The sequence below is a fragment of the Nicotiana sylvestris genome, chromosome 7 (genome assembly GCF_000393655.2).
Source record: "Nicotiana sylvestris chromosome 7, ASM39365v2, whole genome shotgun sequence".
In the NCBI taxonomy this organism is placed as follows: Eukaryota; Viridiplantae; Streptophyta; class Magnoliopsida; order Solanales; family Solanaceae; genus Nicotiana; species Nicotiana sylvestris.
In genome coordinates this window covers 99,496,906-99,563,961 of record NC_091063.1, presented here as the reverse complement: position 1 = coordinate 99,563,961, position 67,056 = coordinate 99,496,906, and the positions used below count along the sequence as shown (strand labels likewise).

At 36.7% G+C, this 67,056-nt stretch overlaps 1 protein-coding gene across 4 annotated transcripts; it reads left to right on the top strand.

Annotated features, from left to right (window-relative positions):
* Positions 1-14,630: 14,630 nt before the first annotated feature.
* Positions 14,631-32,378, top strand: LOC104246662 (uncharacterized). Of its 4 annotated transcripts, none has more exons than XM_009802523.2 (13): positions 14,631-14,720; positions 14,872-14,976; positions 17,576-17,649; positions 17,739-17,810; positions 17,946-17,974; positions 24,372-24,422; positions 25,855-25,905; positions 26,120-26,179; positions 26,283-26,365; positions 27,016-27,163; positions 29,517-29,567; positions 29,951-30,055; positions 31,946-32,378. In XM_009802523.2, the coding sequence occupies exons 1-13, from the start codon at positions 14,677-14,679 to the stop codon at positions 32,081-32,083; spliced, it is 1,011 nt and encodes a 336-aa protein (XP_009800825.1). In that variant the 5' UTR covers positions 14,631-14,676; the 3' UTR covers positions 32,084-32,378. The 4 variants fall into 4 exon arrangements, with proteins under 4 accessions (XP_009800825.1, XP_070006608.1, XP_009800824.1 ...); XM_070150507.1 differs by having other exon boundaries at positions 31,932-32,378; XM_009802522.2 differs by having other exon boundaries at positions 14,636-14,726.
* The last annotated feature ends 34,678 nt before the right edge of the window (positions 32,379-67,056 follow it).

Genomic DNA, 67,056 nt, shown 5'->3' with positions numbered 1-67,056 from the left:
TAAAACAATAAGTAAAAGAGAAAGTAGCATCAAATAGTAATAAACTGGAAAATACGATACAATAAGCAAATACTAGAGGTCAAAGAATACGGGAAAAAACAAGAAAGCTACTTATAATACTAAAAAGGAATGAGAACTCTCAACTACCTACTAGCCTACTACCCTAATCCTCGACCTCCATACCCTTCTATCCTGAGTCATGTCCTCAGTGAGCTGAAGTAGCGTCATGTCCTGCCTAATCACCTCTCCCCAATATTTCGGCCTACCTCTACCCCTTATCAGCCCCGCTACGACCAGCCTCTCACACCTCCTAACATGAGCTTCCGTACTCCTCCTCTATACGTGCCCGAACCATCTCAAACTCAACTCTCGCATCTTGTCCTCTACGGGACCACTCCCACTTTGTCCCTAATAACTTCATTCGTAATTGTATCTCTCGTGGTATGCCCACACATCCATCTCAGCATCCTCATTTATGCTACTTTCATACTCTGAACATGGGAGTTCTTGACTGGCCAACACTCAGCCCCATACAACATAGTAGGTCTAACCACCACTCTATAGAACTTACCTTTAAGTCTTGCTGGCACCTTTTTATCACACAAAACACCGGATGCAAGCCTTCATTTCATCAACCCCGTACCAATACGGTGGGAGACCTCATCATCAATCCCCTCATTACCTTGGATTATAGACCTGAGATACTTGAAACTACCCCTCCTCGGATGACTTGGGTATCAAGCTTCACATCTATATCCGCTTCATGAGTCTTGTCATTGAACTTACACTCCAAGTATTCTATTTTAGTCCTGCTCAACTTGAAACCTTTAGACTCTAGGATCAGTATCCAGACCTCCAACCTCGCGTTAACCCTATCTCTAGTCTTATCAATCATCACTATGTCATTGGTAAATAATATGCACCATGGCACCTCCCCTTGAATGTGCCGTGTCAGCACATATATTGCCAGAGCAAATAGGAACGGGCTAAGAGCCGATCCCTGGTACAACCCCATCACTACTGGAAAGTGATCTGTGTCACCTCCTATTGTCCTCACCCGAGTCTTAGCACCATCATACATGTCCTTGATTATCATAATGTATACTACCGGAACGCCGCTAACCTTCAAACATCTCCACAGATCCTCCCCCGTGATTTTATTGTATGCCTTTTCTAGGTCTATAAACACCATGTGTAAGTCTTTCTTTCTCTCCCTATACTGCTCTACCAATCTCCTCACCGGATGAATGGCTTCCGTAGTCGATCGCCCCGGCATGAATTCAAACTGATTCTCGAAAATAGACACAACTTAAAAGCTAAAAAGAGCTTAAAAGTTGATTTGACCAACTTAAAAAGCCAATCCAAACACCCTCTATATTTCAAACAATTTCAGAAACTTTGAATCTTAAGTAGTTCTATCTCTTCAATGCAACTTCAGAAATCGAATCTTAGGTTCTGAAACATAAACTTGTTCTTCGAATTTCAATAATCCGACACACGATTCAATTCTCTCTACTTCAAATGAGCTCAAATTTGAAACATAACTTTCAAATATCACAAAGAACAAATCCCGCTTATCAAATTATCATAACAACAACAAGTCTAACAAACTCATTTTGCAACTAAGAAGAAGAAAAAGCCCTAAGCACAACCTAAAAAGGTATTTTGCAACTAAGAAGAAGAAGAAATCAAACGGCTCCTAGGTATATGGAACATGAATACAGTGGAAAAAAAGTAGCAGCGAAGCTCCTGGATACATGTAGCATGAATACAGAGAAAAAAAAGCAGCAACAAAGCAGAAGAGAAAAGCATGGATATTTTAAGTTATCTAAAAGTTGAGTATCAAGTAAACTTTTTTTTAAAAGTGGATACATAATTATCAAAAAAAAAGTGAATACATGTTAAATATAGGTAACCAAATTGCGCTCCCCATGAAATTTTACAACCTCAAGGCGCAAACTATAACTAGATGCCATAAGTTTACACTAATACTTGGTTCTTAAAAGTAGCTTTCTATGTATCCAAGGTTGTAATCTAAGGTTTGATGACGTGAGGAAAGAACATATGGTAAACCAAAGTTCATATCACAACTGAAATAAAAAATAGTTTAGTTCAATCTATGTAAACCATTGTAGGCACTGGATTCATGTGTGAGCCCTTTGGAAAAATTGAGGTAAGCCGACTTGGCTCGAACAAAATGATTACAGAAAATTAGCTCTCTGAAATCCTTGCACATAACACTTGACATAATTTTGAATTCACAAGGGAAAAAAGTTGAAATCCCTTATGTATGACTTAGCTATACCATAAAATATAATGCACAACACTTGTAAGACACTAAGGGGTTATTTAGTAGGGTACATAAGAATAATGTTGAATAAGGTATATTAGTAATGCTTGCATTAGTTATGTTGGCATTAGTTATGCCGACATATTTCTTATCCATTGTTTGGTTTGATGTATTAAAGCATAGCACAATTTCTAAATGAATTGTTTGCTTATAAAAATGCCCTCAAAACCAGTCCATCACTCTATCTTTTTAAAGAAACATATGTTGAGGAATGTTTTTATATAAAAAAAAATTTAAAAAATTATTTGATTTGTCTACCTATATTGTAGTATAGAATTGGTATTAATTTATAAAAAAAAATACTAAGTATTTATTTAGTTACTAGGGATATAATTTTATTTCTCACTATTTGGATTATTACAAACTTACATTAATATAATAACATATTTTAATTAAGCATAAATTTTGAAGGACAATTTTGTCTTTAACTAAGCTAATGCATGCATCAAAACTCATTGCGTTGTTAATATCATGGTTTTCTATGCATTAGTTATGCATAGGATAATGCCAAATAGAGTGTATAACTAATGCTTGCATAACTAATGCATATATTCAAAATGTGTACCGAACAAGGTACTATTAATAGGGGGAAAGACAGGAGTACCTATAAAAGTGAAAATATTTACCCTGCTCTACCCATAAAAGAATTCTACCCACTAAATAATTACCATCCCCTACCCATTTAATAAACAAATGGGTATATCAAAATAACTACCTCACGCTTAATGCCTTGCCTATAAAAACCCAAAAGCTTCTCAAAATTTCAGAAATAAGCGCACAAAATTGAGATTTCCACCGACATCCCTTAATTTGAAGATCTCTAAGTGTGAAAGAACATATCGAAGATGCTGATTCGCATCTTGTTTTCGGATTTTGATTTCGCTGGCAAAGCAGAATGTCAAAAATTATAAGTATTACATAAGTTTAGCACTCAAACTTCTGAATTTTTAACTGAAAATTCTAATCTCGATTTGAAGATCTAGAGATTTGATTTCGAAAAATCTGTTGTTGAAATTCAATATTTGACATCAATACTGTTGAAATTTGCATTGTTGAGATTCAATTTTGGACATAAAAGTGACTATAACTTCAGAATCGTGGAAAATATACCAATTCTGCTGCAAACGGGATGATAACAATAATTTCATAAATTTTCATGTTGATGCAATTCTAATAAAGACCTATTGGAAATTTGAACAACTTATCAGAGAAATTGTAAAGCAACTGCAAAAGGACAGTAACACAATAGTTATTCAGTATGCTATTGCTCAAGGATATCTACCAATTATAATTTGCAGTGATATGAGTGTTAGTGTTTACATGGAATTAAAAAAATCAAGTTCAGGGATGACAACACTTCCCCTATGTGTGTCGTTTGCTAAAAATACTATAGCTTCAAGCACCTCCAGTTTCGATGTTGCTCCAATTTCATCAGAAATTGCACAATTTGAAAGCACTAATATGATTAGTATGTTTGATGTGCAAGAAGGAGATGACACCAGTTTAGAACTTGATGATGCAAACATCATAACTGATCAATTTCATCAAAAAGTTGAAAAAGGACAAAATTTACAAAGACAAGAACCTGCTGGCTCTCGTTATGAAACAGTATGCCGTTAGAGAAAAATGTCAATATCGGGTTAATAAATCATGCCCAAGAAGGTTTGTCTCCATGTTTTCAAGTAAAAAACTATGTGATACATATATAGTATATAAGTATGCTAAATCAGTATACTATGCGAGTATGGAATTGTATTGGTTTGTCTGTGTTTTTTATCAGTGATATCGGTATAGTATATAAGTATGCTATATTAGTATACTATGCGAGTATATAACTGTACTGGTTTGTCTTTGTTATTATCAGTAAAACATAACATCAATATAGTATATATGTATGCTAAATCAATATACTATGTGAGTATAGAATTGTGCTGCTTTGGCTATGTTTTTTATCAGCAAAATATGATACCGATACAGTATATAAGTATACCAACATAGTATACTATGTGAGTATATAATTGTACGAATTTTTGTATGTGTTTTTTTATCAATAAAACATGATACATAACTGTATTTGTATTATAAATAGGTATACCCTTGAATGCGTGGATGAAAGATGCACTTGGAGACTTAAAGCATCAAGCCTGCGAGCATCAAATCTTTTCAAAGTATTCTGTCCACAGTTGTTTAACTGATAAGAGATTTTGTTCACAAAAGCAAGGTGTCTCAGCTTTTGTTGCAGCTGTGGTACAAGATAAACTTGTTGACCCGAAAACCATATATACACCAACAGATATCCAGAGAGACATCCAAAAGGCATATGGTATGGACTTAAGCTACATGCAAGCATGGAGATCAAAAGAAAAAGCAATGCAATTGTTGAGAGGAACACCAAGTGAGTCATACAAGAAAATGCCAATATATCTTTATATGTTAGAGTACGCTAAGCCAGGATCAGTAACACGACTACACATTGAAGGAGATGGGAGCTTCTTGTATGCATTCATAGCTATATATGCATCGATTAGAGGATGGATGTATTGTAAGCCAACAGTTGTAGTTGATGGAAGTTTTTTAAAGTCAACATATAGAGGGACCATACTCACGGCTTCCACGCAAGACGTAGAGGGTAAGAATACAATCCAATTATATTCAATTAAAGAAACAAAAAAGATTTTCAAATATTATATGATACCAGTATGTTATACAAGTATACCAACAGAGTATATAGTTATTTTGCTAAACACCTGCACCTACTTATGACTATACTACTATATGAAATACTAAATTAATATAGTGTGTTGTAATTGATATTTTGTTCTTTGGGTTTACAGGACAAATTCTACCCCTCGCATATGCAATTGTTGATTCGGAAAATGATACATCGTGGGAGTGGTTCTTCGTGCAGTTCTGAGAAACCTATAGACAAAGAGAGGGAATGTGCATTGTATCAGACAGGCATGATTCTATATGGAGAGCAACTTCAATTGTCTATCCAAAAGTCCCTCATTATGCATGTATGTTCCATATGTGGAACAACATAAAGACAAACTTCAGGAAGAGCCAAAAACAAATCAAAGAAGTATACTTTGCGTTAGCAAGAGCATACACTGTTAAAGAATTCAACAGGCATATGACAGAGTTAAAAACTATTGATAGTACAGTGAAAACATACCTGATGGATATAGGATATGATAAATGGTCTCGGACGCATTCCAAGGCAAATAGAACCATGACCATGACATTGAATATTGCGGAATCAGTAAATACAGCAAATAAGCACGCAAGAGACCTCCTAGTTGTGAATTTGCTTGACTTTATGACAACATTGATTCAAAAATAAAATTACACCAATCGGAAGGATGAAATAGAATCATTTATGAAGATTGGTGCAAAATATGAAAAAATATTATCAGATAATACTATCTTATCACAGACGATGACGATATGCATTTTCAAAATCATAAAAACATTGAATGTACTATAGTTTTACTTTTTACCTTAGTGATTTCACTAAACAACTGAATATTATTATTTAAAAAATACTATTACTTCATATAGCTAATGACTTTTCTTAATTAAAATTATACTATGTGTTGCCATCAACTGAATTCTTACATTTAGTAACTAATGGCCAAACAAGAAATGTGGTGCGCCTACATGAAAAAAACTGCACTTGTGGGAGGTTCAGCTAGATGATATTCCATGTCCACATGCAATGACAGTTATACAAAAATTCCATATGGATTCATACAAGTATTGCTCGGATTACTACAACATAGACTACTTGCTGAAAACATATGAGATACTAGTAAATCCTTTGCCTGATGAAACAACGTGGCAAATTCCAGAATATGTCTCTTCGCAGGTGGTACTGCCACCAAAAGGAAAAATCAAACCAGGAAGACCTAAAAAGAAGAGAGGCATAAGAGGCTGGGAAGGAAATACAGTTACATGTGCACTATGCTGGAGAAAAGGACACAGCCGAAGAACATGCTAAAATATTCCAAAGAGAGATTGATATAATGCTTCAATATTTTTATAGAACTCATATATCGTAGAATCATAGCATTTGAATTGCAAAGAAATAAAATGCATTTCTTTCACTAGACATATATTTGGTATGATGATTCTTTGCCAAATTACTTTTTGAAAACAAAGTTATATGGCTACTTGTGTTTTCAATAAGAACCTGTTTATTTTCTATTTTATCATATAAAAGTGAGATGCATTTTCATCTAGTTGTTGCAGGAAAAAAGATGCTAAAATATAAATGTGATACCCAAGTGGTGTATCTGTATACCTTATTGGTATAGATGTATATCTTATTGGTATCAAAATATGTGCAGAAATAGAATTGGTGTCGCAAATGCAACATTTGTACCTACATCGTTAACAAAATGGGCACGCTTTGCAGCTCATGTCTGTATTGAAGTATAACAAATTGGAAGTCATTTACATGCAGTTATTGTACATCATCAGGTACATAAATATAAGGTGATACCCAAATGGTATATTTGTATACCTCACTAGTATATAGTGGTATTGCACTAATATTGCTAAAACAAAATATGCGCAGAAATACAAATGGTGCACCAAATACAACGTGATACCCAAAATGAACTTTGCAACTCATATCAGTACTTACATCTAGTTGTTGCAGGAAAAAAGGTACTCAAATACAACGTGATACCCAAATGATATATCAGTATACCTGATTGGTATATAGTTCTACTGCACTAATATACCTGAACCAAAATATTTGCAGAATACAACTAGTGCAGCAATGCAAATTATGCACATATTTTCTTAGATTCAACTGCAACTAACAACTACTCTCAATATAATTTCAAAACCAGTTCACTTTCTAAAAATATTTCTTCTCATTTAAATCAATGCTCGCCCTGTTTTTCAACAAAATAACAACATAGTTCCTCTTTTGAACATCGTAACTCCTTTAAAAATACACCTCAAAAAACAACTTCTGCTGGTGTATTACAGTGAACTAACAATGCTTCTCCTACTACAAATGAAAGTAGTAGTAGGAACTAATAGTGCTGCTGTAATAGCCATGTTCTACATTAATGACTTGACTTCAAGTGGTGACAAAATATTCTGTCTCCGAAAGGCACTCCTAATAAACCAACAACTTTATGGAAGAAGCCTAAGAAAAGTCTAATAAAACAAACTGAAGATACATTCCAACATTAAAACAATTATAGCAACATATTATACTATTACAATTGTATTCCTAGAAAACACTTTTAAAAGTTAGCATTTTTACAATATAATAATGCAAAATACCATACTTCATCAAAAACTATTAAAATCCTGCAAAGTTTTCATGCTACGATTAACTAAAACCAAAAAGAGACCTATACTACTTCCTGCGTTTCTTTCCACGAGTCTTTTAGGTGCTACTGGAGCCTCAGATTCACTTGATTCGCCATGCAACTGCTTGTTCCTCCCATAGTGCCACAACAGTATACCAAACCTAGCTCGAAGACCATCCACATCAAAATTGGCAACAAGGAAATGAATGGCAGAAATTGAAGCTAGATATATTTAAACCTTACAATATTAACCACCTCGTTATCCAGTCCAATTCACTGCAAGGCCTTACTCTACTGATTATTAAAGGCAGGGAGAGCTAGTAGGGTTGAATCTATTTGTAAAATTGCAATTCCAAAAAGTAATACTGCTTGGATTAAATAGCATTAGTTTAGAACATAAATCTATTTGCTTTGATTGCATACTAACTATTGAATTACCACAGAAAATATCACCACATTTTGCAAAATCTGCGCTAAAATCCAAATATCAAGATATACAACCTTTCATTAATCTCCAATATAAACTCGTAAAAGCGTCAGCCGTCAGGGAAACCATAATGCTGAAACTAGTGACTATATATTCCTATTGGCTTACAAAATATCAAACTGCAGACATAGCCAAGTTCTATAGCAAAACCAGTGAGAGCTATGTAGAAGCTCTTTGTGCTTCAATCAAATTTGTTATATGATACCTTTATTCCCAAACCACTTCCATTTCACTATGCTCATTAAGGTCAAGTATAGGGTACTTCCACATCAATGAGGTCCCATCTATCTTCATCAAAAACTATTAAAATCTTGCAAAGTTTTCATGCTACGATTAACTAAAACCAAAAAGAGACCGATACTACTTCTTGTATTTTTTTCCACGAGTCTTTTTAGGTGCTACTGGAGCCTCAGATTCACTTGATTCGCCATGCAACTGCTTGTTCCTCCCATAGTGCCACAACAGTATACCAAACCTAGCTCGAAGACCATCCACATCAAAATTGACAACAGGGATTGGAAGATCTTCAATAATATACTCAGCAAAGCATGCAACATATACTCCACAATCTCTGAAATAAAACAAATAAATAGAATATAAAAATCAATTAGACGTGAAATGTTAATATGAATGAGGAAAACAAAGTAAAAAAAAGTAACTATTCTTACGAATTTTGCTGTGTCGGCAAATTTGTAATCAGTTCAATCTCAAAAGGATCAGTCAACTCCTTTCCTATGTGGATGCCATTTTGTACTACAATGTCACTTCTTTGGTTATAAAATTCAATGCTAACTAGAAATAAGGGGATCAACACAGCATATGCCTCTGCCACCTTTTGAGTAGCTTTTTTGTGCTTTCGACTACGTAGCGAGTCATATACATAAAAACATCTCTTGTGGAATGATACACACCCCAATATCCAATGCCACCTTTCTGCCAAATTAATTGGAAAAAGAACATGATCAACCTGGTGCCATGAAGTATTGTAATACATCCTAAATCCTTTCATGTACTGCATGATATCGCCTCATCTATCAATCAAATAATCTTATTTCCCACCTTTTACAAATTCTGTGAAAACCCTTTGAATGATATTATTAAATAGAGTATATGTAGTTGTGACTTTGATTGGCATATTAATTCCATATTTCGCCTTCTTCCTAAGATAGTAGAATATAATATTCAAGTGCTGCAAAAAGGAGAGGAAGAAAACATGACTAACACTAAAAATATGATTGAACTACTACAACAACAAAAATAAAAAGCAGTACACATACCGAACTAGATAGCAGCCTGCCAGAATAGTTTAAGGTATGGAAAAACATCTTATCATCAATCTGTTCAACTTCAAAGTCAAAACAAGGGTCTAGCTTTTGATCACCAGGTAAATACACTTCCCTATTTCATATAAAAGAAGATATGGATAAGAAATATAACAACAAAAATTAAGAAAACATGCAAATAAAAGTACATGAAAACGAATACACACTCTCCCAATTGCATGTTTGCTTCGACAAAGTTTGAGAATGCAGTCGTAAGCTTATAATCAACAACCACTGAAATGTCATTTACAAATGGAAATCTTCCTTTGATAACCTTCGAGGACCCCCCAACTGTACTAACACCAGATTGCCAGTCATTCCTATACGGCGGCTGTTTTACAGCTGCAGGGCGCCTTCTCTATGTGAAAACTGCAGGAGTAGTTTCACATTTTTTTGTATCTGGACAATACTTCTTGATACCGGCTGATCAGGTTTAGACTTATTTACAACACGAGTTGTCGGTTCATTTCCAGATTGATTTACATTACGTCTCCCTCCTTGTGTAATGGCAGCAATTAGATCAAGTTGAGAATCAGTATATTCAAAATCAGAATCCAAGTGAAGATCACCCTCGTGTCGACATAAAGCTTAAATTAGAAAATGCTAGTGAATAAACAAATATACAAAGTTAAGTAATTTTAAAAAAAAAGAATGAAAAGTTATATATAGAAGACATTACCAGAAGGCAAATTCACATTATTGCCACCAACATCCACTTGACCAACACCATCAACCCGAGATGCTGAACACATAAAAGCATTATCAGCATCACTACTTAGATAAAAAAACTATCAAGAACCTATCATTTACATACTAACTACAAAATTAGTAACATTAATATCGTACCCTGTGGAGCAGTATTAGACTCAATAACACATCTTCTCGTGTCTGTGCAGGGATTTTTGATGGCAGCGGAGCAGGACCCGACTTTTTAACATCATGAGATGACTACTTATATGTTGTTTGTTGTGTAATGGCGGTGATTTGATCAATTGCAGATACAGACAGTTCAAAGTTAGTATCCAAGCCAAAATCATGCTCATTTACGAAGGGGACTGAAAAAAGTTTTAAGAAAAGGTTAGCGAACGCACAAATACATAGAGTTAAATAAATAAAAAAAGAATAAAAAAAATTAGATATACAACATTTTACCAGAACGCAAATCATCATTAACTACGCTATGACTTGTTGTGCCGTTCTTCACATTGACACCAGTAGCACCTCCATCTCGATCAACCCCACCAAAATCAGACACTAAACATATAAAAGTATAAGCAAGAGTACTATTTTCAAAAAACAACAGCAAAAAAAAAATCAAATCTGTGATTTACATACTAGAAAGCGCTTTGGGCGTGCTATCTCCAATATCTACAGGATCATTCCCAACGTGGCCCCTTTCAAATTGGTCATAATCATTATGCATCTCACGAAAGTCAGGATCATTATCCTGTTGCTTATGCGAAAAATGAGAAACTAACAATTTTATTATTATGCATATTACAAGAACACTATGTGCACTAAAACTAAAGAATGGAATAGTATCCTATAAGCATATATTGCATCTTTGAACAATATACTATAGCATTATATTATATAAAAGATCAATACCGCTGAATTTCCCTCTGGTTTCATTGATTGCCTACTAATAGCTGCAAGCACCTCCTCAAACTTGGTCTCTACAAAAAGCTTCAAACCTTGTAACTCCTTCATTACCTCAGCATTGGTAGGTTGGGAATCACCTCCAGTACTTTCATGCATACTTTGTGTCTTTGGTAATTGTGTGCCAAAAACCTGAAAGCTATCGGGCTAACTGTCAGTGCACTCAACTTCAATTTTAAAGTTTAGACCACGCACATCAAATAGTTGCTTCTCATTATCAGTTGGGGTGATGTTCTTTAGCTGCAATTATTAAGCACACTAATTAGAAATAGAAATGATAATAAAGTATGGAAAGATAAAAGATCCCTATTACCATATGATACCAATATAGTATACATGTATACCAACAGAGTATATATCACTGATCTGGGATATTGCTACAACTAACTGTGACCAAACTACTGTACCAAAAATATTAAAAGATGCAATAAAAGTATGAGAAAATTAAAAGTATAAGTAACAATAAAACTATAAGTAGAAGAAAAGATCCCTATTACCATACGATACCAATATGTTATACATGTATACCAACAGAGAATATCATTGATCTGGGATATTGCTACAACTATCCATGACTAAAATACCATACAAAAAACATTAAAAGATGCAATAAAAGAATGAGAAAATTAAAAGTATAAGTAGCAATAAGTTATAAGTAGCAGAAATGATCCATATTACCATATGATACCAATATGGTATACATGTATACCAATAGAGAATATCATTGATCTGGGATATTGCTACAACTACCTGTGACTAAACTCCTGTACCAAAACATTAAGAGAGGCAATAAAACTATGAGAAAATTACCTGCTCGCATTGCAAGCTAGACATTCGCAAAGCAACTCGCTCATTCGGTATTTGACCCATGACTACCCAATTCAAAATTCGTGGAAGTTTGTTTCCAATATGATCAGCAAAGTGATCATCCAAACTTGGGCAGCATTCATACAACCAAATCTGTAAAGCCAACGGGAAGCCACCGAATCTATAAAAAGAAGGCTTATCTTGAAACTTGTTGGAACACGATTCGATTGTAGCGTTATAAACATTTATACCCCAGGGATAATTATTAAAATCACCGCACTCAACCAAGTCAAGGTAAGACTGTGAAATAACCTTTGTTTTGAGTTGAGAAAGTAAGAAGTTGTTCATAAAATAAAGAATTGCTATCTCCAACGCATCATCATCTGTTTCCCGTTTCTTCTTCTTAAAACAGTCTCCTAGTTGGGCCAATGGCACGGATGCAGTCCTAAAATATTTTGAAATCAACCTATTCTCTGTTATGCTCTCTATACTTGTATCACCCTTACATTTCAACCCAGTAACAAGTGCAAATTCATCCAAACCAAAGCGCAACCTAGAATCATTCACTACAAACCACATCTCATTTTTCACCTCATGATGTACTTCTCTAATAAGAAAATGGTGCATAACCCGAATCTGCACAATAACTGGTGGCAGATTCAAAAAATAGCCAAAACATGTTTTCTTAAACAGTCGAAGTTGCATCTTTGATAAATTCTCTTTCAATTGATGAATAACATGGCAGTTGGTATCCTAATCAACCCTTGGTTTATAATCTAAGTCCATAGGCATAAGGAAATCCCAACACTGCAAAATATGTTCATATAAAATAATTTCAGAAATAGAATTTACTTAAAAATGCAACTAAACCAACCAAAAATATTACAACTATCATATGATACCAACACGGCATATAACTATACCAGCAGGGTATACAATTATACTGGCTAATTTCCAGCAACTATAAATGACTATACTACTATTACATAACATATAGGAATAAAGAGAAAAAGCAAAAAGGTATGCAGCGATAAAGTATTTTCAAGATACTGTACGATACTACTATTATTAAAGGAAAAACAAATAGTAAAGACATCCAAAAAAGGATCCAGAAGCATATGATAGTATATAGCTATACTAACAGGGTAAATAGTTGTACGGAGTTGTTCCAACAACTGCCTATAACTATAAAAACTATCACATAACACACATACACTATGTCTATAGGCATAAGGGAATCGCAACAATGCAAAACATAATTATATAAATTATTTAAGAAATAGAATTCAGTTAAAATTAACACAACTGACTATAACTATAATATAATACAAAAGCATAACAGGAAATCAAAAAATAAGAATGTACTATACATTCAAAATCTCACAGATCATAATTTTAAGAAAATTACCTTCTTGGATTGCGACACCAATTTTTTTCTTCTTTAACTGAGAATCATCGATACAATCAACATCTTCTGGTTGAGTCTCTGTTTTAGGCACGGATTCATGTCGGCTTCCCCCTAACTCAGAATCCTCAACAACTTTACCTTTTTCCTTATCAGTCACAGGAACACCTCCTAAGACTGGTTCAGAATTTGTGTCGGGTAATAATTGGTAGGGAGTTTCATCGACTGATGAAGCATTAATATTGTTGCCTTTTCCACCCTCTATCTACATTTTCAGTTGTGTTTTCAACATGACTACTGCTAGGGTTATGACTAAACAGAGACTGAGAATCAGAAAATAAGGAAAAACTAGGACCAGACATGACTGAGGCAACAGATTCAGCAGCTACTTGTGTTGAAGAATGATGTTGTCCACGGAGCCACCATCTATGCGCGCAATGCTTCCGACCCATAGAGAAAAGAACAACCCATAGACATTGATTCACAAAAGTACAAAAAAAAAAACACAAAAATCCTATGATTTTGAAAACCCACTTTCACTAAAATGTACTTTCAGAAGCAAAAAATTCACCCCAAAACAGGTATTAGACGAAGAGATAGAACGGAATCTGAAGATAGAACGGAATCGGAAGAAAAAATTAAAAACTCGAATGTGGGTGAAATATGCGTTCTCATGGGTTGGCAATGGAAATTTGGAAACTGTTCTCTAGTATAGTGTCAATTGTTGAAGACAAGCGTGGGTAGCTTGGGCCGGGTGAAATAGGTGGGCTGGATTCTTTAGTCTAGTGTAAAGAATGAAGATAAGGCTTTAAAGACAAATGGGTAGCTTGGGCCGCGTGAAATATGGGGCCGGGTAAATAAATTGGGCCGATTGGGTAGGAATAGTAAATAGTTTGGGCATGCGTATTAAAAGGTATAAAGTGAGATTTTCTCTTATTAATATATAAAGCTAATGCATGCATTATTTTATCTAATGCATGCTACCAAACAACTAACGTTGATGCTAACCAAATGTCTAATCAAATTGCAGATCCCAAGAAGGTGGTCCTTATGTTCAAATTTGAAAGAAATAAAAAAAAATTCGATAAAGAATATTCAACACATGTTATATACTTGTAAAATTTAATATTTTACTTATATATGCAGTATAATTTTTTCCGACGAACGATAATCACTCTTACCACAGTAAAGTTTCGCCCCCGTTGGTCGTAAAGAATTAAAAAGTTATTAGCATTAACATTAGTTACAAGTTAACGACCAGTCCATACCAGAGTCCCATAAAATCCCCTATATAACACAGTTCGATAGAATCCATGCTTCTTCCTCCCATTACTCGATCTTTCTCATTCCACTCCAGGTTCAGGTTCCTACGCTCTTTTCAATACCCAATTCATGTTTTAATCGCCGTTTTTCATGTACTCCTTTCTTGTGTGTGTGAGGAAAAAAACCCATATCCTCATTCTTCTTTTTGTGTTTTATTTATTTATTTATTTATTTATTTATTTCAGGAGACTAATTTGGTCGAAGTGCAGAAATTCACAAATGGGTCCCGAAAATCTGAGTCTAATTGATAAAAGACATCGTGCAAGTTTTCGGCTATGCAACGTTTCAGGGTATCTTTGCACTCTCACTGTCTTTTGACTCTTAATTTTATTTAGTTATTTGTAGTTTAACGCAGACAAGGGATATCGATTGTGTTTCCATTCTGTTTCCACACAGTGTTACGAATATGGATAAACACCTTGTGATTGGGATAGTAGAAGACACTGTTAATTTGGACCCAATTTTTGGAGTTGCAATATGAAGCACATTCATCATTCTGTATAGTGAATTTATGTTTTACTAATCTAGTTCGTTTGGTGTAGAAATTATCATCATACTTCCCTTTTTATAGTGTTCCTAAAAAGAATGTCATATTTCCTTTTTTTTAAAATAAATAATTTAACTTTAACCTTCACATTTTACCCTATCTAAGATGATTTATAGCCACAAAATTGTCTATAACTTGTTTTAACTGCTAGTTTCAAAAGTCTTTCTTTCTTAAAAATCCGTGCTAAGTCAAACACCACCACCTAAATTAGGACGGAGGGAGTAGTTGGAGAGTTAAAACTTTTTATTTTCTTTTTGCTATGAGTTCTTGAAGCATTTTAAAAATGTCTTAACTCTTAATTTCAAATCTGGTTATAGTGATTTTAATGTAGTTTTTCTGTTCATGAATTTTCTATAGAAAGAGAAGAATCAATGTCATTCTTTTCAAGAATCAAGGAGTAGGATAGCATCAAGTATCATGCATATGGAAAATGAATTTAGAGCCTGTTTGGCCAAGCTTTTAGGAGGCCAAAAATACTTTTTTCCTGTAAAAAAGTACTTTTAAAAAAATTTAAGCTGTTTGGCCAATATAGAGAAGTACTTTTGGCCAGCAGCAGAAGCAGTTTTTCTGCTTTTGGGAAGAAGCAGAAAATTCTAGCTTCTTCCAAGAAGTAGAAGCAGAAGCGAAAAATTAATGTATTCAAGACAAAACTATCCTCACTATAAATTTATATTTTTCAAATTATCACTTACAAATGTAAGTTTTTCTTTTTATTTTTGTTTCTAGTTTTTATCATTCTTTTAAAATTAAAGATATCATATACATGGATCATATTGTAACTTTCCAACTTCTTTATTGACTTTTTTTGTTTTTGATTTGTTCTTTGTGTAATGTCTTGTAACTTTCCAAATCATCTTCTTCTTTTTTCACACTAAAGCAAATTATCTACATCCTTCTTTGGATTATCAAATCTCTTCCTAAAAATAATCATTTATAATTTCTTCTGTTATATGCTATTAGTTCCCGAATCTTTAAAATAGTTATCAAATCTAATTTGTGAAAATTACCTATAAATAGGTAATAAATTTACAATTCCATCACATAATCTATATATATATATATATATATATATATATATATATATATATATATATATATATATATATATTATTAAAAGCCAGAAAAGACATCACACATTAAGCCAAGTGGCAGCCTAAAAATAGGCCATTTGGCAATTTATGACAAAGTTAGTAAGATTAGGTAATACTAATTAGTTTCTTTTTGAATTTAAATTTAAAAAAAATTATATATTATGTGTTGTTAATAATTAGTTACTCTTTTTGAATTTAAATTTAAACATACTTAACTATTTTTTTACAAAAAAAATTATTTTTATATATTTAAAATTATTTCTATTTTACGTTAAATCCCATCTTTCAAGTTTGACACTCAGAATCATCTAGTTACAATTACCATGGCTATACATAATTTCATCCGATGACATTCTTCTACCGATAAGGAATTAAATTATTATGCTAATGAAGACATTACTGCTGAAATTGAGGATGGAGATGGGCCTTCTGATATTCCTTTAGAAATGCAAGGCAATTCTTCTAATAATATGGAGGCGTTGTGTGATAGACGTAGAGATGAAATTGTTGAGAAATATTATCATGTGTGAGTGACTTTACTTATTATTTCATGGTAGATTATCAATATATAGTAATTTGTGGAATAGATTTCTAATTTATACTGAATGATGTATTTTGATGATTCAAATCATCATGTAACAATAAGTAATTACACTAGATAATAATATATGCTTTGGTATAACTATATATGTAAAATTGATTTAATTCTTTAATAAGTTTGTTTACTTTATGTTTTATATTTTAATTAAATTAAATAAATAATAATAAAAGTCTGTTACAATAAATATTTGAGTTCATTTTTCTCTTTAAAAGAATTATAAGACCTTGGTACTATCCTTTTTGGTAATTTGACACTCAAAAGTACTTTTTAGAAAGATTGGCCAAACACAATTTGTTTACCAAATGTTGCAAAAAGTACTTCTTGAATGAATTGATTAAACACAAACTGTTTTTTTTCCAAAAGTACTTTTGAAAAAAGTACTTTTCAAAATAAACAGATTTTGACAGCTTGGCCAAACGGGCTCTTAGTAAGGTAGGATCGGTAGCAATTTTTTTGGTACACCCATGGTTACCAATGATACTGTGCTGATTGGTGTCTTACTTACTATCCATTCGCTTTTGACTTCTGAGAAATGAGCAGCTGAATTAAAGATCAAGTCATGTTTTTAGTGTTTGTTGTTGAAGTTTTTGTACATTTATTTACATAAGAAACTATTAGCCTCTTATCTTGTGCATGTAATGATGGGCCAGTTATAAGACGGATCTGCTGGAAATTTATGCCAAGGACCCAAAGTTTCATGTCTTGTTTATTCCTGGAAATCCAGGTTGTTATAGTTTGTAAGCAAGTGAATTTATGTTTTGTAGGTGTTAGTGAAGCGACTATGATAATTAAATTATGTTGATACTGCTGCAGGTGTTATCTCGTTTTATGTTGATTTTCTGGAATCACTCTATGATCTGTTGGGTGGAGCTGCATCCGTGACAGGCAAGATACAGTTTCACCTCTACTGGACTATAACAACTTGGATAGCAAGATTCATGGTCAGCTAGAAACAATCTTTCTTTGTTTTAAATCTGAATTTCTGTACTGATTGCTTCCTTTTTCTTTTGTTTCTTTCAGCAATCTCGCACATTGGTCAAACAGAAAAGGTAAGGCCTTTAGGCCAGTATCAACTAGAATACCAGGAATTCAGTCTTCTTGCCTATTGAAATGAATCTTCTCCGTGAAGTGTGAATGTCGGAAACAAATTTCATTGGCATTTAGCTATACATATTCTTTGATAAAGTTACTGAACATGTAATAACTTATCGCACCTACTCTCATTTACTACCTATTTAACTAAAAATACTTCAAGATTTTTTTTCTTCCTATAACCAAATACCACAAAATGACTTCTTCATGGAAATATTTTCGAGGAAAATGTTTTCCTTAGTGCAATAATCAAAAGTTCAACAAACACAACATACAATTTTAAGTTTTAAATAATTTGTATTAATTGAGCAGCCTTCTGTAAGACATAATTGGTCGAATTACAGAACTGGAATGTAACACAAATTGTAATTTGACTTGTATAAAAGTTTAACTGCCTATATGACCCATATTTTTTTTTTTGGCACTTGGGTGTGGCCTAGTGGTCAATGAAGTGGGTTGAGAACCATGAGGTCTCTGGTTCAAATCTCAATGGAGGCAAAAAACACTAGGTGATTTACTCCAATCTGTCTTAGCCTTGGTGGACAGAGTTACCTGGTACCTGTTGCTGTTGGGAGGTAGCAGGTATCCCGTGGAATTAGTCGAGGTGCGCACAAGCTAGCCCAGACACCACAATTATCAAAACAAAAAAAAATCTTTTTACTATCAAAAGCACGAAACACTAGTCAAAATTGTCATTTACCTATTTTCCCTAATATGTAGGACTTGGAAATTAACTAAAATTTTATTTTTTAAAACTTTCCACATTTGAATTATTATGTAGGAAAACCTAATATTTAGGACATTAAAATCAACTAAATTTCTTCCTTGTACAAATTAAAGTCCTAATATTTAGGACCAAATACAAGAACTAACTTACGTTAATACCTTTTAGAAATTCAAATTTCAAGGTTTTAGTATCTCACCAGCAACCATAGATTTGGATTCAAAGCCATCCGAGGAAAAAATTAAACTATTACAATTTTTTTATAGACGAAAAGAGGTACGACTATTGATTCTTTTAAAAGTGACGCTAGATGAGGAATTTGTAGTTTATTATTCTAATATTTAGATTTTAAAATCAACTAAAAATTTTGGTTGTAAAAATTTCCCTTAGTTAATATTAGAAAGTCCTAATAAATTGACTAAAATATTACCTTGAGTAAATCCCTTTTAAATTTGAACTAGGTAACATAACTATAATAATTTACATGTAAATCTAATATTTAAAACATTGAAATCACTTAAAATTTTATTTGTTAAATATTTTTATTACCTAAAAATACGATGGAGAGGCTTATATAATTGAGACACAATTATTCATACATCTCATTCAAGTATATGAAATTACAATGGCAAAAAAAAAATAAAAAATTTAAAAAGTAGCATTTAATGGTTCAAAGTGTTCCAAAGTTTTTCTATCAAATAAATATTTAAGCACTTCCTTTCCTGTTTTATTTAAGTTACGAATTTTTGGAATTGAAAACAATTTGATTCTATCATGAAAAAGGTATTTTTTTCCGTTTAGTTACGTTACATTTAAGAATTGAATATAATTTGATATTTTCTTGAATTTTTTTATTTTATTTTTTTTATATATTTTCGCCTAGCTCAATGAAATCATTCATCATTTTCAAGAACTTATACTTTAAAAAAAGTTTATTTCATAATTTAAACATATTATTTAATAATATATTTATATTGTTTTAAAAATTATATACTCATTGATATGGGTACACGTGCAAAGCGCGTACCTTAGGACTAGTATTATTAAATGAACTACTTAAATACCTTTCTAAGCTTTGGCTTGTGGGGAAAGAGCATGTCTAGTTAATGACTTCATGTAGCCAATGTTTAGTTAAATATCTTTCCTTAAGCGGCTGATTTATCCCACGAAGCACAACTTATAGTAACTTCTGTGACTGATTTATCTCTTGAGTCCCATTAGGACTAAATTTGAACTCTTCTTTAGTAATCATTTAAGTATCTATATGTTGAACTAGAGTTACTGGATGTCTCTAAAATCTTAATGTATATATGTACAACATGCCCCCTGCATGTGAACCTGATTCTTTTTCTTCGGCCAAGCTGCGGAAATATCCTTATATGGGTGATGACAAGACTTAAAGCCACGACCTTTGTCTGCTCTGATATTGTGTTGAACTTGAGTAATCATCTTATATAAAGCTAAGTTGCTCGGACCCGGGTGCAGGTGTGAGGTCGGATCTAGAGGTCGGATCCTTCATGATCTAAGTTTTAAGATTTGGGATTACAGATCTAGGTACAGATACGGGTTTGGGGATTTGGCTAAAATAATTCAAATATCTAAAAAAAGAATTTTAAAAATATATGTAGATTATGAGACATTGTGTGAAAAACTTACAATGTATTTCTAGAAAGAGAAAATATTGATCAAGAGGAGATCCGAGAAGGAGATAAAGGCAAAGGACTGTCATAGAAATTTCTATATACAAGGTATTTCATTTTTTTTAATTTCATCCTAGCTTTTATTTTGATTTCAGAAATTATTGTATCTGTCCAGAATTTCTCCGTCGATTTTGGTGAAAATACCCAAAATTGGTTGACGAGATCCGATAGAGATCCCACACCCATACCCACGTCGTGTCAACATGGGTGTGGCACCGAAAGTGAAGAGTCCGAGCAACTTAGCTATGAAGGTTTAAGCCATTAGAGAAGGGACAATTCTAGTTACATATATATTATAGGTATGCAACTTTTTATAGCGCAACTATTCTTATCTATTTTGGTATTATTTTAAATTCTACTATCCAGTCCTGTAATAGATCCCTAAAATGAACGTTGACTGCAATATTATAGACAGGAGGAGTATGAGATTTCAATATTGTAGAAATTGCACCTCATATTTTAGCTGAGTTTGATGAAATAGTTGTGCTTTGATTAGAATAAGTCCACCGGCTAGAGTTGAAATTTATCTTATATAAAGCTCAACCTAGGGGCCATTTTGTGTGACATTGTTTAGATAGGCATGAATGGCCTCTACAGTAGTGCAAGAGGGCATGGATGTTCTTTTCTTTTCTGAGCTTGTCAACTCAAGTAATCAAGTCTGTGTACGGGCTAATCAATTAAATGTTGAGATTACAACAAAAATGCCAAAGGATGAAAGTTACCTTCCACGTCTTTGTCCCATTCCAATGTTGCAGGTGTCACAGCCTACCTGCGCTTTGACAGTACGTTGATTAACTAGAGAATATGCAGTGTAACCACTACAGGATGACATGGTACAAATTACAATGATACATAAGGCTAGCTAATGAAATCTAAGTTACCTGGAGTGTTGGAATTTCATGTGGAATTATACTAATGGACTGCAGCAATACAATTGCTCTTCTGAATATTTTTTCTGGTTTCAGAAGCTCTGCCTTGTTGAACACCGTCAGGCTTATTTAATTTATTTGGCCACTTATGTCATTTCAGCAAATGAAGCTATCTATAGTATTGAAGTTGCTCAGTTAACTAGATCATGGAATCGAGTAGTCTTTTGATTTCTGAATTTGATGGAAGTAGTAGCAAATGATATGGCTGTTCGCTCGTTCTATCATTGGCTATATATTATGGAGCAACTTAAGGTATGTTGCTTTACAACAGGGTTGTGAAGCAAGATGGTAAGATAAAATAAAGAGATATGGTTTCTCTTGGATCATTTTATTTGTAGAGGATGAGAACGCTTTATGACTAAGTACAAATAATGCTGCATTTTCGTTATCCATTTGTTTCTGTTCTTTTTTCCTCTTGCATGTTTGTTTCGAATAACTATATCTGAAATTCTTGGTGAATCTTCTTTTCCTAATCTAATTTGTTAAATTAACAAGTACTTTTATAAATTTCTTGGCTTGTCTTATGATGTTCCAACACGGACCTTTTAAGTAAATCAGTACCTTTTCATTATTATTGCTTTATTTTGAAGTTTTGGTTGTATTTTGGGTATTACTCTGTTTTCTTTAAATAGAATTTTAGCTTTTTTTAAGGAAAGCGGCTGTTGGATATTTGATTTTAACCGGTTGCCCCACCCCTTACAATAAGTACTGGTGGGAGCAAAAGAGCGCTTCTGCCCTTTATCCAAACATACAAGAATGCAAATCCACCTATTCGTGTGCTGCTTCCCTCAACCAAATATTGGCTTTCAGTTTAGATAAGAAATGCTACTGGTAAAACCTCCAAAATGTGGCCAAGTGGGAGTTCTATTCATCAACCTCCCTACTTTGTCTTGAGTTTGAGATTAACCTCATTTTCTTCATTTCCGTCATTCTGAATGAAGTAAATATTAGTTTAAGTCTGACATAAAGACCTTTTGATGACCACAATTAACTTTTAACTGCAAATCACTGTGTATTTGATTCTTAAATCTGTGATTTGTCATCTCCTTCATTTCCTGGTACCAGCATTCACCACCTCCTTCTTTGTTCGAGTACCATGTTTCATGAATACTATGCTGAGTCAAACAGGTGCAATATGGGTCTGGGAGCTTCACGTGGATTCTTCAAAATTCTTTACAATTAGCAAAAAGTTGCCCCATAAACCCTTAATCCGATACATCCACAAATGAGTCTTACCCGCATTCACCACCAAGTAGTTTCTGAAAAATTGCTGGAGTTTATGAAGCTCCTTCTGCGTTTTCTGTTTAGTAAAGGGGAGTTAGGAGGAGCATGTGCAGATAGTCGACCCGTAAGATTTTAAGAATTGAGTTTTGACCCTTTCAAATTGTGAATATGAAAAGAAACTTGGTTAAATGTATTTTTGCATTCCTTAACCTTTGTATCGATGTTTACATTTCTCAATTCCCAGAATAACTGTTTTCCTTAACTCCCTATTCTTAAATCTTAAGCTTCATTCCTGCTTGTTAGACTAAAACGTTGTGGTACAACAGATTGAGATCCCTAGTCTTTGCCATGTATTTCATAAAAGACAGTTTCTTTTGCAGGAGAAAAATAAGTAGGAGTAGTTATAAAATCTAAAAAGTGCCTTAAATAATAAGTATAAGTCGTCAATTCTGCATCTTTGTGGACAAAGTTCTTTTGAAGCTAAACCAGATTTGTTCTGCATGCAAATGCCAAGAATATTCACCACTAGATGCCTCAGTTTAATTTGAACTTTTATGCAAAGAATATTAACTCGGAAAACACTGTGTACCTATGAGACAGGTCTATCATCTATATATACCTTTCATGTCTTTGATATACGTGCAAAACTGTGCATCTATCGATGACAAGGGATCACGGTGTGACTAGAACCTCTTCTTAAATACAAGCATTGAGGAGACTAATTATGTACGGAAATAGTTGCACCAGCTTACAACTTCTGAACTTTATTAGCATTATGCTATGCGGAGCCAAAAGAATGTCTATCAAAAGAGATGAAGTTGTTGGGCTAAAACAGCCTAAAGATACTCTTAACATGATGTGATAGTGTCAACTTTGGACCAAGCCCACACGGTTTTCTCCAAAAGGCCTCACACTATTAAGAGTATCCAACTGCTATAAGTAGCTTTTTTTTCTTTTCTACTTTCCATGTGGGACTTTATTTGCATATACCCAACAATCTTCCCTTTGAACTAAGTTCCATATGACCAATCACCATTCATGCGCTAATTTGGAGGTTAACTGTGTGTCACCCAACCGAAGTCCAGAGGAGAGGCTGTGCATGCGCCTTTGAAGCTACGGGTAAAGGTAGTAAACTGGCCCACAGACGGGCAAAGGCACTAAGCCTGGCCCTGCGCCATTACCCTCCGCCATCTCTATACTCGTCCTGCCAAACTATTAGTTCTGATACTAGTTGTTGGGCTAAAACGGCCCAAAGGTACTCTTAACATGGTATGATATTATCCGCTTTAGTCCAAGCCCACGGGATTTTCCCTAAAAGGCCTCACACTATTAAGAGTATCTAACTCCTTATAAATAGTTTTTTTTTCTACTTTCCATGTAGGACTTTATTCTCACACGCAACAGACGTGAGCTAAGTCGTAATTGCTCTGCAAGTTAGGTTGCACACAGCGTTCTATTGGAACATGTAGTATCCATTTTATAAAAAAGTTTTTAGTTGCTCTAAGGGGCTCTGGCTACTTTGTCCTTCTTTTCTGTTTTCATTTCTCCTTGTAACTCTTCAAACTTCAAGTTCAAAGTTTGCATCTCATGTGAACTGTGAAGACCGTTGGATGATTTATTGTCTTTGATTGACCTTTTGAAGATTTCCCATAGACTCGATAGTCTTTAAAGATGAAAATTTGTTGGTGTATAATAATATCTTCTTTTAAAGTTTCAGCTGGCACTAATGCCATCAATGCATGGCTAACATAGTTGCATGATTTGTTCCAATTGCTAGAATTGGGAGCACGGAAGGCTGTTTTCACTGCAAGAACAAACAGATCACAAGGTAATTTTGTTATCTCATATTAGTTTATCTTAGAGAAATCTTTTCTTTTAGGGGAAGGGGGCAGGGGATGTGACAGGTGGGATGGTGAAAAGCATATCAGTGGTAATTCTTTTTTCAAAAAATTTCTGGGTTTAGGAACCAATAACTAATTTTTCCTCGATAGTGTTATTTCTATGTTAATGGAAAGTTGAAATTACCCTTCAACTTGTGGCTGAAGGATGTAGTCAAGAACTGTTTTTATTCCTTCTAATTATAGGATTAGCTTAATCTATTCTTTCTCAATTTTCCAGAATATTCCTTTTTTCTTCTGAATATGGTAGTTCAATGTCTATATCGGTGCTTTAAAAGGCGAGTGGCGTGAGGTGAGATGTTTTACCCAACATGGGCCGAGGTGTAAATCCCGAGCCACGGGGCATAAGTCCCATTGATATTCAATTTTACATTTTATAATTAGTATAATACACTTAAAATTATTTTAATATTCCTAATATTTTAAAGAGATCCACATTTCAGTGCAGATATTTATCCATCATATGTTTGATGTTAAAACTTTATATCCTCTGCTTTGTAATGCTCAATCTAATGGAGTGGCAATGTTTCTAGTTTCCAATTAATAAAATCTAAGTTCTTCATCAACATATATTTCAGTGCAAAATTGTATTAACTAGTGCTTTGAAATGCGTTTTGGGGCGAGTCCTGGGGCGGGGCAATACCAAAAACATATTGGGGAAATAGAAGGGGGTGTAGGTTCTGTTGGGTGATGCCCTAGAAAGTGAGGCACATGCCCGCCTATTGAAACTTAAAAAAACTAGAGAGAATTTTGACAACACCCATTGTTTTTTCTAAAACCCTCTTCTTTAATACCCAAATTCATCCCCACCAAAGAAAAAGAGCCCTAACTTCGTAACATCAAGACGGATCGGCGACCTTGAACTTGAAGAAATCATCCTCTGACCAATTTTAACGACTTTGGTACCCTCTTCTTGCTTTACCCTTTCGTATTTCTATCACATTAGTTTTTGGATATCATTTTTTTATGCGCTCCGTCCTTTGGCATATTTTTTTCTTTGATGTTGATTCACTTTCCATTCATTGCTTTTTGTTGGGTTTCTAGTAAAAGCTGGTATATTGCTCCTTTTCCGGTTAAACTCAACATGTTGCTCAAGTTAAAATTTTGAGTTAGTCCAATGATCCGCTAGTGTTATAATGAATATTGGTTGTCCTGATTCTTGAGCTAGTTTAGCTTGCATCAAGTATAAGTAGTACTCAAATTTGACCTTGAAAAGGTAAAGAATAGTTATAAATAAATAAATAAAATGTATGGAATTTTATTAAACAAAAGAAAAAGCTTCTCGCCCCAAAATGCAATTCAAAATACTGGTCTAAAGTCTGCATTCTTGATTTAATTTTGTTTCAAAATCCTCTTTTCCAGCTGAACTTCATAGAGCATGAGCTTCAGGATGTTGAAGTTCCTCTAGTACTGGTAAGTTCAGAAGTTGCATTAATATATACTCTTATGTGCGTGTTATTTGGATTCTTGTTCTGAACCATCATTTCATTGTTAAATTCAGATTTCAATCCAAACTCACAAAAATCAGTAAGAAAAATGGAACTTTTTATCAATGTAGATAGTCAGGTTCTCGTTTTCTGCATGTATTAGAAGTTTTATGTGCTGTGATTTTGATTTCCGTTCTTAGGTTGGTCATTCTATTGGCTCATACATATCTCTGGACATTTTTAGGAGATTCCAGGAAAAGGTGAAGAATACATCCTCTTTATATTGGTACAAGGTTTTTCACTATTATGCCTTTCCCCCCCCCCCCCCAAAATCCTCATTCTGATATTTCTATTTTTTTCTAGGTGACATACTGCATTTGCTTGTATCCATTTCTAGCTGTAAACACCAAGTCTTCAACACAAGCTATTATTAAGAAGATTGCAGTGTAAATCTCTTTGATTTTTCCTTGCCTGTTTCCTATGTGAAGTGAGAGCTTTCTACTTTAGCTGTTTATTTTCCTTCCTTGCCGTTTGAAAATCAGTCAGTTTTTGCTTTTTCTCTTACTGCAGACTACTGAACCTTTGTTTCCAATTCTCAATGAAACAGTTATAGAATCCCATTAATATCACATTACTTCGGGCAGTGAGCATGTGTGATCAGAATATCAGATTGCTTTTTGTTTAAAATTTCAAATTCTCTTTGAAGATCATATGACTTGATAAACATTTCCAACTAGTCACTGGCTATATAGCTTTTATTTTTCGACCTGTTACTTCTGTTTTAGTTTGTATGTCCATTCTTCTGACTGTTTGCAACTGGTTATTGTCACTGTTATGTTTTTCGTTTATCTTGTTTTACGAATCTCTTTGAGCTTGAATTGTGGATCTAGAGTTTTGAAAGTTTCTAGTTTATTCATTTAGGACTGAATATGTGGCATCTATTCAAAGTATCCAATAAACAAATCTAGAGGCACTTTTATTTTTGAGTATATTGCCATTACTTTTCCTGTTTGTGTGTGACATTTGTGTAGGCATTGTTTTCCTCATTAAATCACAGTGACAAAATTTGATGATCTTCGGTTATAACTTCCTGTAGATCTCGCACTTTATGTACGGGCCTAAGCTCACTTGCAGCAATTCTGGCACTATTACCAGCCTGGATCTCCAGATTTCTGGTGAAAAAATCTGTGGGGAAGTCCTGGTCCCCACCTGCAGTGGAGGCTCTCTGTAAACATGTCCTCAGGGTGAGGGTCAATTTCTTCTGATTCTCTTTTACACTGTTGGTAATCAGATCTGAAGTATTAGATCAACCGGTTATTCATTTTTTTTTTTGGATGAATAAGCAATGAGTTCGACATGCCAAGTTGATCTGTAAGTTAATTCTTCCCCAAAATGCCAAGTCAAAGCTCTTATCTAAACAATTTTGAAAAGTCAAAGCACGTAAATTTTGATGGTAAAGATCATCGTCTTTTTTTCCCTTTCAAAGCCATCAAACTTAAGATGACTTATGTAGGCAAACATGGACAAATCCTAACTCTTACGAGAATAATTACACCTTAGTTCTAAGCAACCAAAGTTGTGGCCTAGTGGTCAATGGAGTGGGAGAACCATGAGGTCTGAGGTTCAAATCCAAGCAGAGGCAAAATTCACTAAGTGATTTCTTCCCATCTGAGCCTTGGTAGGCACATCGGGTACTTGTGCTGGTGAGAGGTAGCAGATACATGGTGGAATTAGTCAAGGTGCGCACAAGTTGTCTCACACACCATAGATATTAAAAGAAAGTTAACACCTCAGTTCCAAACTAGTTTGGATCGGCTATATGAATCCTCAATATTCTTTTGCTCCATATTAGGGCTAATTTCATTCCGCTACTTACTAATTTCTTTTAGGACAACTTAGGGATTCTCTAAAACTACAGATTCTCTAAATGTCACATACATCCTTGCACTTTCATACGATCTCTTACAAACTTATAACACTCCTCTCAAACACCGAACCTAGTGTAAGTGTCCCAATAACAACTATATTTCAACTAGTTGGCATAAAAATAAAGACACCTTGCTTTTTCGTTGTATTTTATTTTTTCCGCTTAGTCCATATGAATTCCTAGAAATTGTTGGACTTTTGAGACTTTCCTCCATGTGTTTTAGGATCTATTTTGCCCCCTTATAGTACCTTCGGCCATAATGTTGTCACACTTACGGACCGGTAAAATTGGAGGTCCAAGTTGGACCTGACCAAACAATCTCGATGTATATCTCATTATTCTCCTTTATATGTGCTACTTGTGCCTTCTGTCGAATATGTGCATTATTTTATCTCCATATTTCCACATAACTCATCTTGGAGATTATTTTAATACTTTGGGACCCCCGAACTTGGCATTGTTTATAAAATATTTTGTCCTAATTACCACCTATGGACGACCTCAGCTCAAGGAGATGTGATGAACTCGCTGCCATGTGGACAAAAATATTTTTTTACCTTTTTAATTTAAATTCATTAATTTTTTGGATAATTTCTTTGGGGCCAAATTTGTAAAAAGCATGTTTGGAACTTCATTATTTAGGCGAAATATTTTTTATTTGGCTAATCAGCCACAACTTTTTATCTTTTTATTATATATTTGGACCAACAAAGAAGAAATACACGTTTCAAACAAATCGCCATTGCAGCTAAAGTTGAAATAAAAAGAAATACGTAGTTGAAAATCCATTATTTTGGCTTATTTTTTTTATTATTATTTGGCTAAAAGTAATGGAGCTCTACCCAACTTCCATGTAGATTTTGCTTGGAAAAGAAAGAGTATATGTTGAAATAAATAGTCGCTGCATCTAAAGAAGAAATAAAAGAGTTAGAAACTCTTTTATTTTGGCTAAAAGTAACGGAGCTCTAGCCAAAAGTAACAGCACTCCTCTATTTTAGCCATTCTATTTAATTATATATCTTATATTTTCTTATATACAAATAGTCTTGCATTCAGACACCACAATCTTGTCTAATCTCACTCCAAATCGTTCTTCTTATGCTAAGTTGCTAATTAAAGTCTAAACTTGCAATTCATATATTGTGTCTTATTTCCAATCATCATAAAATCCTACTCTGGGATTCTCCTTTGTAGTTCAGCTTTTGATCGACTCACTTTGTAGTTTTGTCAATTAACACAATGTTGTTCCCAAAGAGTATATGCCAATCTTGCATACTGTTGGTATTGTTGGTTAACTCATTCTTAACTAGGGTAAACAACTAAACAAGTACAGACAAGGTAGATCCTGGTGTAAACCCGCAGTTATTGGGAAGTCCTCCACATTTCAACCCACTGTTTTCACTAGGGCTCCTTGTAGATGTCCTAGTTAAAAAAATTATACCTTGATGGCTGCGGTTTGCTCCTAGTTCTACTTGCTGTAATTTTGAGGAGCACATTTTGAAGTACAAAATCATTAACCTCCTTTCGTCTGTGTGTTTTGTTACAGTTTTGGTCGAGAAACGAACTTTGCTTTCTGTTCTTTGTGATTTTGGATATTGTGAAATCAGCCATCTATATCTATTGTTAGCTTTAATACTAATAATTGTTGGCAACTGCAATGTGCTTTTCAGTACCATACCATTCAGAACATTCTATACATGGCAATGACCGAATTTGAAAAGGTAAGTTTCTCCTTGTCACATTATCAAGATGTTGCTCCAAGGGTACCCGTTATTTGACCCAGTGCAACCTAATCCCGAGTTTATTAAGTTCCAGAACATCTTTCATGCAAAATATTCTTGTTAAAGATGATGGTTGCCTATGGAAGAGATTGTTATAGACTGTAATTTTTCATAAAGAGGTGAAAAAACCTGTGATTTTTGTTGCAAAACAGCTGCATGACAAGCAGGAATACTCCCATAGAAAATCTTTAAACGACAAGCTAAAACATGACCAAAAAGAAAGAAATTTCCCCCAACTGCGTCAAATCCGTGCACATTCTGTATTCCTCCATAGAAGTTTTCTCAGTCTATCCTGATTATGATTTTTTCCCCTTCTGGATTAGCTTTCTGAGGTACCTGATTGGTCATTTATGAGGGAAAAGAAAAGTCAGATGGCATTTTTGTTTGGCGTCGACGATCACTGGGGTCCCTTACATATTTATGAAGAGGTAAATAATGTCTTTATTTCATTGTGCATATTTTCTCCTTTTATGTTTGCAATGTGAAACTACAATGATTTACTCTCTCTCTATGGTGTCTTATTAATGGTCGATCCGAATCTGATCAGCATTTTGAAAACTATTTGTATGTTTTATCGTCGTTTCCAGACAGCTGTGCATGCTGTGAGAACTGGCTCTTTTGAGTTAATGTCTAGTTGAAGACTGTAAGAAATAATCTAATGAGTTTCTAGAAAGAGATAAAATCTAGGATTTCTAGTTCAACTCTACCGTACGGTCGAAATTACTGCATCTTGAAAGTAAGAGATGCAATCTAGGATTTCTAGACATCAAGTATGATTTTTAGGTTATCATTATTAATTTTTTTATCATCTAATGTCCCTCCATAATATTTTGAGCTTGAAACTAATATTTAGAAATTTACTATTAAGAATAAATGTCTCTAGTCGTAAATTCTATTGGTGTTGCTGAAGGATGTAAGCTCCTGCCACAACTTGATTACCTTATTCGAAACCATAGTTGTTTGATCAATTTTCAAAGAAACAGGAAGTGGATTAACTCATTTGTAAATGAAATTGGAGATTGACAACGTATACAATAAGTGAAAAAGCAGCTATGAGTTGAGATGAAGAATTTGAGATTACGCAAGGAAGTGAAGAATGACAATACCTGTTAATCTTGACATGTGTGCAATAACAGATTTTATACTTGTTACGTGCTCTCCCTTTTAGTGTATATATCCTTACTTTTTATGTCCCAAACGTGATGGAGTGAGTGGGTGCTGTCTACTTGAGTTGCTTAAATATTACGTATCAAATTAACTTATTATTTTGAGAAGTATTTTTTCTCAAAGGTATTTTTGGTGAAAAGCAATTTGGGTTTGCTAAATAATTTGAAAAGCATTTCTGAACAACAATTAGTGTTTGGCTAAGATTTTAAAAAGTGATGCTACCTGTTATTTTTCCAAAAATACTTTTCATAAAAGTGCTTTTAGGGAAAAACTATTATTTCTGTTTCTCCTCAAAAACATTTCTTTTTTCTTCTAAAAGTTTGGCAAAATACTTTAACTTTGAAAAAAAAAGAAGCACTTTCTTTTGGAAAAAAAATGGTGTTTTTGGCCTTGGAGAAACTTGGCTAAACAAGTGATGTATTTCCCGCTATTTTACGTATCAGTCTAGAAAAAACATTAATAGAAAGCTATGTGGGATACACTGTTTGTCTTGCCCTAACTCAAATATGGATAGGCCTATCCTTCTTGGTTTGAAGTTCTCAGACCTGTCACACTTCATATGCATAAATACTTGAGTGCCTTCCTCAAACGTGTTTGTCCTTCTCACAAGTCACCCTAATACCAATAAATATTAGTAATAAAAAGAGTTCGTGTAGAAACTGTTAGTAGCGGCAAGGATAACTAGTTATCAATGTGTAGTTACAGGTCTAGATTGGTCACTAAAGTAGACAGGTGAATTCGAGATGGCATATCGCAAATTGATCTTTATGCAGAAGATGTTCATGTATAGGAGGGATAAATTCCTAAAGACCTTAGGATAGACTAGAGATGTAGTTTTACAAGTATGGTTACCTTATTGACAGTCTTTCTCTCGTAAAGCAATGACACTTGTAGATGTCCGCGTAATGATAGGTAATATGTATCTGGTGGAATAGTTAAGGTGCGAGTAAAGTGCCAGGAAACCAACATTAAGGTAGATTTTCACATGATCACATTGTGCCAAATGAAGCAATCCCATGAGAGTAAATCCTCTTCTCGTTTTAGTAATCGCAAACTATAATGACCAATTCTCTTTATGATGTATAAAGGTTATTGTCATTTTATAGAACTAATGCTTGAAATTTATCTAATTGCCAGTTTTGTGGTTACAGATCTCCAATAATGTTCCAGGTGCTGTCCTAACAGTTGAACAAGGGGGTTATACTCATGCTTTTTCTTGCACGGAGGCTGGCTCGTTATGGGTAGCTCAGCATGTTTCTGGCTTAATCAAGAATTATTTATCAAAATAGACTCCCAGTAGCCATTTTGAGTACACTTCATTATTGGCCGAAAGGTCAAAAAAGATGTAAGAGTGATAATAACATAATCTTATTGATGTGTCACATATTAATTACATTTTCTTTTTGGTGTGGAGTACGGCAATTATTGTGTAAGGAGTGGTATAAAAACTAGAAGCAAATTTAGGATTTAAATTCAGTCGGTTCAGCCTTTAAGATTCTTAGTATTAAACCGGTTAAATTTCTAAAGTTATGAGTTTATATTTACTTATTATTACAATTTTAGTAAACTTTTACACATAATTTATGTTCCAGTGTCAAAAATTATGAGTTCAATTGAATCCGTTGATACTATATTACATCGGCCTCTGATAGGAACTTTCAACCAGCATATTAATCAATGAGAATCATGTAAGATTAGGGTTTAACATTTGGTAGATAGAGATATACGATACTTATGGTAGTAGGAGATAGAATATATCCTGTAGAATGATTGAGGTGTGAGTAAAATAGTTCAAACACTATTGTTTTTCCAGAAGAAAAAAAAAAATCAAGTAAAGAGTGCAAGTGGAGTTGTTAGATTTCATGTCATCATGTATGGCTTTGATTCCTTGTTTAATCCTCCTCACCCACTCTTGCCATTAGGATTATTGTGGTTTCCCTTTCCCATTGATGGCAGAAACCAATGCAGCTTCTGACCTTTGTCATGATGAAGCTTGTCTCAACATGAATGGACTGACTCATTTGCAGGTCTTGGAATTTATGGTGAAAGGAAATTTGTGTGAACAGGGTCTGTCCAGTGGCTATTTGTGAGTCCGAAACAAAATGTGGTGCTTTTGGACAAGTAGCACCTTAATAGATGTAAAAAAAAAGATGATTTAATGTATAGAGCACAGTATTTGGGCGCTATATATAAAAAGTTGACAGTAACAGGTATAACGCCAAAATCTCCGGCGCTATACATAAAACTTTATGTATAGCGTCCAGTATTTGGGTGCTATACACCTTTTTCCTAGCCCCACCAATAATTTCTGACTTCAATAATTCAAAAGCGTATAGTGCCCACTTTTTGGGCGCTATATATATATATATATAAAATTTTCGGCTAGCCATTTCCTATATAAAGAGGTTAGGATTGTATGAAATTCATTCAAAAGGTGTATAGTGTAGAAATTTCCCGGCTAGCCATTTTCATACTCTTGTTGAAACGTTTATTGTTGTTAAATTCTCCAGCATTTTTTCATTATGTCTGAAGAGCGTAGAATAAGAGTTTTATTATATTGGGGAGTGAGGTTGTGATGGAGAATAACTCTGTGGGCTACAGTTTACTTGCTCAGCGTCATGTTAAATTGCTACTTACAATGGAGTACGATAAATTGATATCGTTGTTATGCAAAAAAATGAGTGTGAGGAAACGTTCAGTGATACTTAAAGTAACCGGAAGATATCCGTATTCCGTCACTCCGCCAGGGGTTGCTTTTTACTCGAAGTTTAACATCGACGTGATGAAACTTTGAGTGATTTTCTAAGGACTCCGAATGAATGCCGGAAATTTCTTGTAATCACAATGTTGGAGATGTACGTGAATGTCGAAGACGTTCCGTAAAACGAGATTGTGCGTAGTAGAGATAACCCCCAGTCATCGGGTGGTTATTCTGGAGCAGTTTTTGCCGGACAGGTTCCGGATGAAAGAGTTTTCCTTGATTTAAACTTATCACCGCCGGCGAATGAGCAGCGAGAAAATAATTTATACCATGCTTTCCATAATTCACAAGACGAGTGGTAAACTTCAATTTTTATTTGTGTTAATTATGTATATTTTTGGTGTATTGAATTTGTATTAACGCTCATATATTTAACAGGGGGTACCAACCGGATATGAATTTTACAAGTGGCCCATCCGATAGTCATCACCTAATTAAAAACGTCCATCATGGAATTTCATCACATTACGACTTGTAAGTGAAGTGATATAGCCATATGGAAAGCATTTATTAATTCAGTAGCTTATATTTTTGTTGGTTGTGCAGTGAAAACGAGCAAATTGAACCAAGAAGAAGAAGGTATAAAATATTGAGGAAGAAGAACCAGAATCGTCGTCTTGAAGAAGACGGCTCGTTTTTTAAAAAAGGGGTATAGCATCGGGTATTTGGGCGTTATACCTGTTACTGTCAGCTTTTTATATATAGCGCCCAAATATTGGGCGCTATACATTAACGACACAGTTAACGTTAATGTATAGCGCCTAGTATTTGGGCGCTATATATAAAAATGTCATTTTTTTACACCTATTAAGATGTTACTTGTCCAAAAGAATTACATTTTGGTTCCGGACTAGCTATTTGTTGGAGAAAAAGGGTAATTTTGGTTATCATGACATGCTATTCTAATTTGGTTAGGGTTTCCTTAGCTTCTCAATCATTATAATGACTCAAAATTGTTACTCTAGTATTTGTATTTATGACTTGTGGCCTACCCTAAGGTTTTTAGCTTTTGTCATGAATAGAAGAAACCTCTGAAGCTCTGCTTAAATGATCCTTAATTTTCATGATTCTTTTGTCTCTGCATTAATGAACCAGTTCCGTGTCTCTAGTCAAAGTGGTTGGAAAGTGGTGAAACGTATCCATTTAATAAGTTTTCCTAGACTGATTGGAGTTTGCTTCCAAATTTTTAAAAACTTATTTTGTAACTTCTTTACCAATTTGTTTCGTAAAGACTGTTCCTTAAATTAATACGTTTATGTAAACTCTTATTTGTCAGTCTCATTGTTAGAGTGTACGCAGATCTTACCTCTACCCTGGGGTAGAGAGGCTATTTCCAATAAACCATCGGCATCCTTCCCTTCAAGAACTCCCCACCTTGCTCTTGGGGTGACTCGAACTCACAACCTCTTGGTTGGAAGTGGAGGGTGCTTACCATCAGAGCAACCCACCTTGTCTCCCATTTAACCTATACCCATTTTTTTTTAAAGTTTAAACTTGTACTCACTTTTTAAACAACTTCATCCCCCTTTCTCATCCTCCTTCTCCTCCTTCATTTTCTGCCCTTTTCTTTGTAAACTTTATATAAAGCCAACTACAATTAACAAACTATGAATTGACGAGTGAAACAGAAAACAAATAGTAACATGCTATTACACTAAAATATAAAAGTATCACTAGTAGATATTTTTGATGCTTTTTGATGAAGAAAGTAGCAAATTATATGAAAATCTCTGTAAAAAATCCTTACAATTTGATGAAAAAACTGAATATTACTGGGAGTCCTTCGAAATCCTCTTAAACTCGGCACAAACTTATAACTCCTCAGTTGATGAGAAGTTTGAATTCGATTTTACTAATAAAACAAACCTTGACGACGTTTAGAAAAAAGGCGTTGACGTATCAAAAACTTTTTCAAAAATTTCAGCTTATATAGTGCTGAAGTTTTTACAAATGAACTAAATAACTTCAACATTTTCTGCTGAAGTTTTTGAAAAAGCTTTATTACAAAACTAATGAATCCATGACAAAAAAACTTCAGCTTATTTAGTGCTAAAGTTTTTACAAATGAACTAAATAACTTCAGCATCTTCTGCTGAAGTTTTTGAAAAAGCTTATCCAGGACAAAAAAAACTTCAGCTTATTTAGTGCTGAAGTTTTTATAAATGAACTAAATAACTTCAGCATCTTCTGCTGAAGTTTTTGAAAAAGCTTAATGACAAAACTAATGAATCCAGGAAAAAAAAAACTTCAGCTTATTTAGTGCAATTACAAATAAAAACTTCAGCAAATAGAGAACAAAACTTCAGCTACTATGCTTAAGTTCAACAATTACAAACAAAAACTTCAGCAAATAGAGAACAAAACTTCAACTACTATGCTTAAGTTCAGCAATTACAAACAAAAACTTCAGCACACTTGGTACATCACACTTGCTACTTTAGGCCCGTCTACTAGAATGCTGAAGTTTTGCGTGATTGTCTTTGCTACTTCAGCCTCGTATGCTGAAGTTACGCGAAAAAGTAAGTACGTTTGCAATTTTTTTGCAAAGCAGACACAAGTTAAAATGTGACCAAAAAAGCGGGTATAGATGCAAATGCCCATTTTAGTGACTCTATCTTCTTTTTACATATAAACGATTTACTTTTACACATAAGAGATCTATCTTTTACACATAAAAGATTCTAATAAGGACACTTTTAATTTTAATAATGTAAATGACTCTTTTGTGCTTTAAGTGGAAAGAACTTTTCTAATATTTCGACATACGCTTCTTTTATTATTTTTTAAATTTTTTTATTTTAGTTTGAGAAAGAAGTCAAGGTTATATAAAATGTATTCCCTTCATTCCAGTTTATATGGCATTATTCTTCTATTAATCCGTACAAAAAGAATATATTTTTATATTTGAATACAATTAACTTTACACTTCTCATTTACTCTTAATGAAATGTTATGTCGGATTTAAGACCACAAGTTTCAAAAGTTTTACAGTCACACATATATTATAACATGTTTTAGATTATAAATTTAAAAAACTTTATTTTTTTAAACTCCGTATTGATTCAAATTATATCACATAAATTAAAAAGGAAGGAACGATAATTGTTTGAAAATTATGTCTAAGGATGAAGTGTTCCTTATACAAATGATGAAGTGTATGTTATATAAATTACGACGAAAAGAGTACATGCTAACTCCTTTTTGAAATGTCTAAAGCCTTTTATGTGACGACCTGATATGTCGTTTTAAGTACCAGATCTCATTTATGTATTACGAGACCTCTCATAGCTTTATTTAATGATGTATGACTTGCGTGCATGATCAGTGCCGTTTTACAAAAAGTTTATATGTAAAATTTTGAAGAAAATAATGATTTTTGACTTTAAATGTGGCTAGGTTAACCACGATCAATATTTTTGGTTAACGATCTCGGATCGGTATTTTGACGATTTTGGTAGTTTCGTATATATTTTTGGACTTGTATGCATGTTTGGGTAGGATCCCCGATGACCTGAGGCCGTCAGCGCATTATGTGAAAAGTTGAAAAAATGAGTCTTGGAGTTGAAAATCTTGAGTTTTGATTATGGTTCTTGATATTTGATGTTGTTTTAATGATTTGAGATAGCGAGCGAGTTTGTATGATATTATTACACTTGTCCGAATGTTTGGATTGAGCATGAGGGGCTCGGGTGAGTTTCGGATGATTTTAGAACAACTGTTGGATTGTTGGTGTGGAGTGCCTATAAATCGCGCATTTGTGAGGTACTGCTCACAAATGTGAGCATCACGTTTGCGAGTGATGGCTCACATTTGTGACGAGGGGTTTAGACTGAAAACTTCGCATTTGCAAAGTCTGAGTCGCATTTGTGGTTGGTGGGATCATCACCATTTGTGACTGTGGTGTCGCATTTGCGACACTGGATATTGTAGAGCAGCTTCGCAAATGTTCACATTTGCGAGGGAGGGGACCTTCGCAAATGCAAAGGCATTGATGCATTTGTAATAATTAAGTGGCTGAGACATTGATCGCATTTGCAATCAATGCTTGTATTTGGTCATAATATCGGATTTCGACCACGTGGGTTCAGATTAACTTTTTGTTGACTTTTTAATTATAATCAAGATTGAACCTTTAATTATAATTATATTGAATTGTTTGAACAATATTTGACTAGATTCGATTAGTTTGGAGGTTTGTTCTAAAGGAAAAGTCGTATTGGATTGTTGACTTTGTTCCGGAAAGAGGTAAGTGTCTTGGTTAACTTGATTTGAAGGAATTAGGACTTGTTTGGTCTATTTGCTACGTAATTTATATGCGGTGATGGCGTATATACAAAGTGACGAGTGTATATGTATTGTCATGGGTTCAAGCATGCAATATTGACTACTTAATTGCATGTATCTAATAAAATCTTGTCTTCATTTATTTCATGATTTGACTTGTTACGTGCTTTATTTGCTATATGTTCTTACTTATTAAATACATGTCTTCACTTATTACATGTCCCTATTTGCTACATGATTTCATCTGCCCATACCTTTATTTATTGTCTATCTATACTTGCCATATGTTTTTACATGCTATTGGGTAGACACTTTTACATGTCTCAAGCCTTTACTTGCTTCCGATTCACTCTACTATGTTATATTGAATTGTTTTAGAGAATTTATGTGTTCTAGATCCTTTTTATGTTATGTTGGGAGATACGCCGTAATAGGTAGTAGTATTATATGTATATGTGGATCGGGTTGCACGCTGCAATAGTATTATATTATATAGATCGGATTGCGTGCCGCAACAATATTATTATATATGTGTGGATCGGGTTGCACGCTGCAACGGTATTATATTGTAATGACCTGACCGATCATTTTGTGTAATTGCGCCATGTTACCCCTTTAGATGTTTCACACATATATGTTAATAATTTTATGACTTACGGGGTTGATTAGTCTCGTTCCGAGAAGCTTTCGAGTTGATTCAGACCCTTTTATTCTTGACTTAGAAGATTAGATTAGAAAGGTTGACCAAACTTTGACTTTTGTGAAAACGACTCTGGAATGATATTTTGATGGCTTTGATAGCTTCGTATCATGATTTCGAACTTGGACATATGCCTGGAATTGATTTCGGAAGTCTGTAGGTTGATTTGTGTCGTTTTGCCGAAATTTGGCAATTTAAAGTTGAAAAATTTGACAATAGCTTGACTTATAGCTATCGAGCTCGAAATTTAATTTTGGGACATGGAATAGGTGCATTAAGCTATTTAGAACTTGGCTGCAAAATTTGGTATCATTTGGAGTTGATTTGATAGGATTTGGACGTTTAGTTGTAATTCTAGAGATTCTTGAACTTTACTTTGAAATTCATATTTTTAATGTTCGATTCGAGTTTTAGATGTTATTTTTGTGTTTTGATCGCGCGAGTGAGTTCGTATGATATTTTTAGACTTGTGTGGATATTTGATTTGGAACCCCGAGTGTTCTGACGAGTTTCGGAAGGTATTGTACTGAAAATGAATTGGTGGTGTTGCTGGTGCTCAGTTATCGCAATTGCGAGAACTAGCCTCGCAATTGCAAAGGTGACAATGGGGGCCAGATGTCGCAATTGTGACTTCCCCTTCGCATTGCAAAGTTAGCTGGCATTGGGCTTGGTTCGGAAGTGCGAACAATTGTTCGCTTTTGCGAAATTTCTAGCTTCGCAATTGCGAAACCTTTTGTCGCTTTGAGATAATGATTGAGGTTGTCAGGGTTCGCAAATGCGATCCCTGGTCCGCAATTGTGAGGGTTCAAAAATGCAAACCTTGTGTTGCAAATACGACAACTACAACTGGACAAAAGGACTGGGAGACGAGATTTTTCAGCATATTCTCTCATTTTAGAACCCTAGACTCCGTATGAGGCGATTTGGTGTCACGACCCTAAAACTGACCCAGTCGTGATGACATCTATCGTGAAATTAGGCCAGCCGACACAAATCCAAAACCAACCAGAAAATCATAAGAAGTCATTATAAGCCATTAATTAACTAAAATCCCATGATATAAGTTTAAATAAGTAGTGCGGAAATATAACACAAGCCCGACATCGGGATGTCACCAGTCATGAGCAACTACAAACTCGTCTAAGAACAAGAAATGCTAACATAGTCCGAAAATAAAATACTAAGACAATCTGATTAAGATAAAAAGGAGAAGTGCAGGGCTGCAAACGCCAAAACTACCTAGCCAACTCCGGAGACCTGCTGGAAGACTGATCATCACTTACTATCACGTTTCGAAACTCCTAGATCTACACACAAGGTGCAGGGAGTAACGTGAGTATGCCAACTCAGTAAGTAACCAAAGTAAATAAAGTATGAGTGCAGTGATGAGCATTTAAAATCATATGCATACTTTATCAAGAATATCAAAATCAAAATCTGCAGTTCAAAAATCAAATATCATGTAAAAACTTCAGTTTCAATGAAAATCATTTAAAGCATTTATTCAACATTTTTTAATATATGCTCAGTATAAAAGAAAAGTGAAAACAGAAAATCTCATAAACAAGCCCCTCAGGCAAAATATCACTTATAAGTATAGCCCCTCGATCAAGCCTCTCAGTCACTCGTGACTCAACTCTCGTCAATCAGTACTCACACTCAGCACTCCCGCTCAATAGATATCTCATAATAACAACCGCTGCGGCGTGTAGTCCGATTCGTAAATATATAGTCGACTACGCTCACTGGGGGTATACAGACTCCGAAGGGGCTCCTACAGCCCAAGCATCATATCGCTGCGGCGCACAACTCGATCCAATATATATCGCTGCGGCGTGTAGCCCGATCCATATATATATAAATATCGTTGTGGCGTGAAGCCCGATCCATAACATATATATAATATCGTTGTGGCGTGCAACCCAACCCATAACATATATATAATCCTCACCATTAGGTCCTCAACCTCTATCAGTCATTAACATCATGACCACTCGGGCATTTCAGTGAAAATCAAGGAAACTCAGCCCATCCTCAACCTCACACTATGCTTTCAAATCATATAGTGTGAGGAAGTAACATACCCCTAAGGGTTTAAACAGTTCGGCACAATGCCCCAAACATGGCATTCGGCCCAAGTTAACAGATTCATTTCTAAAACACATGGATATTATATACAAATTATCAAAATATGCAACTATACAGTCGCCACGGGAGGGACCAAGTCACAATCCCTATGGGTGCACGCCCACACGCCTGTCACCTAGCATGTGTGTCACCTCATTTATCAAACAGTATGAAATTTGGGGGTTTCATACCCTCAGGTCTAGATTTACAATCGTTACTTACCTCAAACCAGATGAAATCCTACTCTGCGACGCCCTTGCCTCTCGACTCGCCCTCAACTCGCCTCGAACCTATCCAAAATCAGAATCATAACATCAATATATGCCAAGGGAACAAAGCCCACACGAAAATAATCGATTTACATAAAAAATCCCGAAATTGGTCAAACCCGATCCCCCGGGCCCACGTCTCGGAATCCGATAAAAATTACATCAATAGAATCCTTATCCTTCCGAGTCCATACATACCAAGAACATTAAAATCAGACCTCAAATGGCCCCTCAAATCCCCAATTTTACCTCTCCAATTTCAAGCCCTAACTTCCCAATTTTCACCTTTAATCTCATAAATTTCATGCTTAAACAATTGAAAATCAACATAGAATCGAGTTTTAGGTTCAAGAAACTCACCTCAATGAACCCCCCTTGATTCCCTCTTCAAAACCCTCCAAAAAGCTTCAACTCTGGATAAGAATGGCGGAAAACAACCCAAATTTTGTGAGGGGGAACTTACATACTTTCTGACGAAGGAATTCCGCACCTGCGAACAAATTATCACATCTGCGATCCGCACCTGCGGATTTTCACTTAAAATCCCTCGTCCGCACCTGCGGTCAATCCACCACACCTGCGGACTCGCAGGTGCACCTCAACTCCCGCTTCTACACTGCCTAACCGCATCTACGGCCTTTCCTCGCTTCTGCGGTCTTCGCACCTGTGGTCCCCTAACCGCAGATGCGGTTATGACAGAACCAGTAGCTTCAGTTGCATTCTCCAACTTCCTAACTTTCCGATAAATATCCGAAATCATCCCGAGGCCTCTGGACCTCACCCAAAAATACGAACAAGTCACATATTACTATTCAAACTTATTCCAACCTTCGGAACACTCAAAACAACATCGAAACACCAAATCCCCCTCAGATTCAAGCCTAAGATTCCAAAACTTCCGAATTCCGCAAACGATCAAAAAGTCTATCTAACCTCACCCGAATGGCCTGAAATTTTGCACACACATCACAAATGACACAATAGACCTACTCCAACTTACGAAATTCCATTCCGACCCTGATATCAAAATTTCCACTACCAACCGGAAAACGCCCAAAACTCTACTTTCGCCAATTCAAGCCTAAATCTACCACATACCTCCAAAATACATTCTGATCACGCTCCTAAGTCCCACATCACCTCACAAAGCTATCCGAACAATAAAAACCAAGTTCCGAGATCATTTACTCCCAAGTCAACTTCTGGTTGACTTTTCCAACTAAAGCTTCCCAAAAAAGACTAAGTGTCTCATTCCTCTCCAAAATCACTCCGAACCCGAATCAACCAACCCAATACTGCATAATACAACTGAACAACACATAACGAAGCAAAAATGGGGGAAACAGAGCGGTAACTCATGAAACAACCAGTCGGGTCGTTACATCCTCCCCCTGTTAAACAAACGTTCCTCCTTAAACAAGTCAAGAAACATAACTGAAGCCTCAAATAGGTGAGGATATCTGCTCCGCATCTCTAGCTCAGTCTCCCAGGTAGCCTCCTCCACGGGCCAACCTCTCTACTACACTTTTATTGAAGCTATATCCTTTGATCTCAACTTTAGAACCTGACGCTCCAAAATAACCACTGGCTCTACATCATAAGTCAAATCACCATCTAACTGAACCGTGCTAAAATCCAAAACATGAGACGGATCGCCAATATACTTCCGGAGCATATAAACATGAAATACCGGATACACACTCGACAAGCTGGGTGGAAAAATAAGCTTATAAGCCACCTCCCAATCCTCCGAAGCACCTCAAAAGGACCAATGAACCGAAGACTCAATTTACCCCTCTTCCAAAATCTCATGACACCCTTCATTGGTAAAACCTTCAGTAGAACCTTCTCCCCAACCATGTAAGACACCACAAACCTTTCTGTCAGCATAACTCTTCTGTCTCGATTGCGCTGTACGAAGCTGCTCCTGAATCACTCTCACCTTGTCCAAAGCATCCTGTACTAAGTCTGTCCCCAAAAGTCTAGCCTCGCCCGGCTCAAACCAACCAACTGGAGATCTACACCATCTCCCATATAAAGCCTCATATGGAGCCATCTGAGTACTCGACTGATAACTGTTGTTATATGCAAACTCCGCGAGTTGTAGAAACTGATCCCATGACCCTCCAAAATCAATGACACAAGCACGCAACATGTCCTTCAATATCTAAATAGTGCTATCGCGCCCCCTTTTAAAATTATAAAAAATAGTAAATTAATTTCTGGAAATAAATTGAAAGCACTAAAATGATATATAACATATATTTGACAATTTAAAAATATAGGACTTGATTTTATGAATATAAACGTAATTAAATCTTTAAAAAGGCTAATATTGCAATTATATGCAATTTAGCTTTAAAAATACTAAATAAATTTGTAAAAATATGCAAAAATTACATTAGCTATAATTTAGCATAAATATGAAATTCCAATAAATGAATTACAAAAAAATAATAATTTTGTAAATAATTATTGGGTTTTTATGGATAAAAGAAGGGAAATAAATTGATTTAAAACCTTTAAAAATTATGAAAAAATAATAAAATATTTGGAAATACTTATATATGCATATATATGTATGCTATTTTGAAGTTATTTTGCATATTAAAAAAAATATAGGGAAAACTTGGGTATCAACAGTTGTCCCTCTTTACCCGGAAAGGATGAAAGAGTTGTCGGGTAAAGATATGATGACCAATTTTGACCGAGCGAAACAGTTTGAAGAGGTTTAAGCCGCATCCTGGATTTTGAGCTGTCTACATATCCCTGGTTTTACAGTAATCAGGCCATATGTAGTTCAGGATCCGTCGGTGGAGTATGCCGATGGAGACTTTTCAAGAACGGACGCAATATCCAGGACGAGGTGAGTGGACGGCTTGTGGGAATGGTTAAGGTTTGATATGACCGCGGGAACTAGAGCGGGACTGCTCCTGCTGGGATGGCCGTTTCTCGCCGGTTTACCTGCAATTAGAAATAATACAAGCGTATATTGCGCATAAATTTAAACATGATACAAATTCCTATTGGACCATGAATGTTGTCTTTGGACGGGTAGGATGATGTCCTTATACCATGACGTCCTAGGCCATGAAGCGTATGATAAAGGATTCATAGGCCATAAAATGATGCTCTCGGGCTATGAGGATGGTGCCTCCGAACCATGATGCCTCTGAATAATGATATGCAAAAAGATTGGAAGGGATCCCCAGGCAATGACATGGTGTTCTCGGGCTATGAAGATGGTGCCTCCGAACGATGACACCTTTGGATAATTTGGTGATCTTTCAGCCCATGAGATGCAATATGAGGCGATCTTTCATCCCCTGAGATGCAGTAGCATGATGCGGACAAGACATAGTTTAGTCTTGTGATTTGAAGGGCAAAGCTTAGCCCGTAAGAAAAAGTGAAATGAATAGTGCTTAATTTAGAAGAAAATTGGAGGCAGAGCTTAGCCTCGAAAGGCAGAATGGTAGCCTTATGCAAGAATGCAGATGCAAATGGAGACAACGTTTGGTATCGGAAGGCAGAATAGCAGCCTTATGCAAGTTGGAAGGCAGAATAGTAGCCTTATGTAAATGCAGATGGAGATAGCGTTTAGTCTAAGAAGGCAGAATGGTAGCCTTATGCAAGTTAGAAGGCAGAATAGTAGCCTTATGCAATGCAAATGGAGACAGCGTTTAGTCTCGGAAGGCAGAATGGTAGCCTTATGCAAGTTGGAAGGTAGAATAGTAGCCTTATGCAATGCAAATGCAGATGGAGGTAGAGCTTAACCTCGGAAGACAGAATGGTATCCTTATGCAGGAATGTAGATGGAGACAACGTTTAGTCTCGGAAGGCAGAATGGTATCCTTATGCAAAGATGCAAATGCAAATGGAGACATCGTTTAGTCTCAGAAGGCAGAATAGTATCCTTATGCGAGAAATAAAATGGCAAATGGTAGTAGAGCTTTCTTAGATGATAGCATATTGCGATGTTGCGATTACTGGGATCATTGTGATATACAGGGCATCACCGGTGTATGCTGATAGCAAATGTTTGCAAGTGTAACGGTTCGGAGAGTCGTGTTCCTGAATAATATTTGTCCCATGAGTGTATAGTATGTTTGATGATTTCGCAATCCAAGTGCCTGCATCCAAAGAAAATCGTGAGTTTTGTAGAGGGGGAAGGTTAGTTCGTATCCCCACTGGCTTTGCTTGACCTGCTCGGCTTTGATCTGGTGATACTGTATGTATAATTGGGATAGTGCCGCTAAACAAAGCAATTTAAGTAATAAACATGCATGATTTTGTAAGAGTATAATTAAAATAATTTTTAGATGAACCGACGGCCACGACGTAATTCAAGACATTGCAACCTCTCTTGCTACGGAATTTTGAAGGTCCTCCTCAAAATTCTGCCCCAGTTTCCAACTGCGAGGAGGAATGGAAATTTTATTGAGTTGTGACCGAACCCATAGGGCTGCCTACGTATTCTCTCTTAAATGGGAATTAGGTTAGGCGTAGTTCAGTTTACATCATATAAGGAAAGCATAAAGATTACACATAGTAATGCTTGAAAGCATCTGAATTGATCGGCTTCGGCCAGACTTCTCCGCCCATATTTGCAAGTATGAGGGCTCATCCTGTCAGAACCCGGTGAACCATGTATGGACCTTGCCAGTTGGGAGAGAACTTCCCTTTGGCTTCATCTTGATGCGGAAAATTTTTCTTTAACTCCAGCTGCCCCGGTGTGAATTGTCTTGGCTTGACTCTTGTTAAAGGCTCTGGACATTCTGTTCTGATAGAGTTGACCATGGAAACTGCATTCATTCTCTTTCCGTCTATAAGGGATAGTTGCTCATAATGACTTTTTACCCACTCCACATCATCGAGCTCAGCTTCTTGTATGATCCTTACGGAAGGAATTTCTACCTCAGCGGGAATGACAACCTCTGTACCATAAACCAGCATATAGGGAGTTGCCCCGGTTGATATGTGGACTATGGTACGATACCCCAGAAGAGCAAATGATAACTTCTCGTGCAACTGTCATTGATTTTCTATCCATCCAGATCTGATGATAACCAACAAAGCAATCTACAAATGATTGTAGCTCATGCTTCGCGCAATTGTCAATTAGGATGTGTATATTTGACAAAGGGAAGTCGTCTTTCGGACTGGCCCGGTTGAGATCCCAGTAGTTGACACAGACTCTGGCCTTCCCATCCTTCTTTGGTACTGGCACAATGTTGGCTAACCATGTCGGGTGTTCTACTACCCTGAGAACCTTAGCTTTGATCTGCTTGTTGACTTCTTCTTTGATTTTCAAACTCATATCAGGCTTGAACTTTCTGTGCTTTTACTTTACCGGTGAACACATTGGATCGGTTGGCAGTTTGTGAGCCACAATAGACGTACTCAAACCAGTCATGTCATTATACGACCAGGCGAATATGTTCTCATACTCTTTTAGGAATTTTGTATACTCTTTCTTCTCTGATGGCGATAGGTGAATGCTGATTCGTGTTTCCTTGACGTTTTCTGTATCTCCCAGGTTGATAATTTCGGTCTCGTCCAGGTTGGACTTAGGTCTGTTCTCAAAGTTCTCAACTTCTTTGACAATCTCGTCAGGTATGTCATCTTCCTTTGAATCAATGTTTGTTTGTTGCGTTGCCTCATTGCATGTCACAATCATTGGTTCATTAAGACAAGTAATAGTAATGTTGTATAAGTAAAGTAATGAGAGAAAACGATAGTAATAAGTGTTAATCCATAAGAAAAGTCAAAATGCTTTGATAAATTGCATAACTGTTTTGAACATTGGAGATCTTATTGCGGGAATTAAAAAATGCGAAAAGAAAATCATTTAGTAAATAAAAAACAGTGCATGGTGCTTGTTTTAGCCTTGCTACCTCGAGGCTCATCGGGCTCTAGTTGTCCTGATGGTCCAAGTATTGAGGCATGCCCCTCTGCTCACAGCCTGTATGGAAGGGCCTTGCTCCCCCTCCTCCTCGAGAACAACACAATAGTCCATATCATTGTCTTATAGGAACAAGTTCTTCACCGCTGCTAGTGCTTCTTCTTCGTCTGGCCCATAAACAATATCAACATATTGGAAAGTCTACTCTAGATGCGATATTGGCTACTCTAGTGGAAAGTAAGAACTGCGCCATAGTGGTGACCAGTTGTTGAATTCTTCCCAGGAGTAATCATATCTTAGACCGAAAGTAGTGCCATGCTTCTTGAGTTTTATGGGCTTAGCAATTCCTTGGAGGTTCTTGCCGAACCCCTTGCCAGGTTCGTACCCACTCCAATTCAGTATACTCTTGATTTTGTTATCCCACCTTTTATCTTTGTCAACAGCATTTACCCGTTCAATGTGGTGGTAAGTCTCTCTACCTAGCTTCCTTCTTCCTCCGATTTCCGAAATGGTCTGGCGACTGTATATAGGATTGCTACCATAGCCGTGAATGATCACCTCCTGGTGATTCCATTCGAATTTTACTGCCTGATGTAGCGTTGACGCTACGGCCCCAACAACATGAATCCATGGCCGCCCCAACAACACATTGTAAGATATTGGCACGTTTATCACCTGAAAATCGACATCGAACAATGTTGGTCCCATCTGCAAGCATAGACTAGTCTCACCAATGGTGGACCTATGAGAACCATCGAAAGCTTTCACATTGATTGCTCATTCCTTTATCTCATGTAGTCTTTTACACAGCTTCTTGAGCGTTACCAGCGGACAAATGTTGAGACTGGAACCTCCATCGATCAGGATTCTGGTGATGAAATAGTCTTTGCATTGCACGATGATGTGCAGTGCTTTGTTGTGCCCCAGCCCTTAAGGGGACAGCTCATCCTCATGAAAAGTGATCTTATGGCTCTCCAACACTTGTCCTACCATGTTAGTGATTTCCCCGCTAGTGATGTTGCTTGGTACATATGCTTCACTCAGCACCTTTAGCAGAGCATTCTTGTGTGCCTCAGAATTTTGTAGCAAAGCAAGAATGGAGATTTGCATTGGTGTTTTGTTCAATGGTCGATGACCGAGTATTCCATGGCCTGTATTTTCCTCCAAAGGTCGTCTGGTCCTGTCTCAATGATGGGTGGCCGATTGGAGGCCTTCTTGCTAGACTCAGCTAGATGTTCGGGGGTATAGACTCTACCAGTTCTTGTCATACTTTGTGCTACAATGGTCTCTTCGAACCTGACCTTGCCTTTCCTGCTTGCCTCGGCTGTATAATCCCATGGTACAGCCTTTGTATGGAATGGCTTTATGGTCGATATTGCTACTGGGATCGGTGTGGCTATACTTACTCCGAACGGAGCACGTTCCTTGGGTGGTAAAACTGCAACTTTAAACGGTGTGGGTGCATTTGTCGGAGATACGAATTCGACCTCAATTGGTGCTGGTGTCTTTGCGGACGATGTTGCTTCAAATTCAAGTGGCACAAACATATTTACCTCAGCATCCTCAGATGGTTGAATCTGGACTATGATTGGATTAAAAGTAACTATTGACTTCTTTGGGTCATCACCTTCTCCGATCAACCCGACTGATCCCTCGGGATGCCAGTCATCTTCTATGTCAATCATGTGGATACCTCCACCCTTATGGTCTGGCAGAGGGTTGTTGTGGACATTTGGAGCAGGTTCCTTTGCCACAATAATCTTGTTATCAATTAAAGACTGGATCTTGTCTTTCAAGGAATGACATTCATCGATGGTGTGCCCTTTTATGCCGGAGTGGTATGCACAAGATTTGTTTGGGTTAACCCACTGAGAAGTGTTCTCAGGGGTTGCAGCAGGGATGGGGGTGACATAACTAACATCTTTGCATCTCTCGTACAACTGGTCAATAGATTCAGCAATGGCCGTATATTATTTTGGAGGTCTGCGATCAAAATTAGGTCGGGGTCTAGGGAAGTTTTGATGTGCACGAGGTGATTGATAGTGGGATGGTTGAGCATTATAGGTTTGGTAGACATGAGCGGGTTGGGAGTATCTGGGTGAAGTAGGTTGATATGTGGGAAGTGGAGGTGATTGATAGGTTGGTGGTGGAGCTTGGTAGAAGGGTGAGGGTGCTTGGTAATTCGAGTTGGCTGATATGTGAGTGGAGGTGTTGGGTAAGTTTGGTAATTGAGGGGAGATTTGGTCTTTTGTGCAACCATCACGGCCCCTACGTCCCTTTTCTTTGACACACCACCAGACTGTAAAGCCTTATTTATGGCTCGCAAGGCCTCGAAGTTTGTAACCATACCATTTTTTATGTCATCTTCAATTCTTTCACCCAATTTGATGATGTCGGAAAATTTGTGATTCTCAATCATCATTAGCCGTTCATAATATTGTGGGTCTTGGGTCCGTACAAAGAATTTGTTCATCTGTTCCTCTTCTATGGCAGGTATGACCTTAGCAGCTTCAGACTTCTAGCGAGTAGCATACTCGCGAAACGTTTCTGTAGGCTTCTTCTTTAGATTCTGAATATAGGACATGTCTGGCACATTTTCTGTATTAAACTTGAACCTGTCCATAAAGTCGGACGTTACGCCTACCCAGCTTGACCACTTCTTTGGATCTTGGCTGATGTACTAAGACAACGCATATCCTTTCAAACTCCTCATGAACAGCTTCATTCAGATTCTCTCGTCTTTCCCTACTCCAACCAGCTTTGTCGCAGTATGTCCTCAAATAGATCCTTGGATCACCCATACCATTAAACATTTCAAACTTAGGAGGTTTTTACCCCTCGGGCAGTTCGATATCGGGTTGTATGCAAAGATCTTCATAGTTCAGCCTCTCAATTCCCTTGTTTCCTTCAACGCCTTGAATCTGGCTTGTCAGTTTCTTAAGTTCCTCAGCCAGGTTTCTGATAAGCAGGTCCTTTTTGTCAGACTCAGGTGTGCTTGAGATAGGTTAGGTGGAGTGTGGCATGGTCACCACATAGATAGGGGTGTTATGGTGGCCTTGTGTGTGGGTGTGGAAATGGTCATTTGTGGAGTTTTGAGGTTCTGGGATGAGTAGTGGAGTGTTGTTTGGGATATGGTAGGTATTGCATTGGGTTGGTAAAATAGTGTGAGGGTGAGAAGCGGGATAGTTTTGTTGCTTTGGAATATTCTGTGGCGGTGTAGGGTTTTGAGTGTTGGGGAAATTGATTTCTGGGGTGCTGAGGGAAAATGACAGGTTTTCCAAATTCCAAACCGATCAAGCTCTTCTTGGAATTTCAGCAGCTTTTGTTCAAGTTGAGATACATTCTCCTGAGGAACCTGAGTACCATGACCATTAGTAGCCTCTACCCATTCAGTTGGATTCTCCTTCCTGATGTTGTTAAGATCTTCCATCTTGCTTTTGTTCTTGTTTCTGACATGACTAAGAGAAGGAGTGGGTAGAGGCCCCCTAGATCTTGTGGAATAAGATGATGATGCCAGAGTGCATGAACTAACCTTTGAGGAGGGGAATAATAAAACAAAAAGTAAAAACAAAAAAGGTAACAAAGTTAGTGAGGATCATAAAAAGTATTGCAGTATTTAAACACATAGTGCGGAATGTAAAACGTATCCTAATTTAGGAACCTCTTTGTGCCCGAGGTAGGCCTAGAGACAAATTATTTTTGGAGAACTTAGAATGCTAAATGCCTCATTTTATTAATAAAAATAAGATGAATCCCAAATCTACTCTAAACAGACAGGAAATAATGTCACTAATGGCCATTGGCCTTATTACAAAGCGAAAAGATAAATTCCTATCTACTTGGTCCCAGAAGGACCTTCCCCAGATTTCCCAACTCGCAAAGTCCCAGCAACAGGTATGCTTTAGCTAGGTGTCCGCCTTCGGTCCCTTCAGCATTTTGACAATCTTCGACCCTTTTGAGAAACTTTCTCTCCAATTCCACTATGCCTCGCTCCAAGTATCCTAGTCGCTTGTTGGCACTGATAGCCATATCCTTCCATTCCTCAATCAGCTTCTGGTTGTACTCTTGTATCTCGCGGTGTTCACTCTCGCATTCGCGGATCCTTTTGCGCAACTGGTTGTATTTGACTTGTACCTCGGCCTTTTCATCTATGATTTTGTGACCTCGAACAAACCCAGGCTGGCCCAGACCATCATGATTATCTTCCAACCATCCTGAGTAGTAGGGAGTACTACCAGCATGATATCTGTCTGGCTCGATGGTGTCTTTCCCCATTACGATCTTGCAGTGCCACATATGCTGATCTTGGCACTTGTAAAGACTATCATCATTCTGGAAGTCAGCTCGGAAATGAGTCATCTTGTCAACCCAGGGTATGATTTGCTTCCTACTGGCCTGCCTCATAACTCGAAGAGGAACGTAAGGATATGTTCCTCTTAGACCAATCAGTATTAGGAAAGGTGCATCTCTGGATCGAGCGATGAACTCCTCGGTTGGAAACCACTTGAACATCCATTGAACTTGTTCTTCAGTCAGATTTTCAAAAAGTTCAACCCATCCTTTAGCATTCTCCGGCTAGGCGAACATATAGGGGATGTAATTCATTTGCTTTGGATGATGAAAAGAGATGTGATCATCCCAGTCCTTTCGTTGAATCTCTTGTCGATATTCGCCCTTTTGGAGGTGTTCCATGAGCCAGAGTTGAAGTAGTAAATTGCAGCCTTCGAAGTGTTTTGCTCCTTGTTGACACTTCTCCAAGGCTCGATATATGTCCGCAATGATCATGGGCACTATGCTGAATGGCTGCTCACCATTTCCTTCCATTAGGGTCTTGGTTACCATAGCCAACCTAGTATGGATTCTCTCTTTCTTCATCGGGAACACGATCAGACCCAGGAAACAAAACATGAAGACGAAAACCCTATGATGAATGTGCCCCAAGGATGTGATGCCAAACTCGTCAGGGTAGGTACGGTAGGATTTGCTGTGATCGTACCTTTCATACAAATAGTCAAAAGGGATGTATGATTCCTTTAGTCATGTCAATTCTGGGTTCTTCTTTAGGCCCATCATTTAGAGGAAGCCCCTGCCCTTGCGGTTCTCAGGCATTAACAAACCCGGAGTTTCCCACACTAGACCGGGCAATACTCCTATCTCCTATAGCAAGGGTGTCATTTCAATGTCCCCAAAGCGGAATACAGTCCTTTCACAATCCCAAAATAGTGTGGCAGCTTCTATGATCTTATTGTTAGGTTGGATCTCCAAGAGGGAAGGTAGGTTTCCCAGATACTTTCGGACGAGAGTTTGGTCACTAGAGTGTAGATCTTTCCACTAGCTTAGCAGCCTTGGGTAGATGTTGGTGACCATACCGAATCTAGGGACTTCGTGCCTCATATTTCTGTAAGACAAATAAGGTTAGGCCCTTACCCCCACAAGACTCGACTATTTAATACCAATAATTAGCATGAAGCATTTAGTTCTCCAAATGAATGCATAGAACGTGATGGTGTCCGTTTAGGTTTAGAGAAACCCAGTGGACTTTGGACAAGGCTATCTTAAAGGATCATTACGTGGACAACATAACTGACCCGGTTAGGTTTGACCATGATGCATGCACAATTTGAACAAAATAAGGTTTCTATGGGGTTCTAGACTGGTACCCTTGAGCGGACAACTCAAGGGGGAAGACATGGAACCGTCGACTGCACCGCTGATCGACTGATTTTACCGCAAATATGCCTTTCTGAATTTAGGGGGTAATGATATAGGAAGAGCGCAACCACTCATTAAAAGCGTTGCTATAGTATTTGTTTGGCACGAGTGGAGTATAATGTTGAGCATGATTATGAAGTAATTAAAACATGTTGGCATATATTTGCACGTTAAGAAAACGATAAATACAACAGTTTCATAATTTAAAGCAGCAATAAAGGAAAGAAACAAGAAAACATGTCAGTTTTTGCAATTGAAAAGGAAATTAAATGCTTAAAGAAATTTTAAACAAGTAATTGCACATAAGGGGGGGGGGTACAAATTCACAAGAACAATCTGAAGTGGTAAAAACCTAAAATCCCCAGCGGAGAAGCCATGTTGTCGCGCCCCCTTTTAAAATTATAAAAAATAGTAAATTAATTTCTGGAAATAAATTGAAAGCACTAAAATGATTTATAGCATATAATTGACAATTTAAAATATATGACTTGATTTTATGAATATAAATGTAATTAAATCTTAAAAGAGGCTAATATTGCAATTATATGCAATTTAGCTTTAAAAAATACCAAAAATTTGTAAAAATAAGAAAAAATTACCTTAGCTATACTTTAACATAATATGAAAGTCCAATAAATGAATTACCAAAAATAATAATTTTGTAAATAATTATTAGGTTTTTATGGATAAAAGATGGGAAATAAATTGATTTAAAACCTTTAAAAATTATGAAAAAATAATAAAACATTTGGACATACTTATATATGTATATATATGCTATTTTGAAGTTATTTTGCATATTAAAAAAATATATAGGGAAAAATTGGGTATCAATAGTGCGCTGGGACTGTCTGTCCGTCTGAGGGCGAAAAGTTGTGCTCAACTCAACCTGAGTACCCAACTCTCACTGAACGGCCCTCCAAAACTGTGAAGTAAACTAAGTACCCCTATTTGAAATGATGGAAACTGGAACCCCATGCAGGCGAACAATCTCTCGGATATAAATCTCTGCTAACCACTCTGAAGAATAGGTAGTACACATAGGAATGAAGTGCACGGACTTGGTCAACTGATCTACAATCACCCAAATAACATCAAACTTCTTCAAAGTTCGTGGGAGCCCAACCAAGAAATCCATGGTGATCCGCTCCCACTTCCACTGTGGAATATCTAACCGCTGAAGCAAGCCACTCGGTCTTTGATGCTTATATTTCACCTGCTGATAATTGAGACACCGAGCTACAAATCCCACATTATCCTTCTTCATTTTCCTCCACCAATAGTGCTATCTCAAATCCTGATACATCTTTACGGCGCCTGGATGAATGGAATACCGTGAGCTATGGGTCTCCTCCAAAATCAACTCCCGAAGCCCGTCTACATTGGGCACACATATCCGGCCTGCATCCTCTACACCCCATCATCACCAATAGTCACATCTCTACATTATTGTGCTGAACTCTGTCCTTAAGGATAAGCAAATGAGGATCATCATACTGGTGCTCTCTGATGCGATCAAACAAGGAAGACCAGGATACCACACAAGCTAAGACCTGACTGGGCTCCGAAATATCCAACCTCACAAACCAATTGGCCAAGGCCTTAACATCAACTGCAAGAGGTCTCTCCCTAACAAGAATATATGCCAAACTGCCCATACTCACCGCCTTCCTACTCAAAGCATCGGCCACTACATTGGCCTTCCCGGGATGATACAAGATAGTGATATCATAGTCCTTTAGCAACTCCAACCATCTCCGCTGCCTCAAATTGAGATCCTTCTGCTTGAACAAGTGTTGGAAGCTACGATAATTAGTGAACACCTCACAAGACACCCAATACAGATAATGCCTCCAAATCTTCAACGCGTGAACAATGACAGCCAACTCTAGATCATGAACAGGGTAATTCTTCTCATGGGGCTTCAACTGACGAGAAGCATAAGCAATCACTCTACCCTCCTGCATCAACATACACCCAATACCAACTCTCGAAGCATCACAATACACGATATATGAACCTGAAGTTGATGGCAAAACTAACACTGGAGTTGTAGTCAATGCAGTCTTGAGCTTCTGAAAGCTCACCTCACACTCATTCGACCACCTGAATGCAGCACCCTTTTGAGTCAATTTGGTCAAGGGTGATGCAATAGATTAAAATTCCTGAACGAACCGACGGTAATAACCCGCCAAACCAAGAAAGCTGCGAATCTCTGTGGCTGAGGACGGTTTGGGACAACTCTGAACTGCCTCTATCTTCTTCGGATCAACTTGAATACCCTCATTAGACACCACGTGCCCCAACAATGCCACTGAACTGAGCCAAAATTCACATTTGGAGAACTTTGCATAAATCTTCTCCTCCCTCAACCGCTGCAACACAACTCTCAAATGCTCAACATGCTCCTTCTGGCTATGCGAGTACACCAAAATATCATCAATGAAAACAATCACAAATGAGTTGAGATAAGGCCAAAACACGTTGTTCATCAAGTGCATGAATGATGTGGGGGCATTGGTCAGCCCGAAAGACATTACAAGGAACTCATAATGACCATATTGAGTCATGAAGGTTGTATTAAGAATATCCGAGTCCCTGATCTTCAAGTGGTGATACGCTGACCGGAGATCAATCTTGGAGAACACTCTCGCTCCTTGAAGATGGTCAAATAAATCATCAATACGAGGCAAAGAATACTTGTTCTTGATTGTAACTTTGTTCAACTGCCTGCAGTCAATGCACATCCTCATCATGCCATCCTTTTTTTCATAAGTAGAACAGGCGCACCCCACGACGACATACTAGTCCGAAAAAATCCCTTATCATGGAGTTCCTGAAGTTGCTTTTTCAACTCTTTCAACTATATCGGTGTCATACGATATGGTGGAATAGAAATGGGCTGAGTGTCCGGTACCAAATCAATACCAAAGTCAATATCCCTATCCGGTGGCATACCTAGCAGGTCTGTCGGAAACACATCGGGAAAATCCCTCACTACTGGAACAAAATCAATACTAGGAGTCTCTGCACTGACATCCCTCACAAAAGCTAAGTATGCAAGACAACCTTTCACAACTATCCGTTGGGCCTTCAAAAACGAAATCACCCTACTGGAGAAAATTAGTCGAACCTCGCCACTCAATTCGTGGAAAACCCGGCATAGCCAACGTTACTGTCTTAGCCTGACAGTCCAATATAGCACGACACGGAGATAGCCAATCCATGCCTAATATCACATCAAAGTCCACCATACAGAGCAACAAAAGGTCCACTCAGGTCTCCAGACCCCCAATAGTCACCACACACGATCGGTATACACGGTCCACAATAATAGTATCGCCCACCGGATAGATACACGAACGGATGAAACAAGAGACTCACGGGGTGTATCCAAATAACGAGCAAAATATGATGACACATATGAAAAAGTGGAACCAGGATCAAATAACATAGAGGCATCTCTGTGGCAAACGGAGACAATACCTGTAATCACGGCATCTGAAGCAATATCATATAATCTAGCTAGGAGTGCATAGAAATGGGCCTGACCACCACCTGATCGACCTCCCCCACTGAGGTGACCCCTAGCCGACTGACCCCCACCCCTGGCTGCCTGAGCGGGTGGTGAAGTAACTGGAGCTGAAGTCGAGGGTTGACTCCTCTACTAAGCTGGACCCCCAAGAAGACGAGGACACTTCCTCTTCATATGGCCAAACTCTCTACAGTCATAAAACCTCCATGGTGCTGGAAACGGGGACTGAAGGGAATCCCTAGCACCGGGATGACCAGTAGAAGGACCTGCCATGGAAGAACCATGAACTGATGGAGCATGGGATGAACTCTGGGCTGGTAGGTCACTAAGTGATGAATGGCCTTGATGTGAACTGTAAGAACCATGGCCCGATGATGCCCCATGATGAATTGGGCGAGCTGACTGAGCATGTCTGAATGGACGTTCTCTGTCGGGCTAAAACTGGCCTCTCAAAGGAGCGCCACTAAAACTACCAGATCATCGAGACCTCTTGGCCTCCCTCTTATCTCGCTCCTGGCTATGAATTGACTCAATCTCCCGAGCAATATCAACAACCTGCTCAAAAGTAGCACCTAGCACCCTCTCTCTGGTTATAAGAATTTGAAGCTGATATATGAGGCCATCCACAAACCTCCTGATCTCCTCTCTATCCGTAGGAACCAACCAAACAGCATGACGAGCTAACTCTGAAAATCTTATCTCGTACTGCGTCACAGTCATATCATCCAGATGCAACTACTCGAACTACCTGCGCAGCTCCTCTCTGTGAGACTGTGGCACATACTACTCCAAAAGGAGTGCAGAGAACTGTTGCCAGGTAAGGGGCGTTGCATCAACAGGCCTACACCTCTCATAAGCCTCCCACCAAGTAAAGGCGGCTCCTGAAAACTAGAAGGTAGTGAACGAGACCCCATTGGTCTCCAAAATACTTGCGCTCCAAAGCATCCTCTAACACTTGTCTAAGAAACCCCGGGAATCCTCGCCCTCTACACCACTGAAAGTCGGAGGCTGAAGTCTACCAAACCTCTCCAATCGACGCTGCTCATCGTCAGGCATAACTGGTACCACATAATCCTAGGCCAGTGCAACCAGCAGGGTTGGAGGTGCCCCCGGTGTCTGAAGTCCCTGCACAACCTGCTCAGGTGTGCGAGCAGCGGGAGTCTGAGTGCCTCCCCCGGCCTGAGAAGTAGCTACGGTCGTAGTAACTGAGACCGTCTGATCCAGGCCAATGCACACTGATAGAATCTGGGCTAGGGCCTCCTGAAGGCCTGGAATAACAATCAGCATAGCCGGTGCCTGAGCTGGTCCTACTGGAGCATTAGGAACTGGGACCTGATCATGAACTGGGGCGGCTGGTGGATCTGTAGATGCTGCCCTAGCTACTGTGCGGGCCACACCCTTGCCCATACCACGGCCTCGACCGCGACCTCGACCTCTAGTGGCCCCAACTAGTGGTACTGGTGGTCGTATGTCCTAACTGGTAGCACGTGTCCTCACTATCTATGAGAGAATAGAATAACAAAAGTTTAGTACTAGAATCAACGGATTCGCACGACAGGAATTCAAGAATGTGAAGTTTTTCCTAAAGGTTCTGTAGCCTCCCGAGGATAAGTACAGACATCTCTGTACCGATCCGCAAGACTCTACTAAACCTGCTCATGACTCGTGATACCTATGTAACCTAGGCTCTGATACCAACTTGTCACGACCTTAAAACTGACCCGGTTATGATGACGCCTATTGTGAAACTAGGTCAGCCGACACAAACCCAAAACCAACCAGAAAATCATAAGAAGTCATTTTAAGCCATTAATTAACTAAAATCCCATGATATAAGTTTAAATAAGCAGTGCGAAAATATAACACAAGCCCGACATCAGGGTGTCACCAGTCATGAGCAACTACAAACTCGTCTAAGAACAAGAAAGGCTAACATATTCCGAAAATAAAATACTAAAACAATCTGATTAAGATAAGAAGGAGAAGTGCATGGCTGCAAATGCCAAGCAGCTACCTAGCCAACTCTGGAGACCTGCTGGAAGACTGATTAGCACTTACTATCGTGTTTCGAGACTCCTAGATCTGCACACAAGGTGCAGGAAGTAACATGAGTACACCAACTTAGTAAGTAACCAAAGTAAATAAAGTCTGAGTGCAGTGATGAGCATTTAAAATCATATGCATACTTTATCAAGAATCTCAACAGAAATATCAAAATCAAAATCTGCAGTTCAAAAACCAAATATCTCGTAAAAACTTCAGTTTCAATGAAAATCCTTTAAAGCATTTATTCAACATTTTTAATATAGGCTCAGTATAAAAGAAGAGTGAAAACAGAAAATCTCATAAACAAGCCCCTGAGGCAAAGTATCACTTAAAGTATAGCCCCTCGGTCAAGCCTCTCAGTCACTCGTGACTCAACTCTCGTCAATTAGTACTCACACTCAGCACTCCCGCTCAATAGATATCTCATAATAATAACTGTTGCGGCGTGCAGTCCGATTTGTAAATATATAGTTGACTACGCTCACTAGGGTGTACAGACTCCGAAGGAGCTCCTACAGCTCAAGCGTCATATCGCTGCGGTGCGCAGCCCAATATAATACATATTGCTGCGGCGTGCAGCCCGATCCATATATATATAAATATCATTGTGGCGTGCAGCCCAATCCATAACATATATATAATATCGTTGTGGCATGCAGCCCGACCCATAACATATATATAATCCTGACCATTAGGTCCTCAACCTCTCTCAATCATTAACCTCACGGCCACTCGGGCATTTCAGTGAAAATCAAGGAAACTCAGCCCATACCATATATTAAGAAGTAGAGTAATGAAACCGGATGAAACAATAAACAGGTAAAACACGGCGGAGGATATGCTTTCAAATCAAACAGTGTGAGGAAAGTAGTAAAATACCCCTAAGGGTCTAAACAGTTCGGAACAATGCCCCAAACATGGCATTCGGCCCAAGTTAACAGATTCATTTCTAAAACACATGGATATTATATACAAATTATCAAAATATGCAACTATACAGTCGCCACGGGAGGGACCAAGTCACAATCCTTATGGGTGCACGCCCACACGCCTGTCACCTAGCATGTGTGTCACCTCATTTATCAAACAGTATGAAATTTGGGGGTTTCATACCCTCAGGTCTAGATTTACAATCGTTACTTATCTCAAACCGGATGAAATCCTACTCTGCGACGCTCTTGCCTCTTGACTCAGCCTCAACTCGCCTCGAACCTATCCAAAATCAGAATCATAACATCAATATACGCTAAGGGAACAAAGCTCACACAAAAATAATCAATTTACATAAAAATGCCAAAATTGGTCAAACCCGACCCCTCGGGCCCACGTCTTGGAATCCGATAAAAATTACATCAATAGAATCTGTATCCTTCCACGAGTCCATACATACCAAGAACATTAAAATCAGACCTCAAATGGCCCCTCAAATCCCCAATTTTACCTCTCCAATTTCAAGCCCTAACTTCTCAATTTTTCAACTTTAATCTCATAAATTTCATGCTTAAATAACTGAAAATCAACATAGAAAAATCGAGTTTTAAGTTCAAGAAACTCACCTCAATGAAACCCCCTTGATTCCCTCTTCGAAACCCTCCAAAAAGCTTCAACTCCGGATAAAAATGGTGGAAAACAACCCAAATTTCGCGAAGGGGAACTTATATACTTTCTGACCCAGGAATTCCGCACCTGCAGACAAATTATCACATCTGCGGTCAGCGGATGCGGATTTTCACTTAAAATCCCTTGTCCGCACCTGCGATCAATTCACTGCACTTGCAGGCTCACCGGTGCACCTCAACTCCCGCTTCTGCACTGCCCAACCGCATCTGCGTCCTTTCCTCGCTTCTGCAGTCCCCTAACCACATGTGCGGTTATGACAGAACCAGTAGCTTTAGCTGCATTCTCCAACTTCCCAACTTTCCGATAAACATCCGAAATCATCCCGAGGCCCCCCGGACCTCACCCAAAAATACGAACAAGTCACATATTACTATTTAAACTTATTCCAACCTTCGGAACACTCAAAATAACATCAAAACACCAAATCTCCCTCGGATTCAAGCCTAAGGATTACAAAAATTCTGAATTTTGCAAACGGTCAAAAAGTCTATCTAACCTCACCTGAATGACCTGAAATTTTGCACACATGTCACAAATGACACAACGGACCTACTCCAACTTCCGAAATTCCATTCCGATCCCGATATCAAAATTTTCACTACCAACCGAAAAATGCCCAAAACTCCAATTTTGCCAATTCAAGCCTAAATCTACCACGAACCTCCAAAATATAGGCCGATCATGCTCCTAAGTCCCAAATCACCTCATGAAGATATCTGAACCATAAAAAACAAGTTCCGAGATCATTTACTCTGAAGTCAACCTTCGATTGACTTTTCCAACTAAAGCTTCCCAAAAAGAGACTAAGTGTCTCATTCCTCTCCAAAACCACTCCGAACCTGAATCAACCAACCCGATACTGCATAATACAACTGAACAACACATAAAGAAGCAAAAATGAGGGAAACAGAGCGGTAACTCATGAAACAACCGGCCGGGTCGTTACATTTGGAGTGGGGGTTTTCATTCACAAACATTGGGTAAGTGATTCTAAGTTAATTCCAACTATATTTCATCAATATATCATAGATTTTAACATCAAAATCATGTGAATCAAAGGAAATATTTGTGAAACTTTTTCAAGTTTTTTGAAAAATAAGAATTTGAGTTTTGGGAGTCGATTTGGACTCGAATTTTGAAACTAATCACACATATATAGAATCGTAGGGTTATTGACCCTGGTTTTGACAGGGCGAGTTCTAGGTTGACTTTTATTGACTTTTTTTGAAAGTGTAAAGATCATAGTTTTATATATTGTAATTGATTTCCCTTACATTATTTAATGATATTAAGTCGATTTTGATGAAAAGTGTGGACGCGAATTTTAGGGGAAAAGCTATTTTCAAGGATTGAGTTGGCCTAGCTGAGGTAAGTATCCTGTCTAACTTCTTGTAGGGGAACTACCCCTTAGGATTTGGGATTGATTATGTCATTTGTATTATGTGAAAGTCGTGTACGCAAGGTAACGAGTGGGTACACGAGTTGTATGTGGTATTTGACCAGTTTATGTTATTTAGATTCTTTTCATGCTTTAATTGAATTACCATATCATGTTCTAAATTGTCATAGTCAATCTACTTTTATTTGTGTTAGCCTATTCTTATATGCTTTAAATGACTTTGTTAATACTTGTTCTACATCTTACTTGATATGTTTTTCTCCTATTCCTTAGTTGAATTTGTTGCCTCTTGTTGGCCCAAGAACAGGTGAAGTTTTGAAGACTGACAAAAGAACTCAGACATGGACCAGGTCCATCTTGTGAAGCAAAGTCATGATCAACCCAGACATGTGAGATGCACGTGAAGGAGATAAATCTAACTTATTAGAAGTAATATCTCCTGAACTGATTGAAAAGGTTGCATATTGGATAAGGAGAAGAAGGCTGCTTACAAAAAGAGAACACAGTTTAGGAAGAGGATAATGTTAGAATTTGAGATCAACTTGAACTCTTCTACGATAGAAGAGTAGCATCTGTATCCCAACCAATCTCTAATTACTAACCTATTAAATATCAGCGTTGTTCTCTTTTACAGGTAATGCACATAAGCAGAAGGTAAACTTAAATTGAGAGCAAAAGAGCAAGGCGATTTTGCAAGAAATTTATGTGTGATTCAAGCGTGCAATCCTGAAGCTACTTGAACAAGATAGAAGAACCAGTTACAAGTGTCTATCTTTTATTCTAGTTCAATTGTAGTAGCTAATTTTACATTGTACCTTTCAGCTTTCATAGACGCAATTGTATTAGGTACCTAGAGTTTTCAAGTTAGAGTTAACATGGAGTTGTCGCAACAGTTGAGGCTGTGTGCCACAACGGGATTAGAGTTAATCCTTAGGTTTACAAAGAATTTTGTAAATGCTGTTTTGGCTCAGTGATTTTAGTGGAAGTTTGGAAAAATCCTACTGAGCAGTAGGTCGTGGTTTTTTCACATTTTGAGCTAGGTATTTTCCACGTAAAAATCTCTGTGTTCTTTATTTTCTTTACTTATTATTCCGCAAACAATAGTAGTTGGAACACATAAAAGAACTAGGTCCTTCTATAGTTCAATTAAGCAAAAAGTGGGTACCACACAAATCACCCCCTCTTGTGTGGTATTGAAGTATAAAACATCACCTCTTTTATTGTCATATGCTATCTCTTCCATTGTTGATTTGTCACTATTTAAAATTATTGTTATATGTTATCTCCTTCATTGTTGATTATTCTTATTTGAAGTCATCGGTATATGTTATCTCATTCATTATGAGTTATTATTATTTAGTATTGTGGTTACACATTATCTTTCTCATCATTGAGTTATTGGTGTTGAAGTTGTGAAAGCCGTTATCATATTAACGCGAATTGTTAATTGTTTAGACATTTTTCTTGTTGAGAAGTTTACATTCATTGTTAGTGTTGATATTTTGCACCCATTGTGGTTGGGCCATGTTATTATTGTGGAAACATCGATATTATTAATTATTGGCAAATTGCGATATATGGACACTTGTGGTACGAGTTGTTATTGTGATGTGATATTGATGCGCATGACCGCATAAGGATATGGGTTAATGTGCATGCGACGACATATGGTGGGACTTATGTGCATGTTGCTTGTAAGGGAATTACGTGAAGCCACGCAATATGCTAAAATGCGTATAGCTATTTCGAAAAAAATATTTTCAAAACTATTTAAATGTAAGGCTCACGCGGCGATATAAGGAAAGATTGTGATAGAAATTGAGAAAAAGTGAATACGAGGCGATACCTTGGTTGTGATTCTTATTGTGCATAAGGCGGTACCTCGTTGTGATTCTTTTTGTTTATCTCATGTTGTAAAGAGTTATTTGGTAGGAACACTTCTTGTTGTTTTGTTTTTCTATGTTCCATCAGTTATTGTCCGTATATAAATATTGTGGTTCTTTTCAATTGCTTCCCTTATGTTATCTATATGCTTGTAATCCTTTCATTAGTCTATGTTATTAACTTAATTCATATTACTTATTGCTCCGCTTTTCGTTATTTCTTGTTATTACGTTCTCATTTTGTTTTTATGTTCTAGTAGGTGTCTTGATTTGGCCTCGTCACTACTCTATCGATGTTAGGCTTGATACTTACTGGGTACTATTGTGGTGTACTCATACTTCTCTTGCACATCTTTTTGTGAAGATCTAGATATGTCTGCTCGTGTCGGACGTTAGTGATCGACTGTTAGCCGCTTTTTGGAGACTTCAAGATATACCTGCTCAACACCCACAGGCCTCAGAGTCACCTTCCCTTATCTTTACGTCTTGTTGTATTTTCATTCAGATAGTGATGTATTAGATGTTCTAGTATCACTCTATAAAGCTTATGGCTCAGTTCCACCGATTTTGGGAAGTGAGTTGTTGAGATTCTATTTCAGAAGATTATGCTAGTTTAGCAGACTTGCCGTAGTATTTTTTGTTAATTATTTTTGTCAAGTTATTATTAAATGTTAGGCTTACCTAGTCGTAGAGACTAGGTGCCATCACGGCATCTTACGGAGGAAAATTAAGGTCGTGACATATATAAATATGCAGATCGGGTTTCATACCGCAACAATATTAGTATTATATATGTGGATCGGGTTGCACACCGCAACAGAAAGGTTGTATTGTGGTAATTATTCTTGGATGTTGGTTTTCGTTATCGTGTTGTGTTGTGAGACTGAGAAGTGATGATATTCTGGGCCCTCTGTCATTTATTTCTTATTTCGATTATAATGTTAGTTAGATGTTTCTGTATTTTTTTCTATCATTTTTCTTCTTATACTCATACAGGTTTATAATGAGTGTCTTATCATAGCCTCGTCACTACTTCATCGAAATTAGGCTCGACACTTACTGTGTACATAGGGTTGGTTGTACTCATATTATACTTCTGCACTTTTTGTGCAGATATTGATGTTGGGTCCAGCGGAGTACAACGATGACTACTCAGACCCGTCCTTTCAGAAGACTTGAGGTAGAGTTGCACAGCGTTTGCAGAACTTGAAGTCCCCTTCCTATCTATATTTGTATCAGACAATTGTATTTCATTTCATACTCTGTTTGCAGTAATCGAGTAGCTCATGTACTTATGAGACCATTTTATGGGATTAGTCTATACAACAATGTTTATGGATTTATTTTATATCTCAGAGTATTCAATCTTAATTTCTTAATATTTTGCTTTTAAATTGTTAAACTGTTTACTTGTGTAGCTAATATTGGCTTGACTAGCAAGCGGATGTTAGGCACTATCATGACCTCTTGGCATTTTGGGTCGTGATACTTGATCTCGTCCGAGTTATCAAACCTTATATCAAAGAGGAGGTACTTTAGGAGCATCTAAAAAAGTCTCAGACTCAGAGAAAGAAATGTTTATCAAAGATAACATCAACATGCATTATATAAGAATTTCGATACCTTAATCTCAAAACGAAAGGGAAGAGGGATATGGTGAAATTGCTTGACGACTTTAATTTGATTGATCTTTGGTATGGAAACTAATAGTGCAGGAGTGAACTGATTAACGAGAAAGAGACTCCCTTCTCGATATGACAAAGTATACTATAAGATATTTCTTGCATGAATTTTCATGTATCCAAGTAGAATTTATCTTGCTTTCATCAAGTCGACCTTAACATCTCTTCGTCTTTTATATGAAGGGTCCATGTTAGCTACGAAGGATTTCAATTGGTCCTTTCCTTGTCGGGTTTCATTGAATAGGTGAGCAGGAGGATAAAAAAGAAATACTCCCTCCGTCCATAATAAGTGATCAATTTATTTTTTTATTTTGGTCTAAAATAAGTGTCCATTTATATAATCGAGAAAAAATTTAATTTATTTTTTCAAATTACCCTTATGTACATATCCCTAAAAAGTCATTTACTCCTCACATTTAAGAAGAGAAGTAAGTGCTACTATAACTACGATGCAACATTTAATGAAGGGTAGTTTAGTCACACTAACTATTTTCGTCTAGAATTTAGTATTTTCTTAATGGGTGTGCCCAAAGCAAATTGATCACTTAATGTGGATCGGAGGAAGTATATATTTTTTAGTCTCTCGATTAACCTGCTTTCAATCTGAGATAAGAAGGATAACTTAAATTTGAGGCTGCTAAAATGAAGGCTGAAATCGCAAATTATGCATTGACAAGATGCCTCTTAAAATTTTCAATATATCAGTGAACACTTTAAATTTGTCAAGTATTTTCATTTAGACACATAAAGTTAACTAAAAATGTGTTTATTAAACACGTAATGTTAATTTGGGAAAATGCGTGTTTTTTAAACCTCTTAATTGCTCCATAATAAGAGCCTTAGGCGAGGTGTCTAAATAAAAAACTTGACATATATTTGCAGATTGTGAAATGTGGAAATGTATCCTGAAAATTGATTACAATGATTAAGGTAATTATATAAGATTACATTGTAAATATACTAACGTTTTGAAACCCGAACTTGCACTTGGTTAATTCTGTCAATTCGATTACACCAACAATTAGGAGAAAAAGATTTACGTATTTGTCAAAATCTAATATAGGGAAGATTTTAAACTAGCCCAAGAAAAGACATACTAATATTGTAGTACTTCGTCTGTCCCAAATTAGTTATCTGACTTTTAACTTTATCTTCTAAGTACCAAAATTGTCTTCACTTTCTCAAAGAAACTTACTGTGTATGTTATAAAAATGACATTAATTTCTCTATTCAAATTCAAAAAGTCAACTGTATATCCATTTTGGGGCCCACCTTCATTCATATAATAAATCTCTTATTGTAATTATCTTAATATTCAATTGAAAAGCAAATGGAAAACTAAGAGCCCGTTTGGAGATACAAAATTTTTCCTTTTTTTCAAATTGTTTTTTGAAAACAATTTGAAATCTTACAAAGTCTTATAAAAATGACGCCATCAGTTATTAACCTACAACTACCCACAGAAACACAAAACGCACAGGTTTTCTTCTCACCAAAGTGTGCTGCTGCTTTTGCCATCCCAATCCGGCAAGGGTTTGTTTATTTCAAGTAGGATAATCAAATTGGGGTAGTTTTGATATGTTTTAGAAGTTGTGGGATATAAATCATGTTTCATGGTTTTGAAAAAAAGACATCCAAATATGATACAAAAATTATAACCAAACACAACTTCATCTTCAATATAAATTTTAGTGAAATTCCGAATTTGATTCTATAATTTTTTTTTTTTTTTTGGAATTCATGTCCAAACGCCTACTAATTTTCTATCAAACGAATTACTTTTGTTTTTCAAAGACAAAAAAAAACTATCATTTGAAAAACATCTCTTTCGGCTTTTCTTCAGATTGTTTAATCAAGTTCACCAAAAGCATATCTTAATTTAACCCCTCAAGTCCAAACTATAAATCGAATTTAACATTTGTGCTATACCATGTAACTTCTCATAACAAGACTTGAATATATATATATACTAGTAATAATCTGTTGTAGTCAGTAAATTATTTCTTTACCCTTAACGTTGTTCTTACCTTTCCAAGTTTGATTGTGGACTAATAAGAGAAACTTTCTTAAATAGTAGTACATTATATTTTAGTATAGAAAGTTAATATCAAAGGAAAGAGATGTCCATAATAAGAACTTAATTCAAACTTAAAACACCATGTACGAAGCTCACACCATGTTATCAAATCTAAACTGCTAGCAGAGAATCAGGGGCTGATCATTTGTTTTTTTATGAATCCCTAGATCATCATACCTACTGTCATTGTCAGATATTTGACAATTTCATTTCTCATTTGTCCACTATTTTTATTATCTTAATTAATCCAACTTGCATATTGATA

Excerpts from the sequence above, each read along its gene's own strand:
- LOC104246662 (XM_009802522.2), top strand. The coding sequence starts at position 14,677 with ATGCTTCTTCCTCCCATTACTCGATCTTTCTCATTCCACTCCAGGTTC. Across the intron at positions 26,366-27,015 it reads ATTATTAAGAAGATTGCAGT|ATCTCGCACTTTATGTACGG; the intron begins GTAAATCTCTTT and ends AACTTCCTGTAG. Across the intron at positions 30,056-31,945 it reads CCTTACATATTTATGAAGAG|ATCTCCAATAATGTTCCAGG; the intron begins GTAAATAATGTC and ends TTGTGGTTACAG.